The 72,089-nt window shown below is 35.3% G+C and overlaps 4 protein-coding genes across 6 annotated transcripts; 3 read left to right on the forward strand and 1 right to left on the reverse strand.

The window, feature by feature from the left end:
* The first annotated feature begins 11,092 nt into the window (after positions 1-11,092).
* LOC133311701 (uncharacterized) lies at positions 11,093-12,406 on the forward strand. Its single transcript, XM_061512794.1, has 2 exons — positions 11,093-11,665; positions 11,879-12,406. The coding sequence occupies exons 1-2, from the start codon at positions 11,093-11,095 to the stop codon at positions 12,404-12,406; spliced, it is 1,101 nt and encodes a 366-aa protein (XP_061368778.1).
* Positions 12,407-14,188: 1,782 nt separating this feature from the next.
* Positions 14,189-15,439, forward strand: LOC133311711 (uncharacterized). The gene has a single exon (XM_061512805.1). It carries the CDS (start codon positions 14,189-14,191, stop codon positions 15,437-15,439), a length of 1,251 nt encoding a protein of 416 aa, XP_061368789.1.
* Positions 15,440-23,730: 8,291 nt separating this feature from the next.
* LOC133311670 (golgin candidate 6-like) lies at positions 23,731-46,682 on the forward strand. 3 transcript variants are annotated; one of them, XM_061512754.1, is made up of 20 exons: positions 23,731-23,909; positions 24,133-24,185; positions 24,655-24,704; positions 29,298-29,425; positions 29,499-29,551; positions 33,128-33,274; positions 33,405-33,478; positions 33,569-33,638; positions 34,717-34,770; positions 34,884-34,979; positions 37,842-37,892; positions 37,960-38,046; positions 38,141-38,254; positions 38,342-38,413; positions 41,096-41,281; positions 41,368-41,471; positions 41,635-41,683; positions 41,869-41,934; positions 43,728-44,492; positions 45,864-46,682. In XM_061512754.1, exons 2-20 carry the CDS (start codon positions 24,156-24,158, stop codon positions 46,419-46,421), a joined length of 2,754 nt encoding a protein of 917 aa, XP_061368738.1. In that variant the 5' UTR covers positions 23,731-23,909; positions 24,133-24,155; the 3' UTR covers positions 46,422-46,682. The 3 variants fall into 3 exon arrangements, with proteins under 3 accessions (XP_061368738.1, XP_061368732.1, XP_061368743.1); XM_061512748.1 differs by having other exon boundaries at positions 23,731-23,905; XM_061512759.1 differs by lacking the exons at positions 23,731-23,909; positions 24,133-24,185; positions 24,655-24,704; ... (1 more) ...; positions 29,499-29,551; positions 33,128-33,274 and having other exon boundaries at positions 33,576-33,638.
* A 1,024-nt stretch (positions 46,683-47,706) lies between these two features.
* Positions 47,707-50,209, reverse strand: LOC133311690 (ribosomal RNA-processing protein 8). Its single transcript, XM_061512770.1, has 9 exons — positions 49,966-50,209; positions 49,808-49,869; positions 49,342-49,393; positions 49,140-49,254; positions 48,945-49,039; positions 48,416-48,522; positions 48,215-48,329; positions 48,099-48,143; positions 47,707-47,983 (listed from the first exon to the last, which is right to left on the reverse strand). Exons 1-9 carry the CDS (start codon positions 50,146-50,148, stop codon positions 47,912-47,914), a joined length of 846 nt encoding a protein of 281 aa, XP_061368754.1. The 5' UTR covers positions 50,149-50,209; the 3' UTR covers positions 47,707-47,911.
* Positions 50,210-72,089: the final 21,880 nt, after the last annotated feature.

Genomic DNA, 72,089 nt, shown 5'->3' on the forward strand with positions numbered 1-72,089 from the left:
GTCTGTTTCCCCTTTATGCATTCAATGCACACCTCAAAATCATCCAGATCAAGGGGTTCAAGAATTCCATCAGTCACAAGCCTCTGAATTCTCTGTTTAGAGATATGACCTAAACGCTTGTGCCACAGAACCAGTACCAACAAACTAAAGTGAGAGTCATATCCTTCTTTTCGTGCCATGCCTTGTATTTGGAACACTCTTTCTTCATGTGTCCAAATTTCTTACAAAAAAAAAAAAGAGGTGAATTCCTGGTCCTGCTTCTTTTGCTTCTTTGGCAAAGCATCCGCATTATCCTTAGCTCTCTTTCTTTTCTTGTCTTGAGAGGTTGATGCCAAGTGAGCACTATCAGTCTTCTCTCGTTGTAACCTCTCTTCCTCTTGCACATAGTGAGAAATGAGCTCATTAAGAGTCCATTTTTCCTTTTGAGTGTTATAACTCACCACAAATTGACCGTATTGTGCAGGAAGAGAGATAATAACTAAGTACATGAGCAACTCAGAAGGCAGCTCTAACTTTAATGCCTTTAGTTTTACAACAAGATTAGACATTTCCATAATGTACTCCCTTATGTTTCCCTTTCCTTTATACCTCATGTTTATGAGTTTGGACAAGGTTTGACCAATTTCAGCCTTTTCATTTCGAGCAAAGTATTGCTCGAGTTCCTTCAGAAACAACTTGGCATCAGTAGTCTCAACAATCGAGCCCCTAAACGTCTCCGGAACGGAACGTTTCATGATCATCAGACACATGCGATTTGAGCGTTCCCACTTCTCAATTTTATCCGTGTTCAGATTTTCCTGAGTGGAAATGGATTTCTCAGTCCTTAGTGCATTGTCGAGATCCATGCACCCGAGAACAATTTCCACATTCTCTTTCCACAGCTTGAAATTTGCCCTATTAAGCATTGGAAGCATATTCATTTGAGCAACATAATTGGCAGCGGTAGCAGAAACTATACAGAGAACAAAAAAGATAATATACTAATAACATGTCATATCATATATATACATACACGATATAGACAAATAATCCAAAGTAAAATGAGTTTATTATAAGATACCTAGCACAACATTAATATTTAGTCTGTGGACAAAAATATCAACTTGTAAGTGGTACTCTTAATGTAGTAATCAAACATTGACAATAAGTCCTGTCAAATCATAGTCTTCCTGTGGGCCGACTATGAATTACATGGAGAATTCTTGATAATTGTCACATATTTATTACCACATGTATGTTTGTTACTTAGCCAAATAATAACTTTCCTGTGGGCCGATCACCCGCATAAGCAATAAACACACACATGATCACACAACATATGTTATTTGGCCAAACAATAACCTTCCTGTGGGCCGATTATTATTTGCATAAATAAAATATATTTATATGACCAACCTATTTGAAATCAAATTAACCTTTATAAATTTGACCACTGTGGCGGCTAATAAATCTATCATATTCAATTTCAAATAGAAACCTTTAGGGATAATAAACACATTTAACCTATTATATTCTAATCAAACATATATATATATATATATATATATATATATATATATATATATATATATATAAATTGAATGCCAATGTATAACTTACATGTGGAATATCCATTCGAATGCCAATATATAACAATTCGAATCGCTAACAAATTGCAACTATTTGAACGGCAATCCAGACGGTGATTTGTAATTCACGAAAATCGAGATAACAAGTGTATAGAATGAAAACAGGTATATATACTGTTCACGAAAAAGGATCGGTTGCAATTGTATTCTGATTGCAATACGGATCAAAGACGGAACGCAGATAATTTACAGATTTAAAAAAAATAAATCGCAATTGATTATGGGTCTTATAATCATATAAACCAGTATCTCTATTTAAAGCCATATATAAGGATCAAATCAAAACTTAATTCCTTCATGATTCAAATCAATTTTATTATAATATTATTTGATTAGTTTGATTTAAAATTTAAATCGATACACAGTTCAGTTGAATTCAATTTTAATCGATTAGGATTGGGTCAATATTTTTTTTGTGAAAATGTAATTTTATCAAAACATATCAAATATAAGTTTAAATTAGTTCACCAAATTACACTAAATATAAATGCAAACAAATTCATAAAAAGGCAACAAAATATATATCCAATTTCTAAATATAATTTCCAGGTATCTGTCAATCCAATAATACATGCCCAAATTAAAAGGAGAAAATGAAAAAAAATTTGGTAAATAAAGAGAAAATGAATTTTAATTTGACTTATAAAAAAATGTTCTTATCTAAGTATAGATAACATACAAATTCCTTAAGTAAAGTAATTTTTAAAAAGGTTTTATTAATCTTATGTCATATCGATAAATTTGTGGGCTCCACCACCTGGAAAAAAAAGATAGCACAGTTATCGAATGATGTGTAAGAGAAAAAACTTATCTCATGTAGCATGGGAATAATTTTTCTCTTTTTTAAATATATGTATAAAATTTCAGGTTGATTTGGACTAAATTAGTTTAATATTTAGATCTGAAACTGATGTAGTCCAATTCATTTTTTTTTTTTAGTTTTTAAAATGGAAAATAATACTCTCATGTCACATGAGATACTCTTATTTTCCTACACAAATTCATTTTCCGTGCCAAATAATTTTTCTTTTCTTTTTTAATATACAATATGGGACCCACATTTAACTTATCTCTACTTTTTTTTCTCTCCTACCATCCTACAACATAAGAAAAGCAAAACCCTTTTAAAATTTATCGCTTTTCTTTTTTACTCAGTTTTTGTAGTTTTGATTAGATTGATCGGTATTGAATATCCCTACTTACAGGTTCTTTAACGAACCGTAGATTTCCCTTTTTTGTGCAGTAGAAACATTAAGTCAAATAATTATTTTCAAAACAGAATTATTTAATGATTTTAATTAATTTAAGGGAAAATTATTTCTTCTAAGGAGATAAAGTTATTTCTAGCACCCTAAAATAACGTTATTTTGGGATTTAGGAAAAAACATAATTAGGTATTTAAAAATTTAAATTTAATCTCGTATCATAAATTTTACTAAAATACTTTATTTTATTTTTTTAAATTCCAAAATGAATTTTTTTGGAATTATAGCCGATAAGTTTATCTCTTAATATTGTAGAATAAACCTTATTCCCTCAATCTAAATTGAAATCACTTATAAAATAGATCTAAAAGCGATAAGCAAGGTTTGGCTCAGTTGGTTAAGCGACTTCTACAAGTCTATGACTTTGAGATGCCTACATAAATATTTTACATTATCCATTAAGAAGAAATAAAATGTGGGCTTAGGATCCAAACAGTGATAACTACAAAAGACAGCGCAGATTTGCTGTGTTTGCTTGCTTGTACTTTGGAAAGAATGCTTATGCGTCGCCAACACATTCTTCTCAACTAACAACTGCATTGACTTAGGAAAAATTATTTGTGATTTTCAATGATACAAGTTATATTATTGGGTTTATTTTTTTTTCGCAGTTACTGCAGATAAATTATCTGCAGTGAGCTCAATACGATGTCGTTCTGGAGTGAAAATTTATTTCAGGTTATTATAGTCTTTATAATTATAATTTTTTTAATATTTTAATCCAAATAAATGTAGATAACTTATCTGCAGTAACTGCAGAAATATTTTTCTGTATATTATTTTATAAGTATAAAAAAGTGTAAGTTTTACTGAAAAAAATAAAGATAAAAAAAAAATGTGAATCTCACCTCTTTGTATTTATGAAATGACACAATTTTTTTATACTTGTTTTAGAATAACTACAATTAAAAAAAAATTGCTTAATTAGGGAGTTTTTTCAAATAATTAGAATAAGGATGGCAGTCATGGATCAACGAATTGGATAAGTTTGTTCATCAATTTTTTTTATTTTTTATTTACAGATAATTAGAGGTTATTAGTTTATAGCTGGGCCTTGAATTTTTCTGAATGACTACTCATCCCTCCTACACCCACCATTTTGGATTGGTTTATTTGTCCGTTTCACTTTCAGTGAAACAACTTTGAAAACCTCGAAGCACTGTATTGAATTTAAAGGACACTCCAACACGGATAGTCTTTGTTATGAGATTTTCTTTGTTTGCTTCCAATCAATTTTGTAGGTTATTTTTTAAATGAAATTTAAGATTGATTTAAAACAATTTTTAAAAATAATTTTGTGACCGAACAAATCCATTTTTTTTTTTTTTTGTGTAAGTTAAACACACAAGTAAAAAAAACAAAACTCGAAGTGTTAATTTAACAATAGACAAGTATGTGACATGAGGTAGAAACAAGTAACTAAACCAATTACTTGAAATCGAAATATCAAAAATAAAACTCACAATAATTTCATTTCATGGCCCAAAAAAATATCTTTCAGACTCAAGTAATTAAGGCTAATATTATTTCCAATTTGCAATCCCATATACAGTCTAACGTTGAGATGGAGAAAAGTGTCCACGATCTAAGTCAAACAAGAAATTAAGACAAAATCCAAAAAGGAAAAGGTTGTCCTCCAACTTAATAACTCGATATTAATAAGCTACTTCCAGCAGGGACATTTTGGGTGGCAGAAGAAGGCACATAGAAACCGTCGCGTGCCCATCTTTTTGATTCCTAATTTTATCTCTTATATATTATATATATAAAAATATGTGAGATTTATGAGAGATCATATAAAGAAAAGATAGAAAAAAGATAATATAAGTTTCATATATTTTTATGTGTACGTAAGAGATAAAATTATATCCTATAATATGAAAAATATTAATCACATAAAAAAATCGTAAGAGAAACCAACAAAAGCTACACATATTTTAAATTACATGGGAACGGGTAAATCAAGGTTGATAGGACAGGCATGACTCAAGGCCAAATTCAATCATGAATAATATTCCCTTAGTTACGTACTTGGATTAGGCTTTGTTGGCCTGCAGAGAACATGACACATTTTCATAGTTCAAAAATCAACAGAAAACAAGTTGTTTGAAAATTAAAATAATGAGTTTTATGACTTTGTTAATATTGTGAGGTTCTTTGCTTAGTTTACAATAGCATAGCGGCATGATTTATGAATCTAAACTAGTCAACAAGAAATGACTTCTTCTTCTTATTTATTTTTTCCTTATCTTTTTCATCATTACAGAAACAGCTACTAAAATTTAGAAGCGAGAAAGTGTAGATAAACATATCCTTTGGAAAGCAACAGCTCCACCTACAAGAAAAGTGCAAGTTTTAAATCATGGAGAAGACAAATTGGTATCTTAGTGTTTGCACTAATTAAACTTGTGATACAACGTTACAAATACTTTTTTTTTGTAAACACCTTACAAAGAATTCAAAAACATTTATTTTTGTGTTTATGTCTTGGCCAGCAAAGGGGGTTGCTTGGTTGTAGAAACAGTATGCCAAAATTGACATGTTGTCTCTAGTCAATATTTTATTTTTATATTTTCCATTACAGGAGGGTTTTTTTCAAGAGAATCAGAATAATGTTATAGGTGATTTCTTTAATAGCATTATGTTAATTTCTGGGTAGAGATGAATTTGTCCCTTTTAAATTTCGGGGTCATTTCCGGAGACTTTATTCGGCTGAGTTTAGTTGCCAACTCATCTCAACCAAGTCGTAAATAACTGGTTGGGTTGAACAACCTCATTTATGCTGTTTATTTCTTCTTCTTTTTTAAGAAAAAAATTGTTTTATCAAAAAAGTTTATGATAATTGGATAATTTTTTTTAAAAAATATTAATTTTAGTAATTTTTTTCTTAAAATATATTAAAATATTATATCCCAAAAATAACTTTTTAAAATTATTTAAATGTAATTTTTTAATATTATTAATCAATTCATCGATTACTTAACTAATTCAATTCAAACGCGATAAAACCAATAGATCTACGTGTGGTATTCAATTGTAATCTTTATTACTCACGGCATTCACTTTTTTAATCTTTGTAAAACTTTTTTTTTTTTTGGTGAGGGGATTTGTAACTTATTTGAGCTTGACGATGTGTCAACCGGTTTCTAGCTTTATTAATTAAAGGGTTTAGTTTTTCTTGTTTTAAAGAATCGTAAGTTACATCTTTTTAATTTTTAACACTATGTATTATAAATAGTATATAATTATAACCTAAATTTTTTATTTTTTTTCACTTTTCGCATTAGCTTATATGAATGATGAGTTTACCCAAAAAAAATTAAAATGATGTAACTTACCTACTTTAAAAGGACAAATGATTTTTCCTTAATTAAATTTCGTTAATTTCTTGCTTTTTTGTTTTTTAAGAAGTGTTTTGTTATGTGATAGAAAAACATATCATCAAACAGTTTTCTAATAAAAAATAAAATCATACTAACTGATGCATATTAAGTGGGGAATAAATTAAAATATTGTTATTTTAATAACTAATTACAAAAATATAACAGCTTAGAATTAATTTATGGATCTATTGTATTCAATCTCGCCCAAAATAGACATGACCACTCTTGTCCAATTTGAGCGAATTACACTCACCAATCTCGCCTAAAAAATACGAGACCACTCTCATTTCATTTAGGCAAGAGTCCGCACTGCTAAAAGTCTTATTCCTTTACGAATGCTTGTCTATATATGTACTTTTTAATTGGGCGTGTCCTTCTCTTTCAGCTTTCGATTTTCACAATTAAGTGACTACTCCATCCATTTGTTTTTCTCATCCATGTCTCCATTACCACCTAATCCATTTACCTTAGCCACTTACTCCTTCATAGACCAGGGAGAAAGGTGCAGGGCGGGTTGATTTTCTTATTGACTAAGAATGGATAGTGGCTCTAAAGCACATCTCTAAAAAAGCAAATGAGTGTGCTAACTGGCAAGCCAAGTCCTCCGTACAATGTACTTTCGGTCTCCAATATTATCATATTATGCCTGAAGACTTAATACCCTTATTTAAGTTAGATCTCCAGGGAACAACCCATTGCATAGTTGTTGATCCTGGCTAGTTTGAGTTTTTAATTTTCTGTTTGTCATAGTGTTTTGTTTATTTCTGTTTTTTTTCTTGGGACTTTGCCTCTTTCTGATATCAAAAAAAAAAAAACAAAAAACAACAACATATTATTAAGGGAGTATTATTTTTGCGGTTGCCACATGCGCAATGAAAGATGAGAGATAATATTTTGATGAAATAAAAATGAATGCTTTGAGAGAAAATATTTTTTTATGTCTGTGGAAATATTTCTGCCACGTCTGTAGAAATTAATAATACTCCCTATTATTAAATATAAATGCATTTTTTTAAATAGACAGTATATCAAAATTGAATTTATACAGAAGTGAGTAATTTACTTTGCAAGAACTCCAAAATATTTTGGATGGGCTTAAGTAGGTCTGATTACATGAAGGTGCTAAATGGAGAAATTAAGCCTTGATGTCTTTTTTATTTTGGTTAAAAAATAAAGTGGCCTAGGAACAAATTAGAACATAGGACAACATTTTTTGGGCTTAATGATCCTGGTAACCTTACATCATCAACTATTTGTCCAATTCATGCAGATCAAGCAGGACCCATGGGTTTTTAGTGGGCTTATTGTGCAGTACGTTGCATCAAAATCATAGGAACTGGACTCCGCATTCCAAATCCAGCCCATACTATACTATCTTGGTGCATGATGTTTGATCACGAACGCAAATGTTTGAATTTCAAGGGTCGCTGACGAATTGTTGCAATGGGCCTCACCGTCTACGATGGATGTGAGACTGCATCCATGTTCGTAATTACACAGGAGCATGTGATGCAAGTATACGTAACTTATAAAATGTTCATATATAGTTACCAAAAAGGAAAAAAATAAATATATATATAACATGGGTGTAACATAACTTGGGTGTCACAATATCCTATCCCTATATATATATATAAAAGTTAAGGAAAAAATGTTTGTCCTTATAAATGACACAACTTATATCATTTCAATCTCACAAAGAGGTGGGATCCACACTTTTATATTTTTTTTGTTCACTCTCTCTCCTCCTTTATTTATCTCTTCCTCTTACTTAAAATGACATAATTTTTTTTTTTTTTATAACAAAAATGACATAATTTTACATCATTCAAATGATACACATTTTTCTCATAAGTTAAAAATTAATATTTTTTCTGCACACATATAAAAGTGATGGGACACATGTAAGAGTGGAATAACCCCAGAAAAGTAAACCTATAAAGTTATCATTATTATATTTTCAAGTTTTTTTATTCATCATTTCAATAATAATAATAATAATAGAGAGAGAGAGAGAGTTGATGATATAAATACAAAGGCAGTTGTTATGTGAAACGTTGAAATGATGACATGCATAAAATTTGAATATGGAATAATTTGAATTTTATATATTAATTCGAGGCAATCATGAATTGTATCATGCTGCAAAAATATCTATCTTATGTGATACTTTAACACAGTTTTTAGGTTTATTGACCAAAATAATTATAAATTAAAATTATTTATCAATTTACTACCATTTCAAAATTATTTATCAATCTAATCTAATTTGATCATGTTTAACCAGTCTCACCAACAACACACACTTTACAATCCCATTTGTCCTAGGATCATTAATTCGAGTGAATCAATCTAGTGAGTTGTCTTAATTGCAAAACTCAATCCCTTTTGATTCAAATCAATTATTAGTATCATGTATATATGTAATTGGACTTAAGATGAAACTTTGTATCTACCAAAACAAAAAAAGATGAATCTTTGTGGGTTCACATGTCAAAATAATAGCAAGCAATACTGCTGAAACTACCAAAAGAAAAGGAAAGTCAAAATAGGAGTATAGTGGAAACTAGCTAATATAGTATTGGAGAAATGCTATTAATGTCAGAAAAATGTGATTCTCATGTTATTTTTCTATATGCAACTTTAAACTTGAATTTATTACACATAAATGTAAATTTTATTGAAACCCCTAAAAAAAGCTTTTTCTTTTTTCAAAAATTGTTGGACCACTGGATTTTTCATCGTATAAATCTTAAAAAGTCACTCAAAATGAAAAAAGTACCTAATTCAAATGACCGAACAAAAAGTTATGTCTTTTCAAAGTTTTCACTAATTTTTATGTCCCTCAAAATTGGATGAGTAGTGCTTTGACATGTTTTGAACCCATAAAAACTCAGCCTAAGTCCTAATACATGGGTACATGATATTGGAGATTGATTTGAATTAAAAAAGATCATTTTATATGTTGTATGTCGTAGGCCATTGGGCCGTGTGATATGTATGATATGATTATAGTTATGTTATTGTCATTTTATAACTGAGTGAGCCATTGGGCGGAGTGATCCTCCAGAACCTTTGGGTTACTGAGATATATTCCTATATCTCACCCTGCGTCATGAGGCTATGATTCAAGTGGATGTAGCGGTGCCAGAGTTGGCAAGAGGCCCACAGGTTGAGGATGAGGAAAGCATGCATGTTGGGTGCACCATGATGATATATTCCATTTTGCATTTTGGGATTTATTTGACACGCTAGACTTAGACCATGAACATATATATTGCATGAGTGATGTATACCATGCCTTTTGTTGTTCATGTTGTATTTTGGCTAAGTCTAGTGGTTATGTAATTATTGTGTTTGGAGCATTTTGATTAGTAGTTATATTTGGTATTGGATAAATGTCATTAAAGAATTATGGATCTTGTGTAAATTAATGAAGTATGTATGTGATGGAAGGGTAATAGGTCTGTTTTAGGTTATTATGTTATTCAAATCGATAAATGCATGCAATTGAATCATGTGATTGAAATGAGTATCAAAATGGTTTAATGACTAAGTGTTGAACTAATCAAAGAAATGATGCAAATGTGTTGTGGGTTGTGTTCCGGGTTTATATGCTCGGGTATCGTTAGCCAAGGAACTCGACTAAGTAAACCCGGAAGACTTTTACCCGAATAGTTGGTCAGTTACCCTATGTATGGGTACTGGAGGTGGGGGCCTACCACGATTACACGATGGTATCCACCATCACCCACGTTCAACATAACTACCTAAACCAGATATATATATATATAGAACATTTATAGTTTAGGAAGCAGACACTAAGAACAAAGAGAACCAATATTGATGTTCATCCTGAACATTTGGCGCCGTCTGTGGGAAAAGGTAAAGTTATTCCTACGCATTTTCTTGGGTTATGGCAAGCCAAAACCATGATGAGCGAGGGATGGAAGATGAAGGAAACAGAGGGGAAGAAGATTCCTTTAGATCCAGTGGAAGGAGTCGATCTTTAGATACAATTGGAGAAGCTTTAATTCAGTTGGTGGAGGAGATAAGGAACATACAACATCAATAAGGAGGAAGAGGGAGGCAACATTCAGAAGAGAAACCACTTGTGGGAAACATGCCACAAAGCAGGGACAGGAGGAGAGGTTCTGTATCTCCCCTTCCCAGTTATATTCCATTGTCGCCTCCAACTGAGATGGAGAATCGGAGAACAGAAGTCTGAAGAGGTCAAGTATCTCAAATATCAAGAAGCTTTTTGGAGTGGAGGAATTATCAAGGTGGGAGACGAGGAGTAAGTCAGATGATAGAAGAGGAGGCTTATGAAGCAAATGCTCGGGAGGCTGGAAGAGATCGGCCGTATCAGGAAGAGAATGATGAATAACCCCGTTGGGAACAATGAGAGAATGAGCAACGACAGGCAAGTCGTCATTATTACACTCACCCCGAAGAGCAAGGGCGAGATCCGAGACGATATGAAGAAGTTAGAAGAAGGACGGATGGAGAAAGACGGTATTCCTATTATAGAGGCGACTTCCCACGTGAGGAAGACAACTATTATTACGTATCAGAAGACCAAGCTCGGAGAGGAGGACGACAACAAGCAGAGAATTATGGTCCTCGATATTATGAAGGACAAATGATGAGACAAGAAGGACTAGGATGGAACGAGCAGCCTGGAGGACCACCACAATAAACGCAGACTCAACAGGGGATTCCTGTACAGCCTATTAGTCAGGAGCCTTCAGGGACCCCTTTAACTTGGAGATTGAGGGCGGAGCCAATTCCGACTTGGTTCAAACAGCCAAATGATATGAAGGCTTATGACGGAAGCTCAGATCCAAAGGAGTTCGTAACAGTTTTTCGAGCGGCAATGTCATTGTGTGGAGAATCAGATTTGTTGTTATGTCAGACATTTCCAGTTTTTCTGAGGAAGCAGGCGTTAGAATGGTTTACGACTTTGCCAGTCAACTCCATTGACAGTTGGTCGGAGCTGTCTCTTAGGTTTATACAACAGTTTGCCCATTGTGGACCCCTGCCCAAAACCACACACAATTTGTGTGGAGTAAGACAAAAGCCGGGAGAAAAGGTGAGAGAGTATTACGAACGATTTCAAGCAGAAGCTAGGCAAGTGAAGGGGCTAGAGAATCAGACGTATTTGTTGTTATTTACCACCGGGTTACAGCCTGGCGGGTTGGCAGATTCGTTGGCAAAAAAAGGTCCGGCTACAAAAGAAGATTTAATGGAAAGGATTCAGAAGTATATTGATCTGGAAGAATTTAAATCTTCTCAAAAGCAAATTGAACAAGGTTTCAGAGAAGCTACATTTAAGAGGCCCGACAAGCCTGCAGGGGGAGGACAGTTTGAAGAAAGACGACCTCGAACGGTTGGAGAAAGATTTAGGGAAGCATACAAGAGGGAGTTCACACCATTAAATACGTCCAGAGCCTAGATACTAAAGGAGGTGATGTCTACGAAAATGCGAAATGTTCCTAGACCGACACCGATTTGATCAAGTTACGCCCAGGCAGACAAGACAAAGTGGTGTGAGTTTCATCGGGGGTATGGACACTTTACAAATGATTGTTTTAACCTGCAGAATGTTATTGAGAGGCTGATTAAAGAAGGGAAGTTACAGAAGTATGTGAGAAGGGGAGAAGGAGAAGGTTGTAAGGAAGATAAGTATAGGCGACTAGAACGTAGTCGCAGCCCGCCTGGAAGAAGGAATAGAGAGGTTAGCGGAAACCAAAAGGTAGAAGTGCAAGCATCTTCGAGTCAGGTTCCGGTGGGGCATATTTGCACTATAGCCGGAGGACGAGCAGGAGGAGAAGAATCAGGTAATGCCAGAAAAAAGCATTTGAAGATGTGCATGGCTATTTCTGAGAAACCGCGTTTTAAAGAAGAAAGAAGGAAGACGGGTAGGCAAGTAGTGTTCGAAGAATTGGATGATGAAATATTGGATCCAGAGCATGATGATCCTTTGGTTATCTCGGGTTTGCTAGCAAACTACCGAGTCGATAAAATGTTAGTAGATCCTGAGAGCTCGGTGGACATTATCTTTTGGGATGCTTTCAGAAGGATGGATTTGGATTGTGACCAGTTAGAACCATGCAGAGCTGATTTTTAGCGTTCACAGGAGATAAGATTAAGCCATTGGGGTACATCCCATTGAGGTTAACTTTGAGGAAGGCACCTATGCATAAAACAGTTACCTTGTCATTTGCAGTGGTAGATTTGGGTTCAACTTACAATATTACTTAGGGAAGACCATTCATGAAGAAGTTTAAGATCTTTTTGTCGATAGATCAATTGGCTATGAGGTTTGTGGCTAAAGATGACAACGTGGCTACAGTAAGGGCGGATCAAGTGGTTGCTCGGAGTTGTTACAATATGAGTTTGCGAATTGGACAAGAGCGTAAGAAAGCAAAAATGGTTGCAGAGGAAGAAGAAAACGAGAAGGTGGAAATACAAGTACGAAAGGAAGAGAAGAAAGAAGAACGGGTAATGGTAGTAGGAATGGATCCCCGAGCTGAGGATATAGAAGATAGGCCGGAACCCGCTGGGGCCATTGAGGTAGTTCAGTTAGGGAAATCTTGTGAACAATTTACTAAAGTAGGTTCCGAGTTGGAGACGGAGGTAGCAGTGAGTTTAAAAAGGTTGTTGCAAGACAATGCAGATCTTTTTGCGTGGAAACCATCTGATATGCTCGGAATGGACCCGACCTTGTCTTGTCATCGACCAGCGGTAATGCCAGGGGCTAAGCCGGTAGTACAAAAGAAAAGGAGGTTTTGCTCGGAAAGGAGGAAGGCAATAGAAGAAAATACTAAGGAATTATTAGAAGCAGGGTTTATTAGGGAGATAGAATATGCTACATGGTTAGCCATCCCGGTATTAATTAGAAAGGCAGATTGGAGATGGAGGATGTGCATAGACTATACAGATTTGAATAAAGTTTGTCCTAAAGACCCATTTCCACTGCCGAGCATTGATCAGTTGGTAGATAGGGCTTCCGGGTATAAAGTATTGTCATTTATGGATGCATATTCCGGGTATAATCAGATACCCTTGTGGAAGGAAGATCAGGAGAAAACAACATTTGTCATGGAAAACGCTGTGTACTGTTACAATGTGATGCCGTTTGGGCTGAAGAATGCAGGAGCAACGTATATGCGAATGATTAACAAAGTGTTTAAGGAGCAAATGGGCAGAATGTTGGAAGTATACATGGATGATATGATTGTGAAGTCGGAGGATGCTAAGAAGCATTTGGAGGACTTACAGGAAGTCTTTGAGCAAGTCAGGAAACATAATATGCGTTTAAATCCAAGCAAGTGTGCTTTTGGAGTTCCAGCTGGTAAGTTTTTGGGTTTTCTTTTAACATAAAGGGGGATTGAAGCCAATCCAGATAGATGTAAAGCTGTAATGGAAATGAAGAGCCCAGAGAATGTTAGAGACGTCCAGAAACTTAATGGACGGGTAACGGCTTTATCCAGATTCTTAGCAAAATCAGCACATGTCTCATTGCCGTTATTTCAATTGCTCAAGAAAGGTTGTGATTTTGTATGGTCGGAGGAGTGAGAAGCTGATTTTCAACACTTCAAGAAAATCTTAGCATCACCACCAATTCTCAGCAAGTCGGAGTCAGGCGAGTTGTTGTTCTTATATTTATCTGTTTCGCAGGAAGCCGTAAGTTCAGTACTCGTCCGAGAAGAAAGTAATGGAGTGCAGAAACCGGTATACTTCATAAGTAAGGTATTGCAAGGAGCAGAAGTGAGATATCAGCATGTGGAAAAAGTCACTGTTAATTACAGCAAAGAGGCTCCGTCAATATTTCCAGTGCCATCAAATAATAGTGAGAACAAATCAGCCAATTAAGCAGATGTTGCACAAGCCGGATCTCGCAGGACGGATGGTGGCATGGGCAGTAGAGCTATCCGAATTTGGTATTATCTTCGAAGCACGTAAGGCGATCAAGGCACAAACATTGGCAGACTTTGTAGTAGAGATGACACATCCCAGAAGTGACTTGGAAAATAGCTGGTGGAAGTTGTTTGTAGATGGGTCATCCAACATGAGGGGCAGTGGTGTAGGAATTATTATTGAGAACCCGGAAGGGGTGGCAGTAGAGCACTCGTTGACGTTGGAATTTCCCACTAGCAACAATCAAGCTGAATATGAGGCAATGATCGCCGGGTTAATTTATGCCAAAGAGCTCGGAGCGGAATATCTGGTAGTATATAGTGACTCGCAATTGGCGACTTCACAAGTTAGCGGGGTGTATCAGGCTAGAGGAGAGATCATGATCAAGTACTTGTCAAAGGTGCAAGAATTGATAGGACAATTTAAAGAAGTCCGAGTAGAACATATTCGGAGGAATGATAATATACGAGTAGATGTCTTGTCTAAACTGGCGAGTACAAAAACCACAAGAAGTTTGAGGACAATCATACAACAGAGTGTTGAGGCTCCGAGTGTGGTATGGATGATACAGGAGGTAGATTGGAGAAGCCCAATTCAAGATTTTTTAGAAAAAGGAAAGGAGCTCGGAGATCAAAGAGAAGCTGTTAAACTAAGGAGAAGAGCAACATGGTTCGTGATAATAGAGGGGCAATTGTATAGAAGAGGCATGAAGTCGCCTTTGTTGAAGTGTATAGCCGCTCCAAATACTGAGTATGTACTAGAAGAAATACATGAAGGTATTACTGGGCATCATCTTGGGGGGAAATCCTTAGCAAGAAAAGCTATACGAGCAGGGTATTTCTGGACGACAATTGGGGAAGACGCTAAAAAACACGTGCGAAGATGTGAACAATGTAAGAAGTTTTCCAGCATATACAAGGCTCCTACAGAGGAGTTATTCATAATTTCATCCCCTTGGCCATTCTTTAAATGGGGAATGGACCTTTTAGGCCCGTTTCCCAAAGCAGCCGGAGGAGTTAAGTATTTGATAGTGGCCGCTGACTACTTTACAAAGTGGATAGAGGCTGAACCTCTTGCAACGATTACTGCTCGGAAGGTCCAGAAGTTCTTCATCAGTAAAATAGTTTGCAGATTTGGTATTCCGGCTATAGTCATCACAGACAATGGGACACAGTTCATGGACAAAAAATTTGGTATTGTGGGAGTGAAGCATAAGTTTTCAACTGTTGAACACCCATAAATGAACGGGCAGGTAGAATCTGCGAACAAGATATTGACAAATGGGCTGAAAAGAAGAGTAGAGAATTGTAAATGAAGCTGGGTGGAAGAGTTAGACAACGTGTTATGGGGATATAGAACTTCAGTGCAGTCTAGTATTCAAGAAACCCCATTCAAGATTACATACGGGTTTGATGCAATGCTTTCGGTAGAAGTCGGAGAGCCATCGTGGAGAAGAAAGCTAATATCTGAAGAAAGAAAAGAAGAGAACAATGAAATGATGAAGATTGATTTGCAGTTGTTAGAAGAAGAACGAGAGAAAACAGCATTAGTGGAAATGGCGTCCAAGCAGCGAGCAGCAACGAGGTACAATCGGAACGTAGTTAAAAGAACATTCCAAGTAGGATATTTGGTGCTCAGGCGGGCAGATGTGGGGAATAAAAATGCAAGAGATGGAAAAATGGCAGCTAATTGGGAAGGCCCGTACCGGATAACATTGGCCACAAGGACAGGGGCGTATCAGATAGAGCACTTGGATGGAAAACCAATTCCACGATATTGGAATGCTGCCAAGTTAAAAAGGTATTTTAGTTGAAGAAACCAAGATTTAGTAGGAAGTCGGATGGCAAGTTATTGACTTTAATTAAGTTGCAGTTTAATATTAGTATTAGGAAGATTATGTTTTCAATTTAGTAGGTAGTGTTTTGTTTAGGAAGATTATGTATTGAAGTTATTTTGCGTTCAAGTGTAGTGAATTTGAATTTATTATGAGGAACAATGTTTCAATTCAATAAAGCCAGTTCGACAATACTGAGTATTAAAGAGGAAAACAAAGTCCCTTGTCTTCTTAATTGGCCTCTTGGGCACCCGTCCAATTCTTACTCGGAAACGGGAAAACAAAGTCCCTTGCCGCCTTAATTGGCCTCTTGGGCACCCGTCCAATTCTTACTCAGAAACTGGAAAACAAAGTCTCTTGCCGCCTTAATTGGCCTCTTGGACACCCGTCCAATTCCTGCTCGGTAACGGGAAAACAAAGTCCATTGCCGCCTTAATTGGCCTCTTGGGAACCCGTTCAATTCCTACTCGGAAACGGGAAAGCAAAGTCCCTTGCCGTTTTAATTGGCCTCTTAGACACCCGTTTAATTCCTACTCGAAAACGGGAAAACAAAGTCTCTTGCTGCCTTAATTGGCTTCTTGGGCACTCGTTCAATTCCTACTCGGGGATGAGAAAAATTGGTAATCATTGGATAACTTCAAATCATTTGAAATTTCCTCGTAAGCATAAGATTACGAGTTAATTTTACTGAGGAATAAGTGCATCAATAAATATTGAAATAACATAGTCATTCAGTTGAAAAGAAAAAAACTGATGGTAATATTTGATTGTTAAAAGTTCCAAATGCCAGATAAACGGATAGTTCAAGGTACAAAATAAGGAGTCATTACAGAGGAAAGAAAACTGAATACAAAATAAAGTGGCATTCCACTCCTTCAAGGGTCTTTTGGAACACCATCAGAGGCAGCATGGTCAGAAGCCGGGCTAGACTCCATATAGCCGAAGGGGCAGTCAGCAAGCACAGTAACATAACCTTTTTCATCATGAGTGCATAGTCGCCCATTCTGTATAAAGTTGAAGGTTTCAATTTTTTCTAAGAGAGGTAAAAGGGAGTCCGGGTGAAAAAATTTCACCTGGTCTACAACCCAACCATGAATTTGATGACCAAAGGCAACATATTTTGAATCCATGTCATCAGTAGCCTGTTGTAAAGTTAGGATATTTTTCTTCAAAGTGTCTACCTCTAGCTCCAGCTCAGCTACTCGGAGGTCAGAATCTTCAAAGTTCTTCGTCAAAATTTCGTGCTCGTCAGTCAACGCCTGATGGTCTTATTTGAGAGCAGTAAGTTCTTCATTCGTTTTCTTTCCTAAATCTTCAGTCTCTTTGAGTTTGATTTGGAGGCCTTGAGCAACAAACTCGGCGGCTTCAGCTTTTTGGACTAGGCGAGTTTGCTCCGTTTGAAAGTTGGTCTTCATCAGTTGTAAATCTTTCAGTTTAGTGAGAAGTTGTTGGCGTTCAGCTAGAGCCAGGAGTGTCATTTCATAATAGTGGGCTTCTCGGATAGAATGATCCCGAATGTCAGTAAATTTGGCAATGAGTTGGTTCAAAGAAAATTTATCCCATTTTTCGCGGAGCCCGGGAGTAAAGCAAGGTTTTAATTTGTTCTTAAAAAGGGGATCAGAAAAAGGGGTAGCAACAACAGAGGTAGGAGGAGTCAGAGACTTGTCAGTGGAAGGGTCAGGGCTAGCTTCATTAATTCGAACTCGTTTTTTACGACAAAGCTCGCCAGAATCAACTGGAATTTCCATGTCCATCTTAATAGTGTTACCAGGAATAAACCTGTAGCGGAAGTGGCCGGCATAGGAGAACGGGTAAGAGAAAGATCTTTCTTGCCAGAAACTGACGAGTGATCATGGCGCACGATTGGGTCGCCAGTAACAACCAAATCTTCCTTCCGAGCAGCCTTTTGTTTTTGGCGAGCGAAAAAAGTAGGATCCATGCACTTGTCTGAAAAGCACAAACACAGAAGAAAGCAGATGTAAGGTTAAATGGAGTGTATACATAAAAACGTAAGAGAATCATTTAAGGTACTTACTTAGCTTTCGGCAAACCCAGTCAGTAGAATCTTTATTATTTAAGATAGACCGAGGAATGATGGAAATATTTTCCTTGGATAGTTTAGAAGCAAGCCTTTTGAACCAAGTATAAGTTTCATATTCTTCAGTACTCAGATTCTTTAAGTTTGTTAAAAACGCTTTGGCAGAAGTCATGTAATGATGACGGTTCCAACTGAGAGGGAATCGAGGAACTCCGTCTTGATCCAGAAAGAAAGCAGAAGGAGGAGCAGATTGGGAAGAAGAAGAAGAGGCAGAAGGAGTAGCAGGAAGGGCCTCAGGTATACAAATTTTGAAATAGTCTTCTTTAAAATTTTTCCAGTTATCCTCGAATATAGTACACCAACGCAGCCTGGGACGAGCTTTTAAAGAAACCCAACTATGACGAGTACATCTTTTATCAATAACGTTCCGGAACACGACAAATAGACAGAAAAATACTCGAAAAGAGTAAGTGAATCCCAAAGATTGACAAATTATCTCGAAGGTATGTAAAAAACACCAGCTGTTAGGGTGTAGTTGAGAGGGAGCGACTTCCAGATGATTCAAGATGTCCATTTGGAACTCAGTGAAAGGTGGGGTTATTTTGAGCTCGGAAAATAAGCATTTATAGGAAAAAAAAGAAAGGGTCCTCACATTGGCTAGAAGGTGAGCAAATACGTTCCTCTTCTCCAGGTACAACAACTCGGAAAGAAGTGATAATGGAGTCATGGAATAGAGGTATTGATTGTAAGGCGGTGTGGAGCGTACTCGGATCGTTTTCATAAGAAGAACGAAGTCCTAGAGCTTCGTCATCAACCCATTCTAAACCGTCTACTATAGAAGGTATTGCAAACCGAGAAGGGGGAAGCGAACGGTAGGGGCGATTCCTCGCATGGCCTGGACGGAAAGGTACCAATAAAACCTAGTTTAGAAGATATATTGTAAGTTAAAAGGAATAGTAAAAAAATAAATGGTGTTATGATTTCTGATCCGTCCAGAACCTAAAAAGCCAGTTAAGGAACGCTAAAGAAGATGAAGATACACGTAACACACTGGTTCTTATGGGTATTGAAGCTATATTGTATAAAGAAAGTCTTTTTTAGGGGAAGAAGGTACGAAACAATTTAGCGAGTCATATACAAGGTGTGTCTCGATAACATTCGAAGATGCAAGTAGCAGTCTTTACAGTTAATAGTCAAGTATGCAAGAAATACGAAAGCAATGCATGTATCAAGAAGAAAGAACTTACTTGTACAATCTGAAGGAGAGTAGCAGTCAACGGTAACAGAGTCACAACAAAATTTACAGGGAAACTTCAAAGAATTAAGAAAGAACCAGAAATACAAAGGGAGAAAGGGAGGAAGATTCAGAGGAACGAAGACACGAAAGGACAAAGAGAGGAAAATGAGTAAATGAAGAACGGTTAGAGGCAAAAAGGTAATAAAGGAGGGAGGAAAAGCAAATGGCGTTTTGAATTTTGAAATGCAATGATTGACGTTAGGTCATGTCTGCTCAGATGTCAAGCCGTTTATAAGATCAAGGCAATAAGAAAATGACGGGTGGCAGTCAGAAGATGAATAGACAGAAAGCATTTAATGAGGGTATAGGTATATAATAATTAAGGGAAATCATAAGAAATAAGTTAAGAGTTAAACTCGGAGTAAAATGATCATAAAACTCCGAGCTTGGGGGCTTAAAGTTCCGGGTTTATATGCTCGGGTATCGTTAGCCAGAGAACTCGACTGAGTAAACCCGGAAGACTTTTACCCAAATAGCTGGTCAGTTACCCTATGTAAGGGTACTGGAGGTGGGGGCCTACCACGATTACACGATGGTATCCACCATCACCCACGTTCAGCATAACTACCTAAACCAGATATATATATATATATATATATATATATATATATATATATATATATATATATATATATATATATAGAACATTTATAGTTTAGGAAGAAGACACTGAGAATAAAGAGAACCAATATTGATGTTCATCCTGAACAGGTTGTAAGAGCACCAAGTATGTTGAATCTTGTGTTCCACCTTTGTCAATTAGGTACAATTTGATGGTTTAGAACACACTTTGATAAAATGGGATTAGTTAATAAAATAAAGGAGATGTCGTCGAATTTTCTAAGAAATGATCAGTTTTTAGGCCAACATTAGGAGACCATATTTCCCTCCATAGATGTCCAAATGAGACGTGCCATAACCATTTTTAAGCTTAAGATGTCAGCTATGTTTTCTCAAAATTTAGAGTCATTTAGAGTGGTATATCATTCTGTAGGTCGAAGGGAGTGAAGACTGCCCAAACTGGACCTGTGCAGGGGCTATCTCAGGTCCCTTCTTCAAAAAATTACATCTCCCTCATATCTTACTCAAATTAGGCTTATGACATATCAAATTAAAGATCAAGGTGTCTAGTATTCTGTGTAAAAATGTGAGAGCATTTGGTTGAGTAAAATGTTGGGAATCGCAAAAATGGTGAGAGATGTTTTGTGCTATGTTGAGAGTTGGTTAGCAGCTTTGCTTGTCTAACTTCAAACAGTTATAACTGGAGCTAGAGAATTCCAAATGAGGCGTGTGATATATTGTTGGAAAGGTGAAAAAGTCTAGTTTAACTTACTAAAATATAAGAAATTAATAAAGAGTAGATAACACCCAGGTGTGTGAAAACTGAAGGGGACTATATTTTAGGAAAGTGGTAAAAATGAGTTTGATGCTAAGTTGGTTTATGGGAACCTCTTAGGGGGCGTTTGGTAGAGGATATATTTTTTTTTACTAGGTAAATGCAATTACTAGTAATATGGTAGGAAAGTGAGTTAGATAGGAAAGTAAAAAAAACCTGTTTGGTTGGCAAAAATTTTACCAGAAAAATTGGATTAAATATTGTGAGTTTTTGTTTGGTTAATGGTGAAATAATAATGGGTAAATGTGTTGAAATACTGAAAACAACCCCTGATTTAATTTTTGAATCTGAAGATGGATTAAAACTCATCCGTGAGTAAGCGTCGACGGATAATAAACACACAAAAGTAAGACTATCTTGACCGACATTGAAAGACAAAAAATGGTAAAAGGCATTAGGCTCACTGTGACTTATGTCTACTGATATACATCACTCTCAAAACATATCCTTACTTTAATTTTCTTTTGCAGGGAGTTGCAAGCACTGATGGTACGTTTCTCAAACCACCAAACTGAGCAAGCAACTGGTATACACCACCAATCGAGGGTCAGTAGTCGAGGGTTAGAGGGGGTTAATATTCGAAGTTTCAGAGATGTACGTGTACAACAACCAAGGGTAATACGGTAACGCGCTCTTTAATCTTTTTTGGGTTGCCCAACTTTTTTTAGAAATACCACACTTACATTGGTCAAATGCTACAATGATTTCTCTACCGTTTTGCACATGATTGTTGAAGGATGGGGAAAGGAGAAGCACGAGACAATTTTTTATTATGCCTACCAAACAAAGGAATCCTTGAATGCCAATTATATCTGGATGGGGAACCAAATCAAAAGCCTTTACCAAACACCCCTTTAGAAACTTAAAATAAGTATTGTATGATAGTTAGACAATTATAATATTACTTTCGCGTTTAGATTTCAGTTGCGATCACAGTTGGTATCATTACGTTTCATAGTTGTTTTCAATTAGGAAAAAGTTTACTCGTATTTTTAAATAAACTGTTGTGATTGTAACTGCACTTAATATCATAATCAATGTTAACAACATCGGTGCACAATGGGCTGTTACACTTTTCGACACTCTCCGATATTCCGACATTCTTTGCCACTCCAACACGCATTGTAGAGACTCAAAAAAGGATTCAAAGGTTGTGTTGCGTTGCATTTTTAGTTCCAACTATTAGATTTGTTAGATTACGATTAATATTTTATTGAGTTTAATATAAATATTTAAGATATTTTATGTTTTTTTGCAAAGTTGATTGGTATTATAAGTTTAGCTTATTTTTTGTTAAATTATGGAATAATAAATGTAATATATACTACATAAATTAAAAATGTTATTTAATATCAAAACGTGTCCTAACGTGTCAAAATCTAATATTTTTTAGAATTAATGCATTGGAATATCGTGTCGTGTCGTATCCCGTATCAGCAGTGGCAGACCTAGGTTAGTGTCAATGTGTGCAAATGCACACACAATTTTTTTGAAAAAAAAGAATAAAATATATTTTAGGTCATTAACAAAAATTATAGGATCCAATTTAATCTCTTAAAAAATTGTTGACTCGTGATCCCTTTAAATTCCAAAATAAACTCATTTTAGTCCTTTTGAGGGATTAATGTGGGTCTTTTTGAATTTCAGGGGATCATGATTTTGATTATCTGGATCAATTTTTGAATTCTGAGGGATCACGAGTAGATTTTTTTTTCCTAAGAGATTAAATTAAGGCCCGTAATTTTTGTTGATGACCCAAAATGTTGTATTGTAACAGTTTAGTTGACTCTTGATTACTTTTTTTTTATATTAAATTAAAATTTTCTTTTTTTATATATTCTTTTGTATTTTAATATATTTAAAATTTTCTTTAATTTTTTTCTTTATTCTTTTATTGTAAATGTGCAGACATTAAATTTTTTTTCTAGGTCCGCTATTGCGTATCAGTGTCGGTGTAATATAGATGATGATAATAGCTTGCCAATGGCAAGACTAACTCTCAATTTTCCAACAAAGTTCCTAAAAAAAGACTAGCGGACTACATTCAAAATAAGAGATGTTTGATACTTGCTATCTTACTTTGTCTCATCGTAGGGATAACTTATCTTCTTGTGAATAGAATTAAACGAACCAACATGAAAAATTTATCATACAATATTGACTCATCAAATAATAAATAATAAGATAACATCCATAATTTATCATATTTTATCCTCCTTAACAAGTTACCCGTGAATCGGTAAACCGTTCATATAGCCAGTCCGGTTGAAGTAATGGACCGGCTATGCATTAGAACCGATGCGACCCGATCTGATCCGGCCGATTTTCATGAAAATCGGTGACTCGGTCGGTTAACCGGTGACCCGGCCTGATCTTAAAAAAAAAATTCCAATTTTTTTTCAAAAAAAAATCATAATGGATATATTTGAATATTTTTTTTGATTATTGACTGATATAAATTATGTACTTACAACACTAATATTATCTCACTTATGCATTATGCAGAAAATTTTGATTTGATTTATAGTTAGAGATGTCGTTTTATGGACCTACAGCCCCGTATCACGATCATATATTTTGTTTGATCCTTTATTGGATAATAATATGTGATTTATTATTTTTTATATTAAAATTTTTGAAATTTTTATATATTTAAGTATGTTTATAATTTGTTAATATAAATTATAAAATTGCATATAATAACCGGGTCATATGGTTGAACAGTGATTCACTGGTTGAATCAGTGACCTAGTACCTCGACTAGGTCAATGATCGAACCGATTTTAATAACATTGGTTATAACGAAGAACAAGAATATTAAAAATAGTTACATATATAAACAATAAATAAGATTTTTTTAGAATCAAATTAAAAATAAATATTTTAATGATGTATTGTATAAAACAAACATTTTTGGTGTTAACACTTTGAAACACTGTTCGCTGAATCCCAATTCCATAATTGCAAGACTGAAGGCTAAGCACTTAACTAAGCTTCGTAATTGGTCAAAACTCAAAACACTCTCTCTCTCTCTCTCTCTCTCTCTCTTACTTCCATTCCTGCACTCAAACCCTTGTTAAGCACTCGATTTCGGAAATAAAGCTCATCGCAAAGCACTTTATCTTCGTATTCGTAGGATCGGTTGGTTCGCTTTTGTTCTTATCATATATATATATATATATATATATCTTGGAAGTAGAATCCATTTTCCTGCATTTCCCGTGAAAATATCGTTTTAGGGTTCTAAGGAATTAAATTCCTCAATGATTATCTTTTGTGCTTCGATTATGATATTCTTTTCCGTAATGCTAATTATTGACTTAAATCAGATTGCATGATTTTCCTTTTTTTCTTTTCCTCCATTCAAGGATTCTGGAGCAGTCTGTGATCAATGAAAATGGATTTGGTGTCCGGTTACAAGGTAATTTTGTCCCTTATCTCTTCACTGTTTTGTTCTGTTGCCTCAGTATTTGTGCGGATGTGTAACTCGAATTAATGAAAATGATTGCATGAATTTTGTTTAATTCAACTATTATTCAGCCCATCTCTTACAATTATTGTTCGTCAACACTCCATTTGTAGATAAGATATAAAGCCACACTAATTTCTAAAATGATTCGATGTTGTTATTATTTTTTCTTTTTGGAAGATTTTAATACTGTTTTTTGTTGGAAAAAGAAGAATATTTTGTGTTGGTTTTAATACTAATATTTGGTTCTGCTTTCCCCTCAGTTAACTGTATAGTCTGTCCAAATTTATTTGTAAATTGCTAGTTTAATATATTAATCTCAGTGCTTTCATTTGGTTGTTAGTAACTTGAGGTTATACGCTAATTTTAATTTATCGGTGTTTGTGTTCATGTGTAAATTAATATCTTAATTATGGTGCAGGGGGTTGTTGGGCTTGTTTTTGGAAACGAGAATTCTTCAAATGAAGATAGGTAAAGTGGTTTTAATGTTCTTAAGATTCATTTCTATCGTTTGCTATGTTTTACACACCTCTGCCTGATTCTTTGGAAGCCTCCTATTCGACTTAGAACTGTAGTTTAAGATTTCCTTGAAGTATTATGTTATGTTCATTCCCAATCTTCATTTTTCCATCAGTTTTTAGTTTTATCCATTTCGTAACAGCTTCTGTGGTAGAATATAGGGTCCTGAAGAGTATTCTCCTTTTTGTTTTAAAAGGCTTTCTGGATTTAGTCATTTACCTGATTTTTATGCAAGTCTTCTATTTTATAGTTCTTCAAACTTCAAAGTCTTTAATATAATGAGTATGTATTACTGCATAAGTATTCTTTAAACAACCCATCTTATTCATTAGTTGGATGCAATGCTTCCTGAACCTTAATGGATTCATTAGGTATACCAATATTGATCTGCTGTGCCTCAAATAAATGAATGTTGCGGTGGTCAAAGTTCAGTTTGCTGAAACCTATGAGAAACACAATGCATGCTTTCTTTATTATGATAGTTATCCTAAAAATACTTTCCAATGATATTTCGTAAAAGATGTCTGACTTATTACATATTGGTGAAAGATTAAAGGAGAGCTGTATATTCTGATCTCTGGGTTATAACTTATAAGTCATTTGTTCTCACCTTTGTGCTTATTGCTGTGCACTTTGATCATGGTTTAGACGAGGTTCAATTGTTATCTAGCTATGTTTTTTGTCTTGAAAGTAACTTAATAGTATAAAATGTCCATATAGTGTTTGGTATAGATTTTAATTTTTAGCACTTATGAATGAGATGTTACTTCTTAATAATCTATATTAGCTTGGCCATGTATTTGGGGGCCATTTGTTATGTATTATAGGATAAGGCCAGAAGGTATAGGACCTGATAGTATAAACCCTTAATAAAATTTTAACAGTATGTAGTGTTTGGTGTGATATCGTATAAGATACTATATTTTATAAGGTAATAAGATCTTATGTTTGGTGATATACTATATGACATTAAATAGGATAAAATTATTTATTTATTTTTTTAAATACCCTTTACCTAAAAATATACTTTTTTTTAATATATATGAATAGAAAGCAAGAAAAAGACAAAATAAAAAGCACAAAACAAAGAGGGCAAAAGCTAGCCCATTCCCCCGCCTGGGATGACAAACGCCGACAGTGTCTTCCTGGAGAAGAAATATTAAAGGACGCGAAGGCTCCACAAATATAGATTCATCCGACATTGAAGCATCATTAAGGGGAAGAGTAGCAAGAAAATCAGCACAAAAGTTAGCCTCGCGGTAGGCATGAACAACCAAAATATGCCAATCCTGATCTAAAAGTGCTCGTATCCAAGTCAGTAAACGAGACTCGTGAGCTGTTGCACCCCATCTGGTGAGCAAGGCGACCACCAAAGTGGAGTCGCTTTCAAGAATCAATCGACGCCAGCCTCTATGCCAAGCAATAGTGAGACCATGCCAAACTCCCCAAAGCTCTGCTGAAAAAGCATTACAGATGCCAATACGGAAGGAAAATCCACCAAGTCAAGCACCTTGAAAATTCCTAAATAAACCACCACAAGCTGCAGCACTAGGAGCTCCCCTTGCAGCCCCTTCCGTGTTTAATTTGATATGACCAAAAGAAGGAAACTCCCATCGAACAAGCATATTCATAGGACGAACATCAGAATCAAAACTGTTCAATATGGCTGCACACTGACTAGTAATGCTAGATGAGGAATGTGGTAATGTAGGTGCAAACAAATGAGAATGAGCAATGATATTTCTCCAAAGCCAAACTTGATAAATATTAACAATAAAAAATGTAGACAAATTTGGAACCTGAAACTTATCCAAAAACCATAAGTCATGCAACCAAAAGAACAAGTCTACCGAGAAAAAATCATCCTGTTTGTCCAAAGGAACAAATTCACACCAAATCTCACGGATCACTGCACAATCCCGGAAAGCATGAAGTATCGATTCATCCTCAAGGTTACAGACACGACAAATTCTATTAACGTGGGACCAAGAAGCTATCCAATTATTAACTGGAATTTTACCATGGACTAACTTCCACATCAAGAGTTTCATATGGTGAGGGCCTCGCCATTTCCAGATTTTGGACCAACACCAATCATCCCAACCAAGGGGATCTAAGTCAGTAGCCCCACTTATCAGCAAATACAAAGTTTTAACAGATATCAATTCCCCCGAAGGTAAGGACCAATGTTTTTGATCAGGAGGATCCAGTGCAGTAGGGGGAAGAGCACTTCGAAAATAAGGAATCACATTCTAAGGTAACCAATTTTGCAGAATGTCAATTTGCCAATTCCTTGACTCAGAAACGTAATCAATTAACAACTTAGACAGTTCACTTACAGGGACAGACGAGGCCATAGCACCAAGAGAGATATCCTTGAATAGCCAGTGATCAGTCCAAAAATGAATATTTCTCCCATCTCCAATTCTCCATGCCATCTGGAGATTAAGTAGATCCCAAAGACGACAAAGATTACTCCAAAGGTGCGAGGACGCAGAAATAGGCGTGAAGGAGATAACATCATTATTACAGTATAGGGCGAAAAGAACCCTCCTCCAAAGTGATTGGTCCTCAGAGCAGAGGCGCCAAACCAACTTCCCTAAAAATGCATCATTCATCAAGGTCAATTTCCTTAGTCCCAGGCCACCTTTTTCTTTTGGACGTTGGAGAACATCCCAACCAATGGCATGTACTTAGCGATGCAAGGGAGAGTCACTCCAAATAAATGATCTACATAATTTTTCAATCTCCTAACAATACCAATTGGAAGCTTCCCATATTGCATATGAAAATACGGAATGGAAGCCATAACCGACCTTGCTAGAGTAATTCTCCCAGCTTGGGATAATGTGAGCCACTGCCAACTTCCAAGTTTGGAAGAAATTTTATCGATAATATGAACAAAATATTGTTTCGTAGCTCTACCATGAATCATCCAAGCCCCAAGGTAACGGCCAATATTTCTAGTACGCTTGAATCCACACATAGAGGTCGGATCATCCCTAAGATCTAAATTTATTCATCCCTAAAATTATACTTTATTCATCTAAATTTGTTTTAATTTTTGGAGAAATAAAAGTCCCTAAGATCTACAGAAAAATAGCCTCATAACCAATATGTACATTCAATGAAAAAAACTCAGATCTACATACAGTTATTAACAAAATTCTAATAAAAATCTAGATCCAATAACCAATGATAGATTTAGGGGGGTGTTACAAGATCCTTGGATCCTCATGATGGTCTAAATTCACATTTATATGTTTAAGGGTTATTTTTTTAAAAATATTCATATGCACTAATTTCTTTTAACTATCTATGCATTACTATATAATTAAGTTATGAAATTTAATTTTACTATTCTGCTTATGTTGTTTTTATTATGTATAATTGATCAATCTTAAAAAGAATATGTTAGGAAGCCGTTGCCTTAAGGGGCATCACAGGGGATCAAAATAATATCAGATTTGATATTAGATAAGATAAAAAGTTGTTAGGCAGTGGATTTTTAAAAGATTAGGCAGTAATTGGAGTTATCATGTAGTTAGGATTTGAAATTATCAAGTAGTTATATTGTAGGATAAGATAGTTATCTTGTAGGGGAAATTGTTATTTAAGGGAAGGGGGTTAGGGAAAAGATAAACAGAAAAGTTGAAAGAGGTTGTGGGAGAGATTAGAGCCTCTCGAAAGCTCTAAACTAGTTACCTTTTTATTTGTTTCCCTTTTCAGTTGTTGTGAAAGAATTGCCCTTTGGCCAAAAATGCATCCTTAGTTATTGTCATTGACTGGCTCAAGAATCATGTTATCATGGTTACCGTTGACCTATTGGGAAATTGGTATGGTGCACTTGCCGCCTACAATTTGTAGTGAGGAAGTTTTTAGGGTTGTAATGGGGAAGTATTTAGGTGAGCTTATATATAAAACACAATCAAGCCTAGTTACACCCTCAAGGCCTGTTAAGTTATCTATCATTTTAACATATAAAGAGGCATTTGTTGGATAAGCTTATACAATACAGTGCTCGCACCAAACAACTTATAAATTCATAATGAATTGTTTTGGTTTATCCTATCATGCATAATAAGGCGTGCCAAACATGCCTTTGATGTGTTAGTTGTTTTGCTTCATGAGGACTAGGAGTGCTAATAGTCTTCTATATCTGAACTATGAATGACTGAAGATGTGCGCATAGAAAATTTTTCTGCTACTCCTTGCTGTTGCCGCCTGTTGATCTATATCATATTTGTTGAAATTAATTTCATTACTTGTTGATTTCTGTCCGCTTGCACATCAAATATCCTTTGGTTTTTTTCTTTTTTTGGGAACAGTCTATCATTGCATACTACTTTTTAATTTAAAAGCAAGTGTCGTTATGTTTATTTTATTTTTTTCAATCATTCCAGTATAGGGATTTTATTTCATTTCTTTTAACAGCTTACTGTTTGATTTAACTTTTACATTTAATACATATGTGACATTGCCCAAATATGATGGAGTATCTTCTACTCATGACATATTTGATATGCCTGCTATTTGTCTCAATAGCTATGTTGAACGCTTGCTCGACCGGATAAGCAATGGTAAACTAGCAGAGGACAGAAGAAATGCTACTATTGAGCTTCAGGCTATTGTATCAGAAAGTCAAGCCGCCCAGTTAGCATTTGGGGCAATGGGTAGATTTCTTCTCTAAACAAGTCGTTGCCATTTTCTCCCGTCATATGTAATATTTTCAATACATCTTTGCAGGCTTTCCTATAATGCTAAGTGTCTTAAAGGAAGAACGTGATGATGTTGAGATGGTGACAACTTTCTTCCCTTTCATGTTTTCTTTCTAGTTCCTATTGTTGTTTTGTTTGCATTAATCAAGGTTCCATATAATCAGGTTCATTGTTTAATGTTGAAAATTTTAAAAACTTTGAAAGTGAATTGAGTGAGCCTTTTTATCAGCGGTTCAATTATTAGATTAGTAATTTAGTTCACCATGTCAAGCTTAATATACAGATAGCAAATTTTTTGAGCTTTGGATGTTCACCCCATAAGACTCTCACCATTTTGACGGAGTTTTTTTTGTTAATTGCAATCTTGACTATTAGACTATCAAAAAATTTCCTTTGGTTCTTGAAATCTTCAAGTTGAACATCCATCTATTTCTTCTAAATCCCATACTATCCTTTCTAAACATTCATATAATCCACTTTTAACTTCAAAATGAGCTCTAAATGAAGGATTATAATTTAATTGTGGGTTAAGGTAGTAGCCTGCAAACATCTTTCATTAATGACTTACCATATAGGCAAATAACTAAAGAATGGGAAAAAATTGAAATAGTTTTTAAACCAAAGACTAAAAATTTTCATCTAAACTAAACTCGATAATTTTCCTTTTGAATGCCATTGAAGGAAAAAACAATTTTCTCCTTAGCCCAATCAAAATGAAGCCCATGGTTGGCTTCTTGTCTGAATCAACCTTGTCCAAGCAAATCAATCAAATCATAATGTTTTTTCGAAACCCTTTGTCTGAATCAACCATGTTTGGTCAAAGGTTAAGTGCCCTTAAAACAAATCACGATCTTTTTCCTAAACCCCTTGTCCAAAACCACGTCTACAATAAACATCCCTGATGCACTTACAGTTGGCCCATTGCACATGGCCCAACTATTGATTCAGGAAGCCCAGAGTCAACCAGAGTCGTGGACCAATAAATATGGACCAATTGTTAAAAGAATCAGTAATTTGAAATATAACAAATTACAATCAAATCCAAGTCCAAATGAAGTATCAGATATGATTGCGATTTGTTTGACAAGAAAAGGAAAGCAACACATTTGACATGATTTGAGATATAAGATTTGGGACGTATTTTGAATGATTTAATTGTAATTATTTATTTATTTTTAGAGGTTAATTGTCATTATGATTATTTTAGGAATTTTCCTTATTTTTAGGATTTAAGATTTTTGAATTTTGAATCAATTTGTAATTAGTCTATAAAAGGTTCTTATGACCCTTATTTTAGGAGTTGAATTTTGTTATTTGATAATTAGAAATTGGGTTACTCTTTTGATAAAATTCCAACTTTCTGTTTAGCCACTTTTCTATGCGCTTTCGGCATCATTTGGTATCAGAGCACTAGGTTGCCTTCAACCAATGGCTGAACAGAATCGTAGAGGTCATCGATGGCGGAGTCGTGAAGATAAGGGACGTGGATTCGTTCCTAAAGGAGACAGACAATCGCGTCAGATAGACCCGCGTGACATAGAAAATGACGAGCTCGGAAGGCGGATCCAGGATTTGAAGCGACAACTTGAGCAAGCGTTAGATAAGAAAATCCAAGTTTTGGAGTGACTACTTGTGCAGACGCAGAGAAAGAGAATTCAAAATTTGGAGCAATGACTCATCCGAGTATGCATGAAAATCCAAATTTTGAAGCGAACTCTTGTGGAGGCACAGAGCATAGAAATCCAATATTTGGAGTGGCGACTTGCGTGGACAAAGTTGGGCATTCAATCCGAAGAAGGAATGGAATTAGAGGACGCATTCGATGACGAAGAAGAGGACGCCAATCCTTTGGGGATTCTAAACAAGGGATAGAATTGGAAAGTACGACCTGGAAATTAGTTCACTTTTAAAGATATCGAGATGCAAATCAACATTCCTGACTTTGAAGTTTATGATCATAATCCAGTTTATGATGATTATCCGATTTATGATAATAATCCAATTTATGATAATTATCTGATTTGTGATGATTATTCAATCTACGACGATTATTTAGCTTGTGATAAATCTAATGGGGGATTAGATGATGGAGATTTAATCGAGGAAGAATTGTCATTTCAGATTCTACCTAAAGAGATTGAGATCAGTGAAGAAAAAGAAGATTCGAGGACAAATCTTTTCCTAGCACGGGAGAATGATGCACTACAGTTGGCCCATTGCATATGACCCACTATTGATTCAGGAGGCCTAGAGTCAACTAGAATTGTGACCCATTAAATATGGATCAATTGTTAAAAGAAGCAGTAATTTGAAATATAACAAATTACAATCAAATCCAAGTCCAAATGAAGCATCAGATATGATTGCAAATTGTTTGACAAGAAAAGGAAAGCAACACATTTGGCATGATTTGAGATATAAGATTTGGGACGTATTTTGAATGATTTAATTGTAATTATTTATTTATTTTTAGAGGTTAATTGTCGTTATGTTTATTTTAGGAATTTTCCTTATTTTTAGGATTTTAGATTTTTGAATTTTGAATCAATTTGTAATTAGTCTATAAAAGGTTACTTATGACCCTTATTTTAGGAGTTGAACTTTGTTATTTGATAATTAGAAATTGAGAACCTGAGGGTTACTCTTTTGAGAAAATCCCAACTTTCTGTTTAGCCACTTTTCTATGCGCTTTTGGCATCAATCCATTCTTTGTCTTTGCAAACTGGTTATCTTCCATTCATTGGGGGTGAACATTCTTATCAATGCTCAGTTGTTCTCATGGAGGCACCCCAAAGTTAGGTAAGATATGGCAAAGTGAGTCATGACCGGTCTCACCAAATCTCTTCCTTTGGCGAAGTGTTGCGATAGAGAAATTAGAGAAGTCATCAAATAAACTCAGGTTTTGATTTTTTTCCCTTACGGAATTGAGCTGTGCAAAGCGTTCAATACAACCTCTTTCTTTTCTCCATCAACATCTCTACATCATCTTTGTAATTTGCTGCTTTGTTCGTCATCACTTGAGCAATATTTTCTTCACCAAACTCATCAACAACATCATTAATCATCTTAAAAAGTTTATCAGCAGTTTTGGATATGTCAGATGCATCAATATAATTCAAGTATAGATGGAAAGAAAGGGAGAAGACTGAATATCTAGATGATATCATGTGATATTAAGATTATTTCTCAATATATTTCATGATTTGTTTCTTTATTTTAGGAGCTCCCTATTTAGTATAAATAGAGATTAATGCTTTGCCTTTTGTATCACAACGATCACTTCATATCTCATCAATATCCACTATTATTTAGTCTTCTCCTCGTTTTCTCCATCTATGCCTAAATCCCTATAATTTCAACCATTGTATCTTGCCAAATTGGTATTATGCCCAAATTTTAAATTCTTCTGTCATATTTAAAGCAATTTCCTGACTCATTTAATATCTGAATTTTCTGTATTTGACTTGGGGCTTTCACACTTAAGTGCTGACTTGTTTAATTTTAAAATTTATTTGGATAGTTATTTAAGTCAGCGTTGCATGGGTTCTAAGATATTCTCTTCTGCACAGGTTGGCTTTGCCAATCATCAACTTGTTATGCTTTTTGTTTTCAAAATATCTCCCAAGTATGAGTTAAATAGCAATTTTATTCATGCAGGTTCGTGGTGCTCTGGAAACTCTTGTAAGTGCATTGACTCCTATTAATCATGCAAAAGGGCCGAGTAATGAAGTTCAGCCAGCTTTGATGAACACCGATTTGCTTTCCAGAGAAACAGAAAGTATCTCTCTTCTTCTAAGTTTGTTGGTAAGATTTTTTCACTTAAATAGTGAAAGTTATCCTCAATTACGTCACTCAAGGTTTCCATGGTTTGTAGGCTTTTGCATTTATCTAATAATATTTTCTTGGTAATTTTTCCGTGGGTGTATTTTCCCAGGCAGAGGATGATTTTTATGTACGATATTATACTCTGCAACTATTGACTGCCCTTGTCACTAATTCTCCACAGAGGTATTAGTTTTATGGCTTCCCTTTTGGTTCAATGCATGCAATTGATAAATAATCTTGCTTGGAAAGCACACTTGCTGAGTTCCTCTTCAGGTTACAGGAAGCTATATTGACCATTCCACGTGGTATAACTCGGCTAATGGACATGCTTATGGATCGTGAGGTACAAGACTTGAAAGCTCCATAGGATAACCTTTTTACATTTAATTGTTGATTATATATATATATGTGTATGTATGTATATATATATATAGAGAGAGAGAGAGGGCAGTTTGGAACAGGAAACGATTTACTCCTTCGCAATGCTAGTAGCTTATCCTCTTCTAAGATAAACCATAAGTCAATTTATTTTTCACTTCATTAAGTCTTGTTTTATTACTTCCCCAATTAAGTTTTGGTCGACCTTTTCTTTTCTTTATGTTATGCTCTCGACAACAAATTTGTATTCTTACCAGAGCATCTAGGGTCCTTGTCTTCGAAGAATATGCCCAAACCATCTCAATCCATGTTCTCTCTTGTATTTCTTTTAATTGAATATCTTAACTTCTTATTCTATCCATCCTTGTATGACCACACATTCACTTTAGCATCCTCATTTTTGGCTCCGGCACTCTCATTTTATGTTCATGATGCTTTTGTGCTGTTAGCCCCATATAGCATTCAGGGCTTTATTGCTGTTCCATAACTTTACTTAGCCCAAGAGGAATTTTAGGATCACATAAAAACCATGATGTACTGCATCATTTCATCCAATCTGCTTTGAATTAATGGCTTACATCCTTATCATTTTCTCCCCCGTTTTGCAATATTGATCCTAGATATCTAAATACATCTTTCTTGTTGTCCAACCATATTCACAGATTTTTGATCTCCTTCTCTTGTTGTAGTGAACTCACACTTCATGTATTCATAGATAAAACGTAACTTCTATTTAACGTAAATTCTTTAAATTCCAATGTATTTGCCCATATTTCTAATTTAGTGTTAACACCAGCCCTGTTCTCATCAACAAGAACAATATGTTTTTAAACTTTGGTACTTGTGTTTGTTCAAACTTTACTAATTATTTGGCGGCAATCTGATTGTTTAGAATCTTGAATGTTTACCATTAGAGATATTTCATATGTTTTGCTTATTGGCCCCCTTTGTGGGCAAAAGCTTGGAATCTGATAATTGTGTTTGACAATGCTGGTGCTTTGCTGCTATTGACACAGAGGAAATGATTAAGGTTTATCTTACAGGTAATAAGGAATGAGGCCTTGTTGCTTCTTACTCACCTGACCCGTGAAGCCGAGGTAACCTTTTTGGATCTAATGGTCAACCCTCACTTCTTCATTTTTTATTTTTTGGTTGTTCTTTTATTGGGTGCTAATTTTTTTTATAATCTAAATAATTCTTATGGTTGTAGGAGATTCAAAAGATTCTTGTCTTTGAAGGTGCATTTGAGAAAATTTTCAGTATTATAAAAGAGGAGGGAGGTTCAGATGGTGGCGTTGTTGTACAGGTGATTCGTGTTTTCCTTATGACAGTACTTCATTTAACATGCTTAAGTATGGTTATGAGCTACTTGATGTAAGATACATAATCCGTTATCCGTAAAGTTTTTATGGTCTAGATGGACCTTGCAAATTCTGAGCTGCCTGTGTTTATGGACCTATATATATATATACACACACACACACACACACACGTTAATTTCAAGTTATTCATAGATTCTAGACTCTACTTCTGTTGGTGTCCATTTATTTGTCATGAATCAATATGTACAAGCATGCTTATATTATATATATTTTATGCTTCCATTGCCTAGATTTATGTAGATTTGTATTATCTTGTCATCTTGTTTACACTATGTACTATGTAGTGAAAATTGCATTTTTATGATTGTTGACACAATGCTTTCATATCTAAATCTTATTTTGCAATTAGATTTTATGAGCATCGTAGGATTTAAAATATTTTTTCAGTCTAGATACCAACTCGTAAAATGGAATAAGGAAGAGGGCTCAGAACCCAAGGATAAGATGGTGGAAGCTAAAGGAGGAAAAACAGAGAGAGATCAAGGAAAGAATGTTGCATGAAAGAGCATGGGAGTTTGATGCAGGAGTAAATGAAATATAGAATGATCTGGCTATGTGTATTCAAAATATGGGAAGAAGGATGTTGGGAGAAAGCAAAGGAAATAAGGAAACATGGTGGTGGAATGGAGAGGTGCAGGAGACAATTAAACAGAAAAAGGAATGCTTTAGATCTTTGCATAAAAGTCCCAATGATGAGAACTTGCAAAAGTTTAGATTGGCGAGAAAAAATGCAAAGAAAGTAGTGCGAGAAGCTAGAGGCAAGGTTTTCGCTGATTTGTATAAAAATCTTGGGAGCAAGGATGGTGAAAAAGGAATATATAAATTTGCAAAAATGAGGGATAAGAAAAGTAAAGACTTTAGCCAAGTTAGATGCATCAAGGATGATAATCAAAAACTTTTGGTGAGAGATGAAGATGTAAATGAAAGATGGATGAACTACTTTAACAAGCTGTTTAATGGGGATAACGATAAAAGTGAGGTGGACTTGGAGGACGCTTATGATGATTTGAATAGAAGATTTGTGCGCAGAATCAATACACATGAAGTTAAGGAAGCTTTAAAGAAGATGAAAACCAATAAAGCCTTGGGACCCGATGGTGTCCCTAGTGAAGTGTGGAAAGGTCTGGGGGATGTGGCAATAAAATGGTTGACCAACCTTTTCAATAAGATTCTTCAGACAAATAAGATGCCTGATGCATGGAGGAAAAGTATGCTTGTGTCTATTTACAAAAACAACGGAGATATTCAGAATTGTTCTAACTATAGAGGCATTAAGCTAATGAGCCATACTATGAAGTTATGGGAGAGAGTTATTGAACATCGCTCGAGGAGAGAGACTAAGATTTATATAAATCAATTTGGGTTTATGCCAGGAAGATGTACCTTGGAAGCCTTTTGCTTGATGCGAAAATTAATGGGAAGATATCGAAAAAAGAAGAACTTACATATGGTGTTCATAGATCTTGAGAAAACATACGACATGGTCCCAAGAAAATTTTTATAGTGGATATGTGAAGGCAATCATGGATAGGTATGATGGGGCTACTACATGTGTGAAAGGTTGTAATGGAACATCAAGTTATTTTCCTATCACGGTAGGTGTACACCAAGGTTCGGCTCTAAGTCCTTATCTCTTTGCCTTAGTTATGGATGAACTAACAAAAAATATCCAAGAGGAAGTGCCATGGTGTATGCTTTTTGCAGATGATATTGTGTTTATTGATGAGACCAAAGACGGTGTTAATAGAAAACTTGAACTGTGGAGAAGCATGTTGGAATCTAAAGGATTCACGTTAAGCCAGAGCAAGACTGAGTATATAAAGTGAGTTTTCTTTGGTAAGAGATGTAGACCAAGATCCCATGCATCTAATTGGTCAAGAGGTACCTAAGAAAGTTGCTTTTAGATACCTGGGATCCATTTTGCAAAAAGGCGGAGAGATTGATGAGGATGTAAATCATAGAATCAGAGCAGGGTGGATGAAATGACGTAGTGCTTCTGGGTTGTGTGACTGCAAAATTCCCCTTAAACTAGAAGGAAAATTCTATAGAACAACAATAAGGCTTGCAATATTATATGGAGCTGAATGTTGGCTAACACATAGGCAACATGAACATAAAATGGGAGTAGCAGAGATGAGGATGTTAAGGTGGATGTGTGGTTAGACGAGGATGGATAAGATAAGAAATGAAGATATTCGACGTAAGGTAGGAGTATTACCGGTGGCTAAAAAGTTGAGAGAACATAGATTGAGGTGGTTTGGGTACGTAATGAGAAGGCCCCTGGATGCTCTCATAAGAACAAAAGTTTGTTACCAAGAGCTCGACAAAAAAAAAAGTAGAGGTGGACCCAAAGTTACTTGGGGGAAGGTAGTAAAACAAGACTTTTGGAGTGAAATATAGATTGGTGGACGGTGTGCCTTAGGACGGAATGGAGAAAAACTATTAGTATGGTGGAGAGTTAGACCCGTTGTTATTTCTATGTTCCAGATGTCTTTTTTTTAGTTCTTTTCCTCTTCATCTCCCCTTCTTCTTCTTTTCTCCTTCTTTTCCTTTATCTCTTTTCCCCTTCCCTATCTTCTTCTTCTTCTTCCTCTTTTATTTTTTTTATTTTTGTTTACACCCATTTTTTTTACTTTTATATTTATATGTATATTATTATTATTTTATTTTATTTTTATTTTTATCCTTTCATACCTTTCATTTGGATTCATCTACCACCGACCCCAATTAGTTTGGGATAAAGGTGTTGTTGATGTTGAGATACCAACTCATACTTTACTGTGCAGGACTGTCTTGAATTGTTAAACAACTTGCTTCGTACTAATGCGTCTAATCAGGTTTGTTGACTATGCTGTGTTTATTAAGTTCCCATCCTGGTATTGATTTCAACTATGTATGTTTTAGGTACTGCTAAGAGAGACTATAGGACTTGATTCATTGATATCAATTTTGAAGCTGAGAGGAAATGCTTACACTTTTACTCAACAAAAGGTTAGATGCTTTCATTTCTGTGACTTTAGTTTATGCTATTACTGAATCCATTTATCTAACTGTTTTGTCTTTGTTATAAACATCATACCAGTAGACAATCAATCTGCTCAGTGCGTTAGAAACCATTAACTTGTTAATAAAAGGAGGTTCTGAGGCTGATCCTGGGAAAGATATGAATAAGCAGGCAAATAAGACAACTCTAGTTCAGGTTTGTCAAAAACTTAGTTTTTCATGATGATTGCATAAAATATCAATCTGGTGATCTTATACTGTTACTTGATGGATTTGGTTGTAGAAAAAGGTATTGGATCATTTATTAATGTTAGGTGTTGAAAGCCAATGGACCCCTGTTGCTGTTCGCTGTGCGGTAAGATTGATTTCTTATGCCTACACTCTTATTGTATGCAAACTGAAAACAAGTCCAACAAGATGACTTAAAAAACTTAAATTGTATTACTACTCACCCCTCCTCCTCCCTCCCTGACATTGAAAGAATAGTTGGCTACTTTAGCTTTCCTGGTATTATTGAAACAGAACAAGTTGAACTTGAACATTTTTGCTTAAACTCAAATATTGTGCTAATTGATGATTCTTCTTGTCATTCTCCCTCATTTGATTTCTTTCCATATTGTAGTTAGAATTTGTTTGATGTGCATAACTGCATATATGATTTGATACTCAGTCACATGCTATATATAGAAAAATATACATATACTGATATACTAAGGCCTGGTAGTATTTGACAACATAGTTGTTAGTATTGTATGGTAAGCTGAAATTGGATATGTGTAATGTATTGGAGACTATCTTTTTTAGCAGAATGTCATATGGCTTGAGTATCAACTGACACATGCCTAGTGTCAGATATTTAAAGTCAGTTAAGACAAACTAGTAAGGACCAAAATTTCATCAAATCTTACCCGCTCAATAGTTGGCAAACAAAGACACTTTTTATTTTATTTTATTTTTCATTTTGCAGAAAAATCATGAAAATTAGTAAGGATGTAAACACTCACAACCCTCTGCTTTCCTGTGAACTGTCAACTAAACAGATTCTTAGGCTGTAGTGACTCTGACGGAGACCCATACTGTCATTTCTTAACTTTGATCAGACACATAAGAGTTGAGACCTGAATTAGTTCTACACTTTGCTTTGTTTCATGCAGTTTTAACTCTGAGAGTTGAGACTACATAGTTCTGCATCTCTATGAGTTACATGGATCTTTTTTGCTCTTATGTTAATCCTGAGATTCCATTAAAAAGGACTTAGATCTAGATGGCCTCTTTGAAGACCTATTTTTTTGTTTTTGGAGGATGTAAGGGAGTGGGAAAAGGCTTTTCTGTTAATCCAGGGATCATAAATTTCTTATGTTCTCTTCGATGCTCTTTTTTAAATTGAAGACTGTAGGTGTGAAGATGTGCGATGCAGTAATATGATCAGGAGGTCTATGTCTTCTCAGTTTTATGTGATACACATTAAATTTATTTTCTTATTCTATTATTTATGGCATGTTAACTTGTCAAGATTGAAAGAGTTATCAAGTAATATCTTTTCCATTCTTATGTTTTAAATGTATGTGTCGTAACGATACATATGCTTCAATGTCTATATTTTTTATTTATATGTTCAATTAATGGTGCACGTTCATACAGGATACCAACAACTATATTTTACAACGCTTGATTTTATTTTCATTGTTTAGTATTGAATTTACTGTCATTCCAGTTCTTTGAACTTTTCACAAATTATGATGCATTAATTTATTTACCTAAAAATGTAAACATTCTCTTTATATTTTTAATTTGCTGGTATAAAGCAAAAGAAATAGCTTTTTTTTTTTTCTTCATTACATTGTTATTTTCATTCTGTACAGTGTACACTGCAGCTGATATCTAGATATAGTTATATATCACTATTCTGTTTGTGTTAGAAATATATAAAACTATTAATGTAACCTCACCCAATACCTTAAGGTTTTGGGTTGAATTGGTTCTTTACATGATAACCTCATGTCCCGGGTTCGATCTTCACCACCCTCCACTTTCTGTTGTGGAATTTCTTAACGTAGGTAGGTGGGCCTGTGCATTATCCACCCTTCAAGCCTAGTGGGCTTTCGTGTGAGCGGGCGTGTTAGAAATATATAAAACCATTAATATAACCTCACCCAATACCTAGGTTTTGGGTTGAATTGATTTTTTCCAATTTGATGTTTTTGTAAGTCATGAGAAAGCACTACCTTGTAATTGGATGAAATTAGTTCGTCTTACTGACAACTTCGAGTGACATTTTTTCCCAACAAAGTCATCCCCTTGCCCATGGTTAGTTAAACTTGGGAATATTGATTTATGAAAATATATATGTATATATTGATTTATGAGAAGACCGGTAGCCGAGAAGATGAGAGAACGTAGATTGAGGTGGTTTGGGCACGTGATGAGAAGACCCATGGATGCTCCTGTAAGAACAGAAGTTTGTTATCAAGAGCTAAACACAAAAAAAGGCAGAGGTAGGCCGAAGCTTATTTGGGGGAAGGTAGTAAAACAAGATTTAATGGAGTGAGATATAGATTGACGGACAGTAAGTCTTAGAACGGAATGGAGAAAAGCTATTAGACCCGCTGTTATTCCTATGTTCAAGATGGTCTCTTTTTAGTCCTTTTCCCCTTCATTTCCCCCACTTCTTCTTGTCCCTTTCTTTTTTACTTTTATTTATTTATATATACATATATTTTTATTTTATTTTATTTTATTTTATTTTATTTTATTTTATTTTATTTATTTTTTATTTTATTTATTTTTTATTTTTTATTTTTCAACCGCTTTATATCTTTCATGTGGGTTCATCTACCACCGACCCCAATTAATTTGGGATAAAGGTGTTGTTGATGTTGATGTTGATGTATATATTGATTTATGAATATATATATATATATATATATAGGTTCTGAACTGCTTTATGCTTAGTTTGTTTGTAAGACCCTTTTCTATTCATGAAGAAGTATGAAGGTGCGCTTCAGTTATATGCTGCTAAACTTAAGTCCTTTGCTAGGCATTGGGGTGTATTGGGGATATGATTGCTGGAGATTCAAAGAATCGTGATGTTATTTCTAGCAAAGTTCTTGGAGAGGAGCCACAGGTCGAACTTGCTCTGAATTCCATACTTAGAATCATTTTGAGGACTTCTAGCATGCAAGAGTTCATTGCAGCTGATTATGTTTTCAAAAGCTTTTGTGAGGTTGGTAATGCTAATGCATGCTTCTTTCATGATTTAGTTCTTTAGAACATTCCTTGTTACCATATTTATTACAAAATTTAAATCAGAAAAATACCGATGGACAATCAATGCTGGCATCCACACTAATTCCACAGCCATATTCCATGAATCATGCACCCCTTGAGGAGGACGTCAATATGTCTTTTGGAAGGTTTGTTGTTTGTGCTTTAATGACTGCACTTATTTCTAATTTGTTGCTGCTGTTAGATTTTATATGGCAAATCCTTGTTCATGCGCATATCCTAAATTATGACATCTTCTGTTCAGATGCTATCTTCAATCGATTTTAAGATTATAAATTGTTTCTCTTTCAGCATGCTATTACATGGTCTTACTTTGGGTGAAAATGATGGTGATCTTGAGGTTTGTGATGCTTGTTTTATATTCATTCCAGATTTGTCTTGCAAGCTAATGCCAGCTGAAATGTTGGCAGCATTGCAAATAAACTTTGGCCTTTGATATTTGTACCTGTACAATACAAGTCTATTTTCACAATTGGTTAATTATTGTGTGATAACTATCTGGCTAACATTTTGTTGAAAACGTAGGTTTGTGGCAGAGCTGCTAGTGTTCTGTCGCATATATTGAAGGACAATCTCCATTGCAAGGAAAGGGTATGCATACAATTCCTCACCTCATTGTTTTCTTAACTTTGATCTATTAGCAGTTTTGCTGTAGCTAGGACTGAAGTCCATTGGGGAAAATTTTTTTAGGCTCAAGTCTTTTTAGTTTTATGACTAAAGGTTTGTTATAATAGAATCAATACACTCTTGGCATGTTTAGTTATATGAAAAGTATTCTAGTCTATAGTACTAAAAGGTTATTATTCGACATTGAAATTTGCTATCTATTTTACCTACAAATCCGAATTTTGTTTCTATCATAGCTGAACAGACGACAAAATAATCCTTTTGGGTCAACCACAAAGGCTCACATCTTGCTCCCCCTTCCGACTTTTAAGTATATTTTTTTTTGGTAGTAGTATTATTTAAATATAAATACAACTTTTAAGCATTATTTAAATATAACATTTTTAATTGGTTTACGTTCAGTTTTTAGATTTAAATGAGAGAAAATTATCATTCTATCACATCATATAAAAGGGCAACCCGTGTTATAAAGCTTCCACTATGCGTGGGGTACAAGGAAGGGTCAGAACCATTGTGTGGGTCTATAGAAGAAATCCTTGCCTTGCATTTGCAAAAGGTTGGTTACATGATTTGAACACGTGACCTGGTCACATGACAACAACACCAACCATTGTGCTAAGGTTCCCTTTTATTCTATCATATCATATAATGAAATAAAATTTGATTTTTGCTTTTGACCCACATTACTGGTGCCTTTTCTACTTGTAATCATTGTGGTTGGAAACAGTAACATACATAATTCAAGCAAACAATATAGGAAACTTTTTTTAAAAAAAATGAAACAAATAAATTGAATAATATGAAAAAAATTGATGATATCTTTGGCATGCAATAGATTTTTCTCTCTCCTTTTCCAACTTGTCATTAATAATTATATGGATATTTCGTGATGCTGTTGTGTATTTTTGTATTTCTTCAATGCTTTTAGCATTTTGTTTTTATAAATTAAGGAGCCAAAGGTCCTTTTCTTGCATGGGTAGTTAGGATTTTGCCTTCTACTATTATCATGTTAGGTTTTAATTTTGTTGCTGATTGCAGCCTATGTGGGAATACTAGAATTATTTTTAGTGTGCCCTCTCCTTTTGAGAAATCAAACTCTTAAACTTCTTGCGTCTACAGGATAGTTGTTGATCATTATTGTTATTAGATTAAGAAGGTTCAATGGAGGTAAAACACAAAAATGAGTTGGGACATTTAATGTAATCTACAAGATCTGTGAGATGTTCTTTATCTGATGAGGCGAATACTTTAGTGTGGGAGACTTCCCCAAGTGGAGCATGTTTGGCCCTGCCATTGGATGCTGGTGTTACTTGGTGAATGTATATCTATTCACTTGATACGTATGAATTTTTCATGTGCATACTTAATGCCTACGTGTTTTTCATCATATTTTTCTTTTATATTTTATAAAATTTGATATGTTCTTTTTCATTCGTTTAAAGGATTTAACCCAAATGCAGCAGATGATATTTTTCCATGATTCCTAACATAAATTATTCAAAGGTTTTCTTTTGTAAGTGAACTTTATGTATTTAAGATTCATATTTTGCAATATAATCTATATGTTCATAAATACGGCTTTACATTTTGTCTTTATGCAGTTAGTAATACCTGGTTACTACTTCGATCATTTTATACTTCTTTTGTATAGATTGTATGTTCAAATAAATATGTAATGGTAGTATTGACATTGATATTAAAGAAAGGAAAAACAGAAAATCTGGTTGTGTTCAGAAATCTTATGAGAAAAGTTACAGGTTTTACGAATTGAAATTGAGGCACCGGTACCATCTTTAGGAGCTCCCGAGCCACTAATGCATCGAATGGTGAAATATTTGGCTCTTGCCTCTTCTGTGAAAAACAAAGATGGAAAGTCTAGTTCATCGGCAAACTCATATGTGCAAGGAATTATCTTAAAATTACTGGTTACTTGGCTAGCAGATTGCCCGGATGCAGTGCACTGCTTCCTTGATGCTCGCCCCCATCTTACTTATCTTCTTGAACTTGTGTCAAATTCGTCGGCGACAGTGTGCATAAGGGGTTTGGCAGCTGTTGTGTTGGGTGAATGTGTGATCTATAATAAATCGAGTGATAGTGCAAAGGATGCATCTGCCATTGTTGATATGATGAGTCAGAAAGTTGGGCTTAGTTCATACTTTGTAAAGTTTGATGAGATGCAGAAAAGTTTTGTGTTTGCCAGCGTGGAGTCATCTCTGAATCATAAATCATTCACTCGATCTTCAGCAGCTAGCATGGCAGATATTGCAGATTTAGAAAACGATTTTTCTGAACAGAAAAATATGGATCATCCAATTCTCTCTTCAATCTTGGATTCTTATTTTGTGAATCTTGTCAAAGGACTGGAGGCAGATATCAGAGAACAGATTGTGGAGGTTTATAGTCATCCAAAAATCAAGGTGGCTGTGGTGCCAGCAGAATTAGAACAGAAGAGTGGTGAAAGTGATGGTGAGTACATAAAGCGACTGAAAGCTTTTCTTGAGAAGCAGTGCTCTGAGATACAGGTATCATATTTACCCATATGTTCCTCTTAAAATATTCTTCCGAGGATAATTCATGAATTTGTTTTAGGTTACCTGCCTTACTGTAATTAGGAATTTTCAGTTTGAATGTACTAGTCCACCTTCAAAATTAATCAGATCATTTAATTGTGTGCTTTCAACTGGCATTATCATTTCCTTAATGTCAGACTCTGGAGTTTTGGTTTAAATGGTATATGCATGATAAAAATATAAATGAAAAAACTTGTTAAGTGTATGCTACGATGTGCCATTTTCAATATCTTTATCAGGTTGTTGTAGCAAGTCAGGCTTGTTTCTGATGGTTCTCACATAGTTAATCCATTATAAAAAAATATTAACGAATTATTGAATAATAGCACCTTATTATATTACTAACTATTTGGACATTTTTATTATACCACTGTTGAAAGAAACCTGCCACAAAAATGTCATGGCTGGATGGGTTTACTGTGGTGGCACCATGGTAGCTGCCATAAGCAAGGAACATCGGCTATGGTGCCTGCCTGCGTCAAAATGTTGGAGAAAGTTGAGGTTTTTCTCATTTTCCCTCATCTTCATCCAATATCTTCACCACTCTAGAAAGATTTGTGTTTTTGGCAAATCTGTGTTCAAAAAATAAAATGATAAACCTGATTAGGCAGCGCTTACCTTTGCAAAAATCATATTTCTCAGCTGCTTTGCGTTCCTTCTCTCTCACACACTGGTAACTATCTTGCCTTATCTGTCGAGTGTCTTTCATCTATCCTTTTTTAAATTTCCTTTTCTGTTTCTGGCTTTTCTTGTGCCTTTCACTCTGTGTGTCTCTGTCTCTTTATGTTTTTTTTTGTTTCTTAGCTTGTTTCTCTTAGGTAGTCCACTGATCCATGTGCTAAAAAGTTTGTAATCAATCCATCCTTACGCAATTATCAGCAGTTGTGTTCATTCCCCTCCTTAAATTCGGTTATCTACTCTCTCTTTTTCCTCATATATTTTTATTTGAGTTTGTGATACTTTTGGCTAGTTTTATTTGCTAAAATGTTTTTATTATGTTTTGTTGTTCTTGATATAAGTTGTTAGGTTTTTCATTTATATTCTCCAGGTACTTTTTGTGTACATTTTTCTTTTTTTTAAAAATAACTTGGCCACCATGCTTCTGCCATAGACTGCCACACCATCTGGCATAAATCCATGGTGGATTTCTAGCTTGCCACCATAGGCTGCCATTCACCTTTGCCAAGCCTGGTTTATACCATGCCCGTGACAAAGAACCCTACACAAGAATACGAGTATGTTAGGGAGTCCGGACTGTACAAACATAACTATTATATGATTTGACAAGTCTTCATGATTTTTATTGATGCTTCATCATTTCAGGACCTCCTTGTTCGGAATGCTACTTTGGCTGAGGACCTTGCTAAGACAGGTGGAGGTAGTAATTTGCGATCTGAGCATAGAGTGAGTGGGAGTTCACAGAGAGTTCAAATCGAGACACTCAGTAGAGATCTCCAAGAAGCATCTCAAAGGTTGGAGATGCTGAAGACAGAAAAAGCCAGAGTTGAATCTGAGGCAATAATGTACCATAATTTAGCTGGAAAGATGGAAGCTGATCTAAGAAGTCTTTCTGATGCGTACAATAGTCTTGAGCAATCTAACATCCAACTGGAGAAGGAGGTGAAAGCACTGAAGAGTGGAGGGCCCTCAACATTCCCAGATGTGGAGGCAATAAAAGCTGAAGCAAAGGAAGAAGCTCAGAAGGAGAGTGAGGGCGAACTGAGTGATCTGCTTGTATGCCTAGGGCAAGAACAGAGCAAGGTGGATAGACTTAGTGCTAGATTGCTGGAGTTGGGGGAGGATGTTGACAAACTACTTGATGGCATTGGAGATGATGCTGGGAATGTTGATGATGGTGACGATGAGGAAGACACTGAATAATGTACCATCATCATCTAGCCTCTGCAGGCTTACTTTGTAGATTTCTTGTTAAATTGTACAGTCTAAACATAAGCTATGGAGAATGGGACAGAAACATGTTCCGGGGTTGATTTTAAATTATAACTTCATCTGGACCTCTTTGGTGTTGGTGTTTGTTACGCAATATTTGTTGATTAAATTGTCTCTCATAACTTTCTTTCTTTGTTCATCTTTCTTTTTTTTTTTTTTTTTTTTAAACCTGTCAAATTGGGAGAAAAAATATAGTGGCCTGTATTTCTATCCTGATTATGTTTCTTAATGATGTAACCGGATTATTTAAAATACACTAAGGCTGTATTTTAATGGTTCATTTCAAAATTTACTAGATTCTAAGATGCGCTGGTGCAATTCAGTTTTCATCATTTTCAAATAGTTATTAATATACTTGGAATTTCAATTTTTAATACAAAATTAAACACGAGGTGCTTACGCGCTGCATAACCAGTTTGTACCCCGCTAATCTACTGCAGAAAGCCTCCGCCACCACCATTTGCTATGGTCTTCATCCCTTTTATACCCAGTAAGATTGCCTTACCTCACTAAGGTACTTAGGTAAAACCAGATCTCCTCTTATAATCTTTTCTCCAAACACCATGTTTTTCTTTAGACAATAAAATTCAAAGGCAAAAGTAGATTTTTAAGTGAAGTCACCCCTTGGGATTAGATGGGTGGTTTTATGGTTGACGAAATCGCACTCTTATTCCTAGGTTCGTAATTTTATTAGCTTTTCCCTCTCTGATAACCCCGTTCATAAGGTATTGCAAAAATGGTTAGATCAGCAGGATCGCCACGTTTACTCGTAAGATTGGGCAATCCAGCCGATACTTAAACCAGTTTGAGAGCATATCTAGTCTTTACCCTATTTTTAAAACCTCATCCTTTTTTCCGTTCTCGTTCCTATCCTAGAAACCCTTCAAGTCATGGCATTATGTTTTCTGCTACTGTTGGTTCAAGACTTCACTCCCAACCGTTTGCTTCAGGTTTGTTCTATTCGTTCTCGTGTATGCTCTTTTAGTTTGTTTGTTTGTTCGTTCTTTGGGTTTCCATTTGCAAGGACAAAGGTTGAGAAAATTGAAAATGAAGTTATAGACAGGGAACATGAAAAAATAATATGATTTTCTTGAGAAGCACTAAACTTCTTATCAAAGTGCTTTGTTTGATCTATTCAAATGAAAAACCAGTCATGAAATTCATTTACGAAGAAATAGATTTGGCTAAAGAGAAAATTCAAAGTTCCTTGAACTGTATTCAGAGAAGGTAGGAGGATCTAAATTTGTAAACCAAGTAACCCCCATGCACATTTAAAATCAAAGAATAGGAATGAGGTCTAAGGAACCCAAATAGTACAAGAAATTGTGATTAACTAACCTTGCTAACAAGAAAAAAATGATTTAACTGTAGTCCAGATTACAATTGAGTACAGAAAAAAAGAGGAAAAAATTATCATAATCTCATCGACGCTTGTACAAACAAGGTTTAAGCATTGGCCATTCAATATCCTTCCTTTTATAATTTTGCTTTTCCTACACACAGAAGAGTAAGCTAAATCAGTGTTGGGGATCAAAACATTTGCTCCTAATATAATAAAAAGTGAAAAAAAATAAAAAATGGAAACACTCGGTGGAATTAGCTGCATACCTTTTTCGTTAAGTAAAACAAAATAAACATTTTATTTGAGAAGTCCTGCATGGAGTAGAGATCATTTAGCACAGTCCAACTGTTTATTGAGATAATAAAATGGAACATTTCCATACCTGCTTTACAGAGTTGAAACCTAGCTCAGAAATAGCCTTTGAAAACTTTTCTGGATCTGCTCCACCATTATTTGGATCAAACCTGCTCTTTACTTCTGCTATCAGAAGCCAGCCACTGTACAAAACAATACTAAGTCAGATCCTGAGTAGGGTCGCAATGTCCAGTCTATAAAAGCTTAAATCATGCATGGAAAAACAAACCCTGGCTTAAGCACTCTGTATGCTTCTTCAAGGTAACCTTGGTAGTTGGTTCCCATCAATGAAAGACAGAAGACAGCAACGTCAATAGATAAGGAGACAAGGGGAGCCTGCCAATAATTTACGTAATGAGCATGTTGTAAGTAATGATAATTATAAAACTTCAGCCAGGGCGTAACCCACCCACAAAAGCATTTCAGGTAGCCCTGTAATTTGAATAGAAGGAATTGAAGATGCTATTCTCATGCCAGACCAGTGGCATTAGTATTGTAATATGTTGATAATAATATCTTATTGTAATCTTTCTATTCTCAAAAATTTAGTGAGCATTTAATTTTTTTTCTTTTCCAGATACATGAAACAATACATCTTTATGAAATAAAGACCAGAATAGCAAAAACTGGTTTATTTCTTACATAATTGTTTGTGATGTATGAATGCAAGGGCGAGAAATGAGATTATTACTACCTAATGCTATAAAAATAACTTTTTAATGTGTATTCCTATTAGCCTTACAAGCAGGAGGACATACATTTGCCATGTCACAAGCAATTACTTTCGGATCATTGGAGACAAGATCCAGAGAGAATACAGTGTTCTTCACACTTTTAGCAATGAGGGCTTCCCCTGGAATGCAACAGAAATATGAAAGCATTAGCAGTAAACAAAAAAGCATGAGTGTCAGGTAAAAGTTGAAATTCACAATAAAATTAGAGTGAATTCTCACCACAACCAAAATCAGCAACAACAAAAGAAGGACTCTGTTCTTTCAGCCACTTAATAATTACATTAACCGGCTGTTCTGGCCAATTCGACATCTGCATTTTGTATCCTGCATGATACTAGCCAGATAAATCAAAGTCAAATTGAGACAAGTTAAACAAGATAAAAGAAGGGGAGATTTTTTTCAATGGAAATAACACCATTACCAAGTTAAATAATGCTGGTTCTTCCTGAAAATAATCTAGTGCGTCCTTCCCACTGAAAAGAAAGAGAAAGATCCTTAACTCTAGTCAAGATGAAAAAAATTACAAGAAAAATAAAAATTATTAAAAAGCAGTTTAGGACGTTAGGTCACTGGATCATTTAAACTAACCCATAACAACAAAATTAAAACCAAAAGCTGTTTAACTAGACCAGTAATCCCATTGGAATATCAACAAGCAAAGAATGATTAAAAAACATCCTTTCCCTCACTGCACAAATCGCATAAAAAGAAAGCCACGTACAATCTCCTCTAAATTCAAAATCCAGGTACCAGATAACAGTTAAAACGAAACTCGCAACTAAAGATTCATCTTACCAAGAATTTTAAAAAATAAAATGAAAAAACAATAACAAATAAAAACACAACAACAACAATAACAAAAATTGGAACAGTGAGTAGTACATTACGTGCAAGTGTAGAGCTTCTCGTTAATCATCCTGAAATGCCCACCAGACAACCTCGCTCGCATCTACAACCAATCCAACAAACCATTCTGATTAAACCTCAAAGAAATTCAAAATAACATTAACATAATAAACAAACAAATAAGGTTTGGAGGGTATGCCTTTTCCAGAAAGCTAGAGGGCTTTGAGGGCTTTTGTTCCTTCAACTTTCTGCGCTTAGCAGAACTTGAAGGAACCTCTTGCTTCTCGTAACTGTTGTTGTTGTTACTAGGCTTCAGCTTCTTCTTCGCCCCACGATTTCTGGGTTTCTTTCGTTTTTTGCTGTGAACCTCGCTCTTCGTCATTGCTACAATTCTGAATTAGGGCTTCCTGTGAAACTCTCCTTCGTCGTCGTCTTCTTTTCACTTTTTCTATTTCTATTGTGCAAAACTAACCATAAGAATTCGAGGGTGCGGCCTAGGGTTATTTTTTTGTTACGAGAAAATAAAAAAAAAACCGCGCTAAGTTTTTTTAGAGTAAACATCCTGTATAGTCCCTGACAATTTTCACGAAGGTCTTTTCAGTCCCTAACAATAAAAAAGGGACAAATTGATCTTTGAAATAACAAAAAAGGGGCCACGTTCGTCCTTCTGTCAACTCCATCGTGATGGCCCAACTAACGGTGCCCATGTGGCACGTTAGTGTGATGATGCGGCTTGGCACCTGCCACTGTGGAAGAGCAAACGACGACGTTTTCTTCCAAATGGGTACATAGCTTTCCAAAGTACCACACGACGTCGTTTCTTGGTTGAGAAAACTAAGCACCAACACTGGAAGTTACCGTAGTGAGTCATTTTTATTTCACTCAGCACCAAGGCCTTCCTCAAGAAAGTGATCTGTTGCTGTAGAAGAGCATGGGAGTAGTGCATCAGCAACTGACAAGGAGTGCATATAATGTGATTTTTTGTGTAAATTGTGGCCATTATGTTTTTGGAGGCCTTATATAGTCAATGTAATTTTTTGTGAATTCTGGCCATGTTGTATTTATTTGGCCTTACTTTTGATTCCTGTCAGCTGGCTTTCATTGGTAATGCACTACTGATAATGTGATCACTGAAGTATGTGTTTGGAAAAAAATATTTATGAAGTATGTGTTTGTTAACTGATAATGTGATCAGCCAAGTTTCCTATCTGATGTAATGCACAGGTTGATGAATGTTGCAGCTGTTATGTGGCAGGGTTGATGAATGTCCTATCTGATGTCCATTTTATGTTTTTTAACTGAGTTAGCTTGTTGTTGTTCGTAGACATGTATGATTTATCTGTTATGTACCTCTCTTTCTCTACAATATTGGATTGCACTTGTATTCTTCAATGATGTAGGTGATATTTTGCTCTGGTCAGGGACTAATAAGGGCCCCGTGCATTTTGTAAGGGACCAATATGGTCCTCGAGTGTTGACTGTAATGACTTGTTTTTGCTTCAAAATGTCTGTGTATACATTTGTGGATAAAGGGTGTGCTTAGGTACTATGTCATGCCAAAATAGAATTGTGCATTCCATTGGTTGGTCATTTAGCATTGCAGGTTTGTGCTGTGTTACTGGCAAAACCTTTTACCATTACACAGATCATGCCCAATTTTCTGGTTGCAGGGACCAATTAGGACCCTGACACTCATTGTCAGGGACCAAAACTGCCCTCGAGTACTTTTTCCAGGGACCTAAATGGCCCTCGTGTTTTGGCATGAGTACCAAATGTGCATAACAGTATGCAACTTCTGTATCAGCAATTTCATGATTTATGCATCTATATCTGTACATGGATGGTTTGTGATACAATGTAGCAAACTTTTGGCCTTCAATCCATGCCTAACTATGCAATATACCATACTAACACAAACTTAGCATCCAGTACTGCAGTTGTTGATACATAAATATATGATGCCAGAATATATAGAGGAATACATTCAAGGCTTTTTTATAATAGGCCATATGATACTACACACAAACAGATTCGAACCAACACAGAATTTGTATAACAACAGGAATGAGTACTCATTACACATTATTGAAGGAAAAATACATTGGGGTAACTTCTTTTGACTGTTACCACACTAATAAAAAACATACACATTGTAAAGAATCTTGGGATACACCACCCCAAAAGCTAACTAAAGAGGTGGGAGTGCCCAAGGCCTTATAAACTCCACATTAGTTACTCATACAATTAATGTGGGATTATATATCTCAACACGCCCCCTCACACAAGAGCCCTTTGGGCTTGAAGAATGGACAATGCAACAGGCCCAACCTACATGTGCTAAGAAACGCCACAAGAGAAAGTGGGGGGCAGCGAGACTCAGATACCATGTAAAGAACCTTGGGATACACCACCCCAAAAGCTAGCTCAAAGGGTGGGAGTGCCCAAGACCTTATAAACTTCACATTAGTGAATGCCTACCTGTGCTAAGAAACGCCACAAGAGAAAGTGGGGGGCGACAAGGCTTTGATACCATGTAAAGAACCTTGGGATACACACGAGAGCCCATTGGGCTTGAAGGGTGGACAATGCACAGGCCCAACTACCTGTGCGAAGAAAGAAATTCCACTGGAAAGAAAGTGGGGGGCGGCGAGATTTGAACCATGTTGAGATATATAGTCCCACATACCATGTAAAGAACCTTGGGATACACCACCCCAAAAGCTAGCTCAAGAGGTGGGAGTGCCCAAGGCCTTATAAACTCCACATTAGTTACTCATACAACCAATGTGAGACTATATATCTCAACACACATGATGAACACACCTACACAAACAACACCTAACACCCTAGCTGTCCTACCAACATTTCTAATTTGTTTGTCCATCTTATCTAACTCCTCCACCATCTTCAGGTATAAATCATTTAGTTTTCTTTCCTGCTCATTAAGCTTCATTCCTTGCTCAGTAATCTTCACATCTTGCTCTCTCATCATCATGTCCACATACCTCAACTTGAAATTAATTTCAGCAACATCCAACTCCACATTGTGAATTCTTGCTTCTTCCAGCTCCATGGGTTCATTACAGACGTCATCTACCCATCTAAAAAATCACAAAAGGGCTTCTTCTCCTTCCAAAAAAAACCCACAGTTAGCAACTGTTCCAACTCAATAAAGGGGCAAATTACACATTGATACCTTGAAATTAGGACACCCAAGGAAAGCCCGTTTGGGTTCCTCTCAGTTTTGGAGGTATAAACAATACTTTGTCTCCCACATTTGCACCTACGACCGGCGGTCCTTGTCATTGTTCTTCCCCCCATTGAAGTACTCCCACTAGATCCCCCCATGCCAGAAGAAACACTCATCTTCTCCCACGCCCAGCAAATACGGTTGATGTCCTCTACTGTCGTCGAGTTTCAATCATCAACGTCCAGAGATTTTGGTGGCGTATTGCTGTTTAGGGTTTTGCTCTTCGATTTGGACGATTTTTGTCTATTTAGGGTTTGATTGAAGGAATTTGGGGTATTTTCATATTTAGGGTTCATGACCAGAACAAGAAACGACGTCGTCCTCTCAATTTCACAAGTTGCAACTAGGGCTGGCAATATGGGCCAGGCCCGACGGGCCAACCCGTTTAACTCGCTCAAATTGGCGGGCTGGGTTATGAGTCCCAACCCATTAACCCGATGTAACCCGCCTCGTTTACAAATGGTTAAACGAGTTGATAGGAAAACGACCCGGGTTGGCCCGATGGGTTAAAAAAATAAAATTATTGAATGTTGAAATGAAAAATAAGAGAATCATTTGCCCTAAATCTAATTTTGCCATTTTGGAACGCAGTCGGCAGAGCGCAGAGGCGAAGCCAAAGTGAATGACGCTGGTGAAGGGAACGACGCTGGACAACCAGAGCTTGCAGCGTTTTGTTTCTACTTTTTATTTTTCTGAGCAACCGTACCATTCTTCTCACAACTACGAACCCTAGCAATTACTAGATATTCCCCTTTCCTAATTTCAGATCTCCATTTCATTTTCTTTGGTTCGTTCTCTCTCTCTTGCATTTCCTATTTATATCTTAGTACCATGATATTTTCTTTCCTGCCGAAGCTTCATTATCAGAATTTTGAGTTCCTGCAATTTCGTTGAGGATTGCTCTTACCTTGTTTGTCATGCCATTTTGATTTCATAGTTTTTGCTTCATTTTTCTCATTCCTTTATTTGTGTAGAATCCTCCTTCTGCTAATGGGATTATTTTTCTTGGCTCCATTTAGGTTTTTCTTGGTTCAACTCTCTCTTCTCAACCATATCCATCCGTGCGATTTGTGAGATATGAGTCTTCATCTTCGGTTCCCATTTCACTATTTCATTGCAACTCTCTCTAATTTCTTTCCTCACCGAAGACCAACATGTTGGTATGCACTTCTACCCATTTCTTTTTTTTGCTTTGTTATATAGAACAGAACACTAGGCTTTAGTTATATGAATTTCAAGATTTATTTTGCTTTGTGTGCGTGTTTTCTTTCTTACAGGGGAACAGAATACATGTAAGAATCAATTTTATTGAACCGGTTAAATTTTGCTTAATATCAAGGATCACACAGCAATCTGTAATCCACTAGACCCTTAAAAATTATCACGAAGTTAAAAGTAACTATAGTGCATTAAGAAGCCTGAAAATGCTATCATTTCATTGTATTTAGATATTCCCTAGTCTTCAGGAATAATATATATAGGCCAATGGATGCTCATCCAAAGCTTATCCTTCAACCTTTCATGTTCAAATACCGAATACATGTGAATATAAATTGGGAATTATAATTCTGGCTTAACCCATTTCGTATGAGTTGCTTTCTGTAATGAAGCTTATGCATGTGGTTATTTTAAAAACTTCTTCATCTTGTTATTATAATATATGCCTTTTCTTAATTTTCGTGGCTTCCTTTTATTAAAATATCATTTGGTTGAAATATGATTATGTTTGAACATGCCTAGTAGTTTAATGATATATATTGTCGTTGTTCTTTATAGTTGATTATAAATGGAGGTTAATGAACCTATTGATGTGGAAAGTTGTGAGAATCAAGAAGCTCAATCTGTTGTTGAATCCACAAAGAAGAAGGCAAAAACAGAAACTTCAGATTGTTGGAAGTTTTTTGCCAAGATAGGAGTAGCGGATGATGGAATTGAGAGGGCAAAATGTAATGGTTGTAATCAAGAATACAAAGTTGGTGGAAAAAATTATGGAACGTCGCATTTGAAACGCCACATTCTAAAGTGCAAGAATATTAAATTTGAAGATGTGGGTCAAATGATGATAGATATGCAAGGTAAATTGAAAAGTCAGAAAATAGATCAAATGGTATCACGTGAGATGTGTGCCCTTGCAATTATTGAACATGATTTGCCTTTCAATTTCGTTGAGTATGAAAGGATTAGGATGTGGATAAGTTACTTAAATCCTGATGCAATTCCAATTACAAGAAATACTGCTAAGAACGATGTCTTAAAGATTTACATGAGAGAGAAGGAGAACCTTAAAGATATAATGGCTAGCATTCCAACTAGGATTTGCTTAACTTCTATTTGTGGACAGCTTGTAATACGGAGGGTTACACATGTTTAACAGCTCATTTCGTTGATAGGAATTGGAAGTTAAATAGCAAGATTCTTAACTTTTGTCATATGCCTCCTCCTCACACTGGTTTTGAATTATGTCATATTTTTTTTTGATTTATTGAAGGATTGGGGAATAGAGAAGAAGTTATTTTCCATTACTTTGGATAATGCATCTGCGAATGACAATATGGTGAGAAATTTGAAAAGTCAGCTTGGTTTGCAGAAATTGTTGTTATGTGATGGACAATTTTTTCATGTTCGTTGTTCTGCTCACATTTTGAATCTAATTGTTCAAGAAGGGTTGAAAGTTTCTAGTGATGTCTTGAGCAAAATTAGAGAAAGTGTCAAATATTTAAGGGGCTCGGAAGGCAGAATGAAAGCATTTAAAGAATGCATTGATCAAGTGGGAGGAATTAACACTTCAAAAGGCTTATGCCTAGATGTCCCTACTAGATGGAATTCAACTTATCTGATGCTTGAAAGTGCTCTCATATACCGACATGTGTTTTCTATTCTTGAATTCAGTGATAAAAATTATAAATATTGTCCTACACTTGATGAATGGGATAGAGGAGAAAAAATTATGGGGTTCTTGAAGCCATTTTATGATATTACTGAGTTGATTTCTGGCACATCCTATCCTACTGCCAACTTATACTTTTTGCAAGTTTGACAAATTCAATGTAGTCTCCAGAACACATTACATGATGATGATGACATTTTAAAGAGCATGGCTGAAAGGATGATGGAAAAATTTGACAAATATTGGGAGGAATATAGTATTGTGCTTGCACTAGGAGCGCTTCTTGACCCACGGATGAAGACTTCTGCTTTGTCTTATTGTTATTCCAAAGTTAATCCATTGACAAGTGAAGCAAGAGTAGAAGAAATAAAGAAAAATGCATACAATCTCTTTGACAATTATGCATGTCACATTCCTCCCTCTTCAAATGCTCAAAGTCTCAGTGATGTTACAAGTGCATCTTCAAGTGGGTCAATATCAAAAGAGAAGAAGGGATTTTCAGAAACATGCTCCAAGGAAGTTTATTTTAATTTGAAATAATAATTTATTTACTTACATTGTATTTTTTAAAAACTTATATTTTTGTGTTTAACTTGTCAAATATGGTAGGAATTGAAAAAGCACAATAAGCCCTTCAATGCAGCAAAGATTGGAAAATCTCAACTTGATGTTTATCTGGGAGAGGAGAATTTGGAGTTTGATGATAATACATTTGATATATTACATTGGTGGAAGGGGAGAGCTAAACGTCTTCCAAATCTATCATTAATGGCTCGTGACTTATTAAGCATTCCTATTACCACTGTTGCATCTGAATCTGCATTCAGCATTGCGTCACGGATCCTTAATAAATACAGAAGCAGTCTCTTACCTGAATGTGTTGAAGGTTTGCTTTGTACACGTAATTGGCAGAATGGTTTTTCCGGGATTGGTAATTTATTTAATTTGAATTCATTTTATATTGAACCATACTTGTTTGTAAAATTAATTATTATTTTCAATTATTATTTATATAGATGAAGGTGCCTCTGATGTGAAGATTGGCGAGAAGATTGATGAATGATGACGATGGCAGTTAATGTTTTGTTGGAGCTTCTTCAAAGCAATGAATCAAAAATTAGTTTGTGATTATTTTTTTCAATTTGAATGGACATTTGTGTGTATTGTAGTTAAACTTGATAACTAGTATCGTGAATTAATATTTTTATTTTATTTTTTGGGTTGGCTTGTAGAATCAATTTTAAGCAGAATTTGTATGATGCTTTGATTCCTATGTTTTTTCTTTTCTATCACTTCTTATAACATGAATATGCATCTTTCCCCATTTTCTTCTGCTATACCTATAACCCCTATAATTTCAACAACATTCTACTAGTGTTATTAAACATGGACTGATCATTGACTTGGGCAGATAGTGGGTTAATGAATCACTGGTTCAATCATTGGGCCACTGGTTCAACCGATCAAACTAGATTTATATAAAAATATGAAATAAATATAATAATATATATAGGTGTATCTTAAAAACAAAGTCCTTGTAACCTAGTGGCAGGTGTTGCTGGCAAGCCCCAATAGATCATGGGTATAGAGCGCAAAGTTAAAATATTTTATTATAAATTTCAAAAAATTGGTTCATTTGAAAAATTGTTACCGATTCAATATTGGTTGGACCTCATCGGTTTGATACTGAGTTGATTGAACCAGACCGACCAGTTGATTGAACCAGACCGTTCCATAGTCCGGTTCTTGGGTTAACTTGTAAGACCGGTCGGTTCTGTCCGAGTTTGATAACAGTGCATTCTATCATTAATTATTATTTTTATTTTATAAAAATAGCCAATGATATAGTCATTTAATTCTGAGAGATGTGCATGACAATGCATCATTAAATGTAATCAAATTAATTATTTGAGATGTACACACTAATTATGTTTTATAAAGTGTGGATACAGGCAGAATGTAGGGCATTACATAATAATCCATGGTGGGATGGTTATTATGTAAATAATTATATTTATGACTAAGTCCTTGCCATTACTTCAATATATATTGTAAGGATTCCTTATTAAGTTTGACATACATTTCAGGCTTTTTCATCCTGATCATATCTTATTGAATAACTGCCCTATTTAAGAAGTAGTAGGAGAAAGACCTTATTAAAAGTAAGTACTAATCAATGCTAACAAACCCGAATTGGTCATTGACCCAGTCGGGGTATTGAGTTACTAGGCCACTGGTTCAACCGGTGGATCACGGGTTGAATCGCTTGGCCCGAGTAAGTACATGAAAACCATACTTGATATAAAAGTCACATAATGCTTAAGTGGGCTAAGTTGAGTATTTTAGTATGTGAAGTTAAAAGAAAAAGTTAACTCACTTTTGACTTTAAGAAGTTGGTTAAGCAACTAAGACAAAGTGGAAATTTTATTAATTAATACAACATTTATTATTGTTTTATGCTGGACTTAATTATCATAAATAGTAAACGAACCAAATGTATACGAGATGTTACACCAATCACCCCGACACTTTCAAGTGTTTATAGGAAGATTTTTTTCCTTTCCATTCTTCATAGGGGATCTTATGTTTCTTGTAACATCTCCGTCTCGAGCCGGTTTAATTAACATACATATGATACTAAAATATGTGTCAGCGGAAGACAACTTATAATCTTGCATTAGCTTACAAAAATACGAGCTAACTTTTTCCTTTTCTAAATTTCGTTTCACATGATATATAGCCTTATGTTCCATCTTTCTTATAAATCATAATTTCTTTTCTAAAATTTCATCTTTCATCCATGACCATATGCAAAGGCCCTTGACAATCTAAATATGACAATAAGTGTCAATCCAAACAAAGTCTAAAATCGGACAGCGTAACGGTTGTAAACCGAACAAATGAGGATTAAATCCCATTCTCATAATCCATATCTGATAAAATATCATCTTAAACATATCATATAATCATATATGGTCCAACAACGGACCTACTACCCATCCATGGGCACATGCATAACTGGCTCTGTGCCATTATGTCTAACAACATACATATCTTAGAATATGCAGATATAACATGCATGAATACATGAAAGTACATGCATCAAAACTGAAAACATGTACTAAACATATATATATATATATATATATATATATATATATATATATATCATATACAATATAATGGATCAGACATCACGATCCCAAAATGAATAGAACACCACTAAACAATAAACACATGTCCTCCAAAATAATAGCATCAAAATGCTACACATGGACCATGTCTCTATACAGTGATGACGAATCATCCAAAATACACATATCCATTATTGCACCTCCAACCACGATTCGTATCCTTGTCCTGTGAGGGCTCGCCGGCTATCTGCACACCTGAAATGATGTCCCCAAATGGGGTGAGATAACAAATCTCAATAAACTCCAGGTTTATAGAGAGCTCTCCATACCCTGGGCCCACTCCTGCATGAAAGTCAGATACAGAGTATACCAGGCATCATATAAACAAATATCATAACCGAACAAAATATATACACATATCTTATCAGAGGTATACACAGTCATTCCCAAGGGAAGACTCCAAGCGGAAATCAGCGCACGTAACAAATATCATAACAAAAGTGTACACAGTCAATCCCAAGGGAGGACCCCAAGCGTAAATCAATGCACATATTCCCAAGGGTGGACCCCAAGCGGAACTCAACACAACATATCATATCGAAACATATCAATGTAAACACATTAAAAAAAACATATATACATATCTTATCAGAGACGTACACAGTTATTCCCAAGGGAGGACCCCAAGCGAAAATTAGCGCACATATTCCCAAGGGAGGACCCCAAGCAAAACCAAAAACATATCTTATCAGAGATGTACGCAGTCATTCCCAAGGGAGAACCCCAAGCAGAAATCAGTGCACGTGTTTCCAAGGAAGGACCCTAAGCGGAACAAAAAACATATCTTATTAGAGATGTACGCAGTCATTCCCAAGGGAGGACCCTAAGCAGAAATCAGCGCACGTCTTCCCAGGGAGGACCCCAAGCGGAACTAAAAAGATATCTTATCAGAGACGTATGCAGTCATTCCTAAGGGAGGATCCCAAGCGAAAATTAACACACGGGTTCTCAAGGGAGGACCCCAAGCGGAACCAAAAACATATCAGAGATGTACACAGTTAGTCCCGAGGGAGGACCCCAAGTAGACATCAGTGCACATATAATCAATGGCCAACGATCATTATAGAAATCACATCAAAACAAAACATATTATGTTATCATATATCTCTATATGAATGCATCTATACAAAGTATCAAATACAATCATACAATCCAACCATAGTCCACTAACCATGGTGGAGCACACAAGTAGGAAAAGACTTCTTAAACATAGAGCTTACCTCTTGGAGCTTTAACAATAGTCTTACTTGTCACACAAGCCACTTATCTTCCTCCAAAAGAATCCAAATGTTCGAAATCCCTAGGCACAACTAGAGAGAGAATTCAAAACAAAACTCAATAAAATGATACAACACTATGTAATTATACAAGACACACACTTGATTGCTTTCACCTTTTCTCACAAAACTTATGTCAATTATATGCCAACCCACAAGTCAAGACCATAATTCTTACACTCACATATTAGACCATTTTAGGGTGATTACTAATTCAACAAGCAACCACATGGTTTCATGCTTACACAGGGTCTTAGAATGACATAATCATGCCTCTAAAATACTCATTACAATTTTTTGAACACCCTAACCTACCTAGACCTCACATGGTCGAAGCCACATACAAGGAAGGAAAGACGTTTCTCTCTTCGTTTTCACATAATTCATAGCTTAACATACTCTTGACTTGACTCTTGAGTCATTCAAACACTCACTTTATCAACATACACTTCCAATATTTTTCTTTAGCCCAAATGAGCACAATCACCAACTTTCACGTAAGAGCAATTATAGCAAATGTATAAAGGTGATCAACAATTCATACAACACAAGGAACGTTAAGCTATTGGCTAACTGTAACAGCCCGTTGTACACCGGTATTGTTAACATTAATTATGATATTAAGCGTAGTTACAATCACAACAATTCATTTATAAAAATGCGAGTAAACTTTTTCTGTTTATTACGCGAGCATTTAAAACAATAAAAAGCGTAATAATTAAAAGCTTTGATCGTAACTGTAAACTCATGCAGAATACTTATTTAAACTATTTTTATATCTTACTTTACTTAGTATAAGTCACTAAGGGGTTCCCATAAATCCACTTAGCCAATTTCTCAATATTACGTTTTCTACTTATTCGAATATGGTTCGGTAATTATTTTTCTACGGACACACCGCACAAAACCAGACCTTCATCTTTAGTTATCTTTTTTTCTTACTTAAATACCTTTCCAATGAGCCATCACACGAGTCATTTTGATCTCGTTTGCTCTGGATATCGCCGTTTGAAGTTGGACAAGCAAAACTGCCAACCAACCCCAAAACAGCTCAAAACGTCTCTCACTCCACGGATTACTGCAGACAATCCACCCCACCCAACTGCTCTCAAATTTTTATACCACAAATTAGATACCTCAACCTTAAATTTGATATATCATACACTTAATTTGACTGAGAAACGAAGCGGGAATAAAATTCCCAAAAAACTGCCAGAAACAGCCCCTGCATAGGAGCGTTCTGGACAGTCTGTGTTCACAGGCATCTACAGGGCTACGTGAAACCCAAAATATTCTTAGATTTTGACACAATGTGGGGGACATCTCAAGCTTCAAAATGGCATAGGGAACATCCCTATCAGGCCTCTGTGGAGGGAGATATGCTCTCCCGAAGTTCGTCTAAAATCTGCCAATTCTACAGAAAATTCGCCAGAGTTTCCTTTGTTTTTCTTAAAATCCCCAAGTTGTAAATGCTCACTAGTGTCTCAATTGTACCTAATAACCAATGGGTGGCACACACAAGGACCAACAATGCCTTGGGGCACTTACAACCCAATTCAGTTTATATTTATTACACAATTCATACTATATAGCTCACTTTATAAATCCTTAACTTGTTTCAATCACCAAAGTCCATTTACATGCAATTTCTCAACATAAGCATATAATCATAATCCTAAAATATGCCTAAAGCCCTTCCATCATATTACATCAATATCCATGTATACTTACAACATCTCATACAAATATTACAACTTACAAATGTTACAACTTTAACTTACAATTTGAAACATAAGCTTAAATGACATAAACTACTAGACTTAGGCAAAACGACATGAACAAATATGACTATGAAACTCATCCTACATACATACGAGATGTTCATGCCCTAAGTCTAGCCTAGGCCAAGTGGCCATTAAAATGCAAAAAGGTGCTAATCCTCCAATGACTCAACCTACGGGCTTCTTGCCCGCCGCTCCGGTGCCACTGCTACCTCCTGAATTAAAGCCCCCAAGATGGGGTGAGATATACAAATATATCTCAGTAACCAAGAGGTTCTGAAGAAAACTCCGCCCAATGGCTCACTTCGATGCATATAAATAAGAGTAAACACCCTTTTTGGTCCCTAACAAAAAACACGGACCCCACTTTAGTCCCTTACAAAAATAAATTAGTCAGTTAGTCTCTAGCAAGTTCAAAGTGGACCCATTTTAGTCCTTTTGAGGGACTAATATGGGTCTTTTTTGAATTTGTGAGGGACCACAATTTCAACTAAATGGGTCCACTTTGAATTTGTTAGGGACTAACTGACTAATTTATTTTTGTAAGGGACTAAAGTGGGGACCGTGTTTTTTGTTAGGGACCAAAAAAGGTATTTACTCTATAAATAATATAAAATAACCACTTTTCAAAACGGGATAAAGCAAGGGATTTAGAGAAACTGGGGAATATCAGGATATAAAATACGACGAAGCTGGAATGGTAGCTACCAATACCAAGCAACGTCCTCGGCATATATAAGCCTATGGGTATCATCCAAGGCGTGTTCCTAGAACATCCAACCAAGGTACCCGTCCATCCATATACACCTGAGACATTCCTAGTGTGCTCCTATCAGGATCACACACCACGACCCTAGGTCAACTGGAACTCCCTCTCAGAGACCTATCCAGTGGAAGACCGAAACGCCCGAAGTCAAAAACTGTCTACTGGCCAGAGACTCGGTACATAAGTACCCTCATAAATACTACATGCGTGCTTATGTTATTATACACTACTCATATACATTTCCTACCATCACCCTCAACGGGTATGGTGGAACACACAAGGGGAACAAGCCCCAGTACCAAGAGGTTACCTCAATATGATCCTCCACTTAGCTCCACAACAGCTTATTTTTCAAACTTGTTATTCAACAGAATGCCTACACAGAGGACATTCCCAATTACTCAAAAACTCATACAACACATGCCAATTTACAATTATACATGCATTGATCCAACCACTTACCTCAATCCACTTGGTCCTGGACCAAGGGCAATCCACCGACTCACAGTTCGGGGTTTAAATCGACGTATGGCAACCTACATATCCATGTACGAATCGTCAGTACACGGCGATTCTATCAAAACGCGAAAAACGTCAAATTCCTACACCCACACTAGGTAGGTTCGGCCAAACAAGGCTAAATTCCAAATTTATTTTTTTAAATTTTCTTTCTCATTTTATTATACATCCTTAGGTTGCCAAAAGGCTAAATCAAGTGCTGTTTTTCCATTTTACGTCTTTTAAGCGTCGTTTTACTTAATATTTCACTCTAGGATCCTTTATGACCCTTAACACCATTTATCATTTTTCATTGATTCTTCCACCTTCCAACCACCACACAACCCATTTAAATACCCTTCAACACTTGAAACATCATCCAATCAATACAAACAACGTCAAATTCCTAAAACTCTCTAAATGGCTGAATTGTGACCTATGTAATACCAAGGGATTTCCTTCAATTTTCAACCCTTCCAAACTTCACACAATACCATTATATCCACATATAACCATCCAACAACTCACCACTAAAATCCTAACACATTTTCCAAGTTCAAAGTCATGACACCTCAAAATATTCTAAGTTATAAAATCATATTTTTCACCTAAAATTTTCATGGCATTTCTAGCTCTAACACTCCATTCTAAGACATTATCATCTAATACACATTTTCCATTTGAGCTCTCTAACATCACACATCAACAATTAAAGGTTTAGGGTTCATAAATGTGATCTACAAATAAACCATGGAAATGAGGTGGAAACATACTCACAACCAATGCTTGATACTCCTCCAAGACTTATCCAAGCAATGGAAGGCCAAATGACTCCATGAACATCACTTTTCTTCAAAAATTCGAATCTGAATTTGGCCAAGATCTCCCCAAAAAGACGGTTTCAAGGCCTAAGAGTGCAACCAATGGCTTTAGGAGGTGTTTTCCATCAAGATTCAAGACAAAAATTGATGGATTCGGTGGAGAAATGACCAAGTTGTGATGAAATGAAATTTTGCAACAAGGATGGTGTTTTTGGGGTGAAGGCCGCAGGTTTGCAAAGTTAGGAGGAGGAGGAGATGATGAATAGTGAGGGGAGGTGATGTCTCTTAAGTGGATTTGAGTGGGGTGGGTCCCACCGCCACCTCACGCGATTTCAAATTCATTTGAATTTTCCTCTGATTCCACTAAACGTCCAAAAATTCACAACCTATTTAGAAACTCTAATCTTTAACATTAACCATTCTCCTTTAATTATACTTGATCAGATGAATCCTGAGTTTTCCGGTCGTTCGGAGAAAACACTGTTTTAAGTTGTTGCGCGCGCCGCTGGCACGCTTCCCCAAACTTACTTATTTCCATCAAATTTTATCAGAAATTATATTCCCTAGTTCTATAAACCATTTATAACTTGTATTCAAAACCTAGAGCTCAAAACTCAATCGGCACGCTTTGCGGTGCAACTGTACCACGGTATTTTTACCCGGTAAAAACATTATTCACTAATTTTTATGAAACTCGCCTAGACACTCAATTTTTCGTTCTGAATCGATTTTCAGGGTTCTTTTTATCATCTGAGACCTTCTTCTCAATTTTATTTTCCTAGGGTTGTGTGCATGGCTAATTACTGTTTTGCCCTTTCTTTGTATTTTGGCCTAATCTTCAGGATTTTCACTAATCCTTCCTTTTAATTCTCATTTAATATATTAATATCTAATTTAGAATTGCGAGGTGTGATACTAACAATTACTCATATTCTTATAAAACACAACTTACCCTCTTTGGTAAAATTTCAAGAATCTTTATCTTGAGTAGATGTTGCTTTTAATGGGTGTTCCTCCACCACAATAAAACAAGGAACAACTCTATAACATGAAACAATACCAAACAACCATCATTTTTCCATCCAAAATCACTATTAACGTTGTTACTATTCATCTAAAACCTACTATTCTCATTTCTTCATGAAAACTTGAAAAGAATTGGATTTACTTACCACTAAACACCCAAGAATGGAAAGAGGACCGTTCTTCCAGCTTCCATAAGCTCCAAACCACTCAAATCCCAAAAATGCAAGAATATTTTCGTAGCCTTGAGGGGTAGCGATCTCTCTTTATAATGCTTCCCACACTTAAAGAAGGGTTGGGCTGTGTTTCTCTCAAAATTCTAAGAAGGTTTGGCTTTGTAACGACTCAATTCTGACAAGTATAGCTCAAGTTATGATTTTCTCAAGTTTTTCTTTCTTCCTCCAATGGCTTCCTTGAAAATGAGAAGGAAGATGGCTGGTGGTGTCTTATATTTTTAGTGACCTACTGTACATGTTTTATTCACTTACGCTTATTTAACTAAAGTCAATATCTTATTAAATGACTATTTACCCATTTCACCCAAAAGTAACTTTGTGGCGTTCCCAACCAAGGAATAACGTTCCCATTATGGGAACATCGTTCTCCCTTTGAGAAAACTTATCGAACATCGTTTCCACCATAGGAACGTCCTACTGAATGTCGTTCCCACCTTGGAAACAGCTTACCGAATGTCGTTCCTGCTTTGGGAACGACCAAAATTCATCAAATCAAAATCTAATTTCATTTTTCTGAGCTCATTTACATTCAATTTTATTCCCTAAGAAACAATATTAGCAATTCATAATTGGGCCTTTGCACCGTTTTTAACAAAATAACTATGAATCACTATTGTGCACTGTTTGCACGCAAAATCGTAAAACTTCTAAATTATCATTTTCGATCTAAACGTGACTTGTTTGGCAGATATTGGACTTCCATATACTTATCACATCATTTATTCATTTATGGACTGAACCAGTTGCTCAAACAGCGATACAAAATACCCAGCAAAAATTATTATTCATGAGATTTTTGTTCTTATAATGTTTAAATGCAATAATAACTTCATCCTTGCTAATAAGTAGATAAAAAAAATAATATCTAGTGTAATCATCTATGAATGTAATAAAGTATTTTTTATTCTTAGATGACCCAAATTTCATGTCACATATAAGTATTTCTTCATATTTTTAATTTCAAATATTATTTTCACATATAACAATTCGCACACACACACACATATATATATATATATATATATATATATATATATATATATATATATCTCGTAATTTTGTAATAAAATTACGATATTTTTGTTACGAGGATATACAAACTATATTTTATCCATATTTTTGTTAAATAGAATTAACTTACTTTTTAATAAATTTAATATGTTTGTTTTTTGAAAAATTGCTTTATACAATCATTATTTGTAAAACTCATAACAATTTGAATTTGAATTTTGTTATTGATTGCAAAGATATAAAGAATATTTTTTAAAATAAAAATTTATTCATGCCCAAAATTCATATAATATAATCAGAAAAATATTTCTGCAGCTATTGTAGATAAGTTATCTGCATTTACTTTGAAAACGACGTCGTTTTGGGGTTGAAAAATTAAAAATAATAATTATAAAGATTATAATAACCCTGAAATAAATTAAAATTACAAAAATACTATGATTTCTGCTCCAAAACGACGTCGTATTGGGCATACTGCAGATAACTTATCTATAGTGACTGCAGAAAAAATAAACCCTAATATCCTTTGACTAGGGGTGTTCATCAACCGATCCAAACCGATTCAAACCACGGTGACCGAACCGAAAAACCAAAAACCAAAAACCGAAAAATCAAAAATCGAAAAAAACCTACAAATTTTAATTGGATTGGATCGGTTTTCAGATTGGTTGATGAAAACCGATCCAATTCAAATCGAACAAATATATTGATTGCCCTCTACCTACTTGGATCTTTCCCCAATTATAGCCCAAAAATTTCTAAACCCAAGACCCATTAACCCATCAACTAAACCCAAGAAAAAACCTAATCACATCTCATCAACAAAATTTTATCTATGTAGAGCTTCATATCTCATTGTCCAAAAAAAAAAACTATATTATCGTTTACGGATGCTTTTGTATTTCAAAATAAAAAATTTACAAAGCCAATATATACAAAAGATTTTATTTGCACAATAATCATGAAATAAATTTTAGGATTTTCAAAAAATCGAAAACCGATCCAATCCAAACCCAAAAAAATTGAATTGGATCGGATCAGATTTGAAAAAAAATCCAAACCGCATGAATGATTACATGATCAAACCGAAGGAATTGGATCGGATGATTTTTGCTTCCAAAATCGATCTAATCCAAACCGCGAACACCCCTTCATTTCATTGTTTTATAATTTAATAATTTTTTAATATTGAATTTATATAATATTTTATGATTTAATTTTTAATTAGCATTATCTTTGCGTTTTATTTATAGTGTAGTGCTTTGTTTATAAAGGATATTTCGAAATTACATATAATAAGGCATTTTTGGCTTTCAGGGGGTTCACTGATACATGAAAAGGGATCTAATTGCTAAGTTTGAAAGCAAAAAATCTTAAATGTTATACGTAATAAAATCACAATACCTGAAAGTGAATCTTCCTAATTTCTTGGTTTACTTTTACATCATTGTGCTTATTTTCACAATCTACAATAAATTGACATTTGGGCTTGGTTGATATATTTACTTTTGTGTATTTAAGCACACAATTGTGTCAGGTGCCTTCTATCCCATTGAATCACTAGACACGTTGCAAGTTTATTTTTCTTTTTAATTTAAAGTAAAAGGCACAAAAACATAACAACATTGATGAATGTGCCCTAAATTTTTTGACTATTTCGCTAAATTTTTAAAATCTCGATTGTATAGAGCATTAGAGGAAATAGACTGCTCGGAAGTTCAATCTTGATATGCTCAAGGTTCAAAAGCAAAAAAAAATAAAAATAAAAATAGATTAGAAGTTGTAGCAAAGATTTTTTTACATGAAATACGAGAAATAAGCTAAGGTGTTGAGACATCACACTACTTCTCTATTGAGTTCAACTAAGTAAACCTCATTTCCCACAAGAGAAAGCGAAAGATATAGGTCTTTTGTGAGTCATGGATTGCACCCAGTGGTGAAGATAGGTTAGACAGCGTATCAAGATCCATCGATCACTACAAGAAATTCAGTATTTACAGGCGGTTGGATAAAGTCGGTTGTGATAAACGCCTGTTGATAAAAGAATGATAAGATGGGTTCTGATAAATGTACCATTATTTCTTTGGAATAATTCTACGAACTTTCTCATCTCGCATTTCTCTTCCTCTTCTTCCCAATCTCCTTGTATAGAACTTTCTTATTTTCCCTCTTTCTCTCTGAATAACTATCTACTAAACCGCAATGGATCCCTATGACTCGGTGGCTGTCTCGCTTTTCTCAAATGATTTTTTCTCTTTTTTTCTTTGTATTTCTCTGCAACCAAGCACTCGAATACGGTTCCTCTTCCTTGCATTTTCCTCACTGATTCCATGACTATCCTATTTAGACCTCTCTCTCTTTCGTTTGTGAATAGCTCTCCATCTCTTTTTGCAGCTCATGGAATCAATTTGTAAACCCTAATCCCAATTATCCGAGTTTGTCATCGTTCCCTAACGTTAACTGTACACCATCGCACTTTCAGGCATAACGTGAAGCAATCACGTCACCAAATCATAGCACCTACTATCATCGTCCACCACCGGATCGCCATTGAATGTGAGAAATTTTTTCAATGTTCAATTCTTAAGGGGCGTTTGGTTGAAGAAATTTTTTATGAATGATAGAGAAATGATATTCATAGGAAAATGGTAGGAAATGATAAGAAAGTGAGTTTGGTAGGAAAATATAAAAAAAAGTTGTTTGGTAAGAAAAAATTTAATCGAGAAAATTAAGTAACTTTTATAAAGTCTATGTTTGGTTGTAGGTAAAATATAGATGAAAAAAAAAAACCAACCAACAAAATCCCAAATAGCCATGCAAATGGGGGGAATACCACATCTAAAGTGGGAATATTTTTCCATCAATTTTGATCCAAATAGCCATGCAAATGGGATACCTAGCAAACTCATTTAGGTGGGCAAATTTGAAAGCTTGTCAACCAAACATGGGCACCCAATTTCCCCACTTCACATTTCCCTATCATTCTCCTCAAAAACCTTCGACCAAACACCCCCGGTGTGAGAAATTTTTCTAGTTGTCCTTTAGTCACCAAATTTTTTTTCATAAATAGTTAGCCAGTTACCTTAGCAAGATTTAATTATTTTGATCTTTGGATTTGACCTTGTTATTGCAGAATCCTTTTAATGGAAGACTTGGGTCCACTGAATATCAGAGAACTTGAGCACCTTGAACGGTAATTGGATTCATCTCTGAAGCAAGCGAGGTTCGCAAATGTAACAGAGTATTTGCGTTAAAGAAATATGTTAATTTTTCAGCAAATTAAATAGATAAAGATTACTAACGTGGTTCTTAATTAGTTGTTGTAGCAACTTAATGTAATTTCTTTGATTTCACTTACTTTCATAAGTCTTTTTCTATAATATATGCTTTGTGCAAACAATCTTTTTGCAAGAAATTCTGATCTACTGAAAAACATTTTCTGCATTAGGAGTTCGAACATTCATATAACAAAAACCAATGGGATAGGTTTACTCTTCATCAAACGTTTGACATTTTTATATCTGAAAAATGTACTATCAAGGAATTACATGCCTTTTTTGTGTAATCCGAAAATTATTATGTCATAAATGAATGAATTTCAGTACTTGATAAAGTGCCCTTGTTCATAGGAATTTCAGTGAATACTTTGGAGAAAGCATTTAGGATGGTTGATATTGGCCCAAATGCTGAGAGTAAAAAACAGGTATATTCTTCTCTTCTTGGCATACATGCAGCCAATGAAGAGGAATGTATACATGCAGCCTTGGCATACATGCAGCCAATGAAGAGGAACTTGGCAGATTGCATGTGTTTGCATTGGACAAAAGTCTATCACCCTATACACCATCATGAGCGCTGAACCATGGGTAAGAAATGCATCAGAATGCATGCATTCTTAGTGGCTATGAGGTGAGGCAATCAGCCATTTCCATTCACCCTCACATGTGTCCATGACAAGGGGAAAACCTTGTTAAAAATTCTGGTCTTGTGTGTAGCTTAAATCAGATTGCAAACCCTTCTTCCCTTCCTTCCTATTCGTTGCATGCACAAGCCTCAGACTAAAGCATTGCTTGAGAAATTAGACCAAGTTAACCATCTCATCATCCTTCTCTTTCCACTCTAACCGTGACCTTAGTGTTAAGAAACTCTAAAGGAAATAACATTCTTCCTCATTCACAAAACCGTGGAACACTTGAGGGATAATCATAGTCTCCAACACATTTTCTTCTTCCCCTCTTGCTCGGCTGCGTCACCCTTCAAGAGGTAAGGTATACCTCTAGTTCAATGTTCTTCCTTTGGTTGACGGAAACACTTATGGGAGACAAAAACCTCTAACTTATATTCTTCTCTTTTTCTTCCTTGCGCGCGCCACCAGCCCAAGTGTGGAGCTTGTTGTTCCAAGAGATATTAAAGAGTTAGTCACTGCCCTCTTGTCCAAATCGGTTTCTTGGTGCTACTAAGAGGGTAGGTAATAAACCTCTTTTCCCTTTCTCCTTTCTTAAATCAAGAACTATGATAAGGAAGTAAAACCCTTAGCTAAGCATAAACGTAGATTCTGCTTTGTATGTTTTTGTATCTTAATAAAAGGAAAATAACTAAGATAACATGTTTAGGTTCTTTGTAGCACACCATCATGAGATTTTTTTTAAGTCTTAGAATAAATTACTTGATGCTTTATGTAGTTTAAAACCGATTATGTTTTGAGGACATGCCATGAACTGAAATCCTACTCTTTATTAAAATTTCAAGAGGATGTTAGATCTCTATTTTGTCATGTTAAGTTATGATTTGATAAAACGTCAAGAGTCTACGCATGTAGAAACTGGTTCTGTTTTGGAGCAACCTCTATGTATACAATGACGTTTAAATTTATGTGGATAACATCATGATGGATTCTTTTCTTGCGCACCCTTTGAATAAAGAAGTAAGTGATTGATGAATAGAAACCTTAGAGAAAAACCTTCACTGTTTTTAGAAGATAAAATGGTTACTGCATGTTGGCTTCATTCACTGTTTGCTGAAAAATGTTGATGAAAAATGCTCACTGTTTTTAAGCGAAAAACGTTCACTGTTGCTCACTGTTTAGCGTTAAAAAGAATTGAAAAAGAGACAAAAATAATCTTAGAAAAAAAAATAGACTATATGGCCGAATAGGGTAAGGACTTATAGATTTGGAGTTTTGCTACTAAATCATAACGTATGCTTGACTGTTTCACTGATTACCGGTAATTTTATTACGACGCATAAGGTAAGTGTATGGTGGTATTACCTAATGTGACTATTGACTAGTGTATGAGATTGTTACGTGTTGCTCACATGCGAATGATAATTATACTGTTCTTTATATTGAAAGTATTCTGCCTACGGAAATGTTTGACGAAGTTTCAATGATGAGGTGAAATGTTCATGTGGCAGCATGAAGTATATGTTATGAGAATGATGATGTATCTATGCATGTTACATCATACCGCATTTATTTTCTGCTTTGTGTGGGAAAGCATTGCATGGCACACAACATTGAACATTCATTGGAAACATAGATATATGTATAAATAAATATACATGTGAATGAGCATGCA

The sequence above is a fragment of the Gastrolobium bilobum genome, unplaced genomic scaffold, assembly GCF_033153095.1.
Source record: "Gastrolobium bilobum isolate Gb01-03AN ecotype WA unplaced genomic scaffold, APGP_CSIRO_Gbil_v1 utg10314, whole genome shotgun sequence".
NCBI lineage: Eukaryota > Viridiplantae > Streptophyta > Magnoliopsida > Fabales > Fabaceae > Gastrolobium > Gastrolobium bilobum.

Coding starts and splice junctions, on each gene's coding strand:
- LOC133311701 (XM_061512794.1), top strand. CDS start 11,093: ATGAAGGCTTATGACGGAAGCTCAGATCCAAAGGAGTTCGTAACAGTT. Junction 11,666..11,878: donor AAGAAAGACGACCTCGAACG/GTTGGAGAAAGA, acceptor TTTAACCTGCAG/AATGTTATTGAGAGGCTGAT.
- LOC133311670 (XM_061512754.1), top strand. CDS start 24,156: ATGAAAATGGATTTGGTGTCCGGTTACAAG. Junction 34,980..37,841: donor ATGGTGGCGTTGTTGTACAG/GTGATTCGTGTT, acceptor TTTACTGTGCAG/GACTGTCTTGAATTGTTAAA. Junction 41,282..41,367: donor TTTTCAAAAGCTTTTGTGAG/GTTGGTAATGCT, acceptor AATTTAAATCAG/AAAAATACCGATGGACAATC.
- LOC133311711 (XM_061512805.1), top strand. CDS start 14,189: ATGGTGGCATGGGCAGTAGAGCTATCCGAATTTGGTATTATCTTCGAA.
- LOC133311690 (XM_061512770.1), bottom strand. CDS start 50,148: ATGACGAAGAGCGAGGTTCACAGCAAAAAACGAAAGAAACCCAGAAAT. Junction 49,394..49,807: donor GAGAAGCTCTACACTTGCAC/GTAATGTACTAC, acceptor CTTTCTTTTCAG/TGGGAAGGACGCACTAGATT. Junction 48,330..48,415: donor TACAGAGTGCTTAAGCCAGG/GTTTGTTTTTCC, acceptor TGTTTTGTACAG/TGGCTGGCTTCTGATAGCAG.